General features: G+C 40.1%; 1 protein-coding gene across 2 annotated transcripts; it reads right to left on the reverse strand.

Annotated features, from left to right (window-relative positions):
* Window positions 1–3,284: 3,284 nt before the first annotated feature.
* tncb (tenascin Cb) lies at window positions 3,285–43,881 on the reverse strand. 2 transcript variants are annotated; one of them, XM_061278548.1, is made up of 23 exons: window positions 43,592–43,881; window positions 31,829–32,375; window positions 30,020–31,240; window positions 29,098–29,361; window positions 28,895–29,010; window positions 28,153–28,306; window positions 23,940–24,209; window positions 21,406–21,591; window positions 19,840–19,929; window positions 18,820–19,083; window positions 14,829–15,104; window positions 11,037–11,309; window positions 9,942–10,064; window positions 9,247–9,390; window positions 8,969–9,088; window positions 8,579–8,722; window positions 8,304–8,434; window positions 8,041–8,173; window positions 7,408–7,559; window positions 6,637–6,733; window positions 6,162–6,323; window positions 5,882–6,045; window positions 3,285–5,647 (listed from the first exon to the last, which is right to left on the reverse strand). In XM_061278548.1, the coding sequence occupies exons 2-23, from the start codon at window positions 32,313–32,315 to the stop codon at window positions 5,537–5,539; spliced, it is 5,082 nt and encodes a 1,693-aa protein (XP_061134532.1). In that variant the 5' UTR covers window positions 32,316–32,375; window positions 43,592–43,881; the 3' UTR covers window positions 3,285–5,536. The 2 variants fall into 2 exon arrangements, with proteins under 2 accessions (XP_061134532.1, XP_061134531.1); XM_061278547.1 differs by lacking the exon at window positions 11,037–11,309 and having other exon boundaries at window positions 43,592–43,878.
* Between the last annotated feature and the right edge of the window lie 28,208 nt (window positions 43,882–72,089).

Genomic DNA, 72,089 nt, shown 5'->3' on the forward strand with positions numbered 1-72,089 from the left:
AGATTTACACGATAAATCAGGTGTGTTCGGACCTCCGCAGTGATGGCTCTGCCGAACCCCTGAGACGGACTCACCAAACCCCTCGGGTTCGATCGAACCCAGTTAAGAACCACTGTGTTAGAAGGATTCAGACCTTTGCAAGGAGACCACAAATGACTTCTTATAGTCCATCACATTAACCTTTCTGCCACAATAATGTCAATGTTTTGCTTTTGTTGCTGACATGAGCATCAATGCAACAACTACATAATTGGAAAAAATACTGTCGGCAAGACTCAAACGGCATGGAGAACTTTCAATAGAAAATGTCATGACCATAGTTCAGAATTTTATTTTTTGATAAAGGTAATGTTGACCCCACGTCAAAATTGAAAAACAGTATTTTTGCACGCATAATAAACAATAAGAAAAAAATCTGTTTCGGAATCAGTTACATAGCATATCATTGTTTTAAAGATTTAAACCTATTCTAGTCTAACCAAAGTCAAGTCAAAGTCAGCTTTATTGTCAATCCCTTCATATGTCAAGACACACAAAGAAACCGAAATTCCGTTTCCTCCATCCCACGGTGACGAGACACAGTACACTATAAACATACAAGTAGACGACACAAAATAAAAACAAGGCACAAACAATAAATAATAAATAAATAAAATGAGTGATGAATAAATAATAAACAAATAACCCAATAAACAAGAGGAGCTAAACCGAGCCAGTGTGCGTACAGCAGACAGTAAGCATAGCGCAAAGTACAGGACGCTACGCAGAAAGGGGGGGCGAGTTCAGGATCCTAACAGCCTGGAGTATGAAGCTGTTGTCGAGTCTGGTGGTGCGGGAGCGCAGGCTCCTGTACCTCTTCCCAGAGGGCAGAAGCTCAAACAAAGAGTGAGCGGGGTGACTCACATCACTCACAATCGTGGTCGCCTTGCGGGTGAGATGGGAGGTGTAAATGTCCTTCAAGGACGGGAGCGAAGCACCAATAATCTTACCAGCCGTGTTCACTATGCGCTGCAGGGCCTTCAAGTTGTAGTCAGTGCAGCCGCCACCCCAAACAGCAATACAGCTGAGAGGACGCTCTCATTGGTGCCACGGTAAAATGTAGTCATGACGGCCGGAGGAGCGCTCGCTCGCCTGAGTTTCCGCAGGAAGTACAGGCGGCGCTGGGCTTTCTTTGCCAGTGATGCGGTGTTGGTGGACCAGGAGAGATCCTCACTGATGTGCACCCCCAGGAACTTGGCGCTGCTCACTCTCTCCACCACAGCACCGTTGATGGTCAGCGGCAGGTGTTGGGTGTGACCCTTCCGGAAGTCCACAACAATCTCCTTGGTCTTGTCGACGTTCAGCAGGAGGTTGTTGTCCCTGCACCACGTGGTCAGAAGGTCAACCTCCAGCCTGTATTGAGTCTCGTCTCCCTCGGTGATGAGACCCACCAGAGTCGTGTCGTCAGCAAACTTCACTATGCGGTTGTCGCTGTAGGTTGCAGTGCAGTCATGCGTCAGGAGGGTGAAGAGCAGCGGACTGAGCACGCAACCTTGGGGGGCTCCCGTGCTCAGCGTGATGCTGGCGGAGATTTTGTCGCCAACACGTACCACCTGTGGCCTCTGACAGAGGAAGTCCAGTAGCCAGTTGCAGAGGTAGGTACTGAGGCCCAGCGTGTCAAGTTTGCTGATGAGGCGTTGTAGCACAATGGTGTTGAAGGCAGAACTGAAGTCCACAAACAGCAATCTCACATCTACAGTATTAAATGTTCTGCTTGCTTTGGTGGCTTGCGGCACATTCACAGTACTACAATTAACATTTAACAGCCGGTGTCTGTTGTCTGCGTTGTAACGGTACTTACTATCTACACTAGGTGGCAGGATAAGAGAGGAGAAGAAGTAAGATATTTATCATCTCTCACTTTTCATGAATCACATTAATTTACAATCACATAGTTGTAGTAGTAGTAGTAGTAGTAGTAGTAGTAGTAGTAGTAGTAGTAGTAGCTATTAGTAGTACGAATACTACTAGTAGTACGAATACTACTAGTAGTATGAGTAGTAGAAGTAGTAGTAGTAGTAGTAGTAGTAGTAGTAGTAGTAGTAGAATCAGTTTTATACAATTGTCCTAATTACAAATTTCTGTAAGTCTCACACGTTTCCAAAACTCTTCATCTGCCTATGCGGCCAATATAATTGAAACAGTTCCTGTCTGTCTGTCTGTCTTTCGGTCTGTCTGTCTGTCTATCTGTCAATCAGTCAGTCTGTCTATGTTTGTGTACATATTTCACATTTCAGGGTTGCTCCAGCCTGTGTGTACCTGGCTTTGCTTGTGGATGTAAAAATGACACCGCTGAGTCTACCGGAGAAAGAGCCCAGCGTTCAAAGTGCACAGCTGCATGCCTTTTCTGACTTTAGCCCACGGGAGAATATGTTCTAAAGTTCTGTGCAAAAACTGAATTTGAATTTCCATTGAATGTTAAAACTATTTTATTATAATGTCCCGGTGTTTTTTCTTCATAATACAAACCATTAAACAAAAGAATAATAATGAAAAATAAATTATATCCATCCATCCATCCATCCATCTTCCGTTATCCGGGGTCGGGTCGCGGGGGCAGCAGCTTCAAGAGGGACTCCCAGACTTCCCTCTCCCCAGCCACTTCATCAAGCTTATATATATACATATATATACATATATATATAATATATGTATATATATAATTTATTTCTTTATTTTATATATATATATATATAGTTTTTCATTTTTCCGCTTATATATATACATATATATACATATATTATATATATACATATATTATATATGTATATATAATTTATTTCTTTATTTTATTTTATATATATATATATATATATATATATATATATATATATAGTTTTTCATTTTCATTTTTCCACTGACAAGATTGTACCTGGGACTGTGAGTCCAACCCGGAGTAATTCTGTCACCTCCTGAATACTGCATCAAATCCTTCTCAGCCAAGAAGGTGAGAATCGGGCTAGCTGGTTAACATTTATTACCCGCTGTTTGTGAGTGGTACTGTATGATCTAGTCCTAGACTGTCAAAACAATTACAGAATCGATCATTCGTCATCAATGGGTTCATAACCATTTAGTTGATTATTGATACATTTTACTTTTAACGCTCGTCAGTCGTTGCATGAAATCTTTAATGTATCACTCCAGGTTTCTTTCTTAGTATTTCTTATGCCTCCCTTTTTCTATATGTGACAAATTTCTGTACTGAAAAGTAAATTGTCATAGTAAAAACTGTAGTAAAAATATCCTTTAAAACAAAGTTTTATTGTGATACAGTTTACAGAGAAACACCTTTTGTTCACCCAGTTATAAACAAACAATAAGAACAAAACAAACTTACACAGGCAATTTTTGATGGTCAGTGGTTTAGTATCCTGCCATTGCGGGAAATGGGAGGCTTGAGAATATTTGCCAGTTTTTTAGTTAACTCATTCAAACATTTTCAACCACATAGTACTTGATGGGCTTGATAGTTTTGTACATTTAGAGCATCAAAATCTTTTATCACAACACAACAAATCTTTTTTTGACATATATCTATTGTATTCGCATTACTCAGAGTATGAAAAAAAATATATACTCAATAATAGGTCCTGCCTTGGTTTCATCAAACACGTGAATATAAATGAGTGTTTTAAAGGGGACATATTATGGAAACATTTAATAGGTTGTATACTAATAGAGTAAAGTGTAAAATTAAGCAAGTCAACCTTTTGAGCTACTCATTTCTGAAAATGTGTCTGTGAAGAACTGACCTGACTTTCCCATAACTGTGACCACGTGTGTGACTACCACGACCTCCTTAACGGGTTTCTTCACTCATGACTTGGCAGCTAGGCGGGGCAAAGAGCTCCAGTTTTCAAAAATATTTGAGTCTGGCAAAATCTCTGCTGCATGCACCACATACACAGATCCACTGCAATAATTGTATTTTTTTTCAAGTTTGGTATTAAAGTGCTGCCTCTAGTTTTGAAAATGTTTGACTTCAATGTCTGCTTTCTCTACTCTTCTGCTCATCTTTTTCTTCAGCCTCATTTAAAAACAAGTCGCCTCTCCCAAAAGCACAACACCTGAGCTTTGTCCCTCGTTGTCATGAAAAAGTACTCCCATTGGCTTCAAAGTACAAGGGTTGGATGGTGGCTCGTATGCAGAAGACTGGACTGTCCACCCCATCCACCCCGAGAAGAATCAACAAATTAATTTGAAGTTGGCCGGTTCGGCAGGAGCTGGGTTAGGTGACACCCAAACTGATAACGGCTGTCTGGATTTCTCGTCAACCAATCGGGATGAGGGAACTGCGGTGGATTACCACTCTCGAAGACACTGCCAGGACAATTGAGGGCACCTTCCTGCAGCTCTTCACTTTGAATATGGACATCCACTTTTTCTTTGGATTGATTTACAATATGTGTTCTATGTGCTTATTGCAGCTTGGTCATCCTCGAAGGGGGATCCTCCCATCTGTGGTGTCTTCTCAAGGTTTCTCATTTTCCCCAGTAGTTTTTTTTTTTTAGTTTTTCCTTGCCCTCGTGGGAGTTTAAGATTAGGGCATGTTGAGAATAATTGTCAATTTTTGTACATGTGAAGCCCTTTGAGACTTGTCTGTGATTTAGGGCTGTATAAATAAACTTGACTTGACTTAACTTGAAGTAGAGCTTTGTAAATATTACGTTCATGTGTTTGACAAAGAGTACTCGGAATCTCTTATGAAATTGCCTGGAACTGTTTTGAATTGTGAAAATTGCATAATATGTCTCCTTTAATGCAGATTACAGTGGCTAATGACTCAGGGGGTGGGGCAAAAATGAATGAAAAACATTGCATCCCATAGTTTTTTTCCTTCTCGCATCGAAACCTATCCTATCATCGATTAGCTTGTGTACAAGGGTGTGAGGAAACCAGGGGAGGATAAAGTGGCACAGAGACAACGAGTTCAGTCACACAAAGACCAACAAATGACAATTTACGTGGAGGGTGCGGAAGAGGGGATGATGAAGGTGCGGGGAAGGGGGTTAGTGTCTTCGAGTTGACTTGTGCTATCTCTATTCCAATTTTATAAACATCACTGTGCTTTGCCTGCCTTAGGCATTGTTAACAACTACTAAGAAATTGGCTTACGAGATGGGTAAATTCATGACTGTACATAACAGAATGCCCAAGCTGCACACATGCCTCGCGACAAATGCTGCAAACACGAGAGATTTGGATAATCAGGTCTTGTACAATGTTCTGTTCTCTTTGGTGTGTGACTCAGAATCCATTCAGGTTTCACTTAAGTCCAGTTTGCAACATGCATATGCATTTTGGCACAGGCAGTATGAGGTATAGGGAGCCTGTGAGAGAACAGTAAGGTTTGTTGATGTGCATGGAAGCAACAAGGGCCTCGGCAGTGGCTTTGGCGGGGCGGTAGAGAATTAGGTCTGGATTGAGATGTTTTGTAGGGCGTCCAAAAAGAATTGTAGCAATGTTGTTGTTGCTGATGTAGTAGGTGATGCGCTTATGAGCGTTTCCTCCGTCCCTCCAGATTTCTGAAGTTGGATGGCCTAATTTTCATCTCTGCAAACTCAATGGAGTGCTCGTGGCCCTTCCAGTGGAACCAGTTGACGCCCTGAGGATGAGCAAGTACAATTCCTTTAAAAAGACTGCAGGTATAGATCTGACCACATTTTAGTGGGACACTTTGGATAAAGCAAAGTAATGATAACGATATTGTGATGTGTTAGTCAATTGAGCTGTGTCCAGATATTGCAGCTGGTAAAAAGAGTTGATGACCAAAGTGTTTTATACTGTATCTGCGATTGCCCTTCACATTTCTCCCAAGAGCGTAGGATATCAATCGTACCTTGCTGTGACTGTTATCACCATATCTTCCCATGAGATTGACACGGTGGCAGTTTTTATACCAGAAAGCGCCCTTGTATGAAAGAGCACAGTTGGTAACCGCAATGTCATTGTCATGGTCATAAGTGGAGAAAGGACGACCATGGTGGTAGGTCATTGAATCACCTTCAAAAACAAACAACAGGGTCAACTACGGTTTTATTACACTCTTACGTTTTAGGAAGAGTGTATCCAAAATATTGAAATACTTTGGCTGTCTTTATCATCTGATTCATCTTTACCTGCCGTTCCACTGTATCCCCCAACATGAACTTTATAACGAGTCCGAGGTTCAGAGACAGAAAACTTGTCATAATGAGCGTAGGCTGTTTCTCCTTTGTCCCTAAGGTCCACTCGCAGCTCATACTGACCGCCAGCTGTAATCTTATGAAGGTTGGACAGACCTGAGGGGCAAAACAGTGTTGAAATTGCACATTGAAGCATAGTTAAACACACATTTGAGGTTTGACATGCACGGTGTAGTGTATTTTTTTTTTTATCACCTAAGATAAATCTACTGTATTCTGCCAACTACTCTTGGTCAGCCAATTGAATGGAAGGCTATCACTTTTTTTTTTTAACGCTTGTAGACATGGCTAAAATAAAGAGATAAATGCACTAAATTATAAGTGATGAAAAAAAGTAGCTCAATGGAATTCAATATAAAGAATCTTGGACAAAATTATTTTGTGTACTGTATTATCAACTAGAAAATACCCAGCCAGAATTCGTCATTTATGTCTCCAAAGCCAGCTGTGTAATTCTTCCAATTGCGGAAAAACTCCAGTCTGCCACTTTGGCGTTTGAGGAAAATCTGTAAAGGAAAAATATAACAAAGATTTGATCATGCAGGATTTATGTGATTTGATATCTCATAAACACTTACATTCTTATTATCCACCTTCCTACAATAAGGCCTTGGTCTTTTATTCATCTTTTTAGAAATCGTGAAAAACTAAACCAAATACTGATAATACTGTATTAACAATGTTTTCAGGTTTGGGGTTAATTAAAGATATGTTTAATTAAGCAAGTAGCCAATTTGAGATAGATGGACAGATGGATAGACAGATGGATAGACAGACAGACAGACAGACAGACAGACAGACAGACAGACAGACAGACAGACAGACAGACAGACAGACAGACAGACAGACAGACAGACAGACAGACAGACAGACAGACAGACAGACAGATAGATAGATAGATAGATAGATAGATAGATAGATAGATAGATAGATAGATAGATAGATAGATAGATAGATAGATAGATAGATAGATAGATAGATAGATAGATAGATAGATAGATAGATAGATAGATAGATAGATAGATAGATAGATAGATAGATAGATAGATAGATAGATAGATACTACATAGAAACTTTATTGATCTTTGAAATTTTATTGAGGGGCCTGTAAAGAATTTTAAAATAAGAACATTTAGGGTCTCTCTCCAACATATGTATGTTAAATATGTCAGTGACTCACAATCCATCCACCTCCGTCAGTGGTCATGTCACAGTAGACTTGAAGGGGCTGGCTCTCATCCCCACCCAGATAGATGGTGTACAGGCCAGACTGGGTGTCACCATTTAGCAAGGCCTGGGAACAGTCCCTTGGATATTTGTAGAGCACGCCAGCTAGAAACACAGACGCACGCACGCACACACACACACACTTAAGTTCTGGCTCCCCAATGATGCCAGTTATTAACTAAATGCTACCTGAGGATGTCACTTAACCAATCAAGTACTAATTGTAACAATAAAAAAATAATTATACAATTATACATGTCATAATTTATTGAGGTATCTAATCAGTTTAATTTTATATCAGAGATGAGAACGGAAATAGCCAATAGAAGCAAGTATGCCGTAGAGAGCAAGGGTCTAATTTTTGTCATGACTTATGTCATATTTATGGTGTACTGTACAATATTACCCAAGTGGCAATTGACAAATTACCTCTGGCACGTTGGTTGGAAATCACAGTGCTTATTTGGTAGCCCCATCTATTTATGGGGTGAATATTAAGGACTTATAGGATTGAACATACGGTCCATCAACTTGTATCAGTTTTTTTTTTTTTTTTTCATCATACAGTGGTCATGCTTTTACTTACTGGTTGTGAAGACAGTGCTGATGACTCTGCTTCTCTTGGGCCCTGCTATGGCCTGCAGCCTGACTGAGTATTCTGTTGAGGCACTGAGTTGAACCATGTTGTAGGAAACTGCAGTCGGACTGAGAACCACCTCCTGAGATGAGGTAATAATATGTTATGTTACTGACCTCATTTATAATAATTAAAGAGCAAAATTACACAAGAAATATTGGCAATGTCTATCTTAAAAAGATCAGAATGCGTGAAGTACAATATAAATTTACCCGGAAGACGCCATCAGAAGACTCAAAACTGAGGATGTACCCAGTAATGTCAGCACGTGGCGGCCTCCAAGTCAACATGCCTGACTCTGTCTGGATATTGCTTGCTGCCAGGTCCTGAGGGGCATCCACATCTTAACAGAAAAAGGGGTTAGTTAGCAGATACAGATTGGATTGTTCATGTCTAATGCATCACAATTTGTCATTTGATCAACATTTGAATGAAGTCAATCTGCATTGAAATATTTGAATTCTTTTATGCCCAAACGAAAGCCCACCGGTGGTAAATTCTGTTGTAGTGACTGCGCTCTTGGCCAAATCCCTTATGGCATAGACCTTTACAGTATATCGCGTTGCTGGCACCAGGGTAGTCATTGCAAACTCCACCACATTTCCTGACACACGCTCCATCACTGGAGCCACTGGGGGAACACAAAATGTCACAAATAAAAATCAAGCAGCTTGAGAGTGGTAGTGAATAGTTTCAATAGATGAAATGCTAGATTGAATTTTGAATTGTGTTTGAGATATAAAGTAATACTGGCATCAAACCTTTGGTACTTTAACCACATCTTTTAGTTTCTCTGTTAATATAGCAAATAGATGGATGTCCACAGCTGGTTGTAGGTATTTAGCTTAGGTTTGAAGCAGTGTATGTAAATTCTTACCTGAGTCTGCACTATAGGTAATAACATAGCCATCAACTGTAGCAATGGCAGGCTGCCAGAGAAGTAGAGCTTCCGTGTCTGTGATATTGACTGCAGTCAGACCACGGGGTTTATCTAAAGCTGGAACACAAACAATAAAACATTAAGCTGGTGAGAAGGTTTGGAGGAATCAAGTATATATTTTTTTGCATTAAATTTGATGGTGTATGTCTCCCTATTGAAGTTTCCGGCAACTATGTGACAATAAACTGCATTCGTCAGTGTAACACAAATCTTACCAGTCGTGACACTGTCTGATCCAGGCTGACTCTCCCTTTGAGCCTTGACAGCAACAACAGTAACCTGGTAGGTGACACCAGGTATCAGGTTGGGTAGAACAGTCTGCGAGTTTGATCCGTCCACTGTCAGAGTCTTAGCATTCCCTGAGTGCCCAAACAGTTCAGTGTCAATCAAGAAATATCATTGACACTATAGAAAGTGTGATCATGAAAAATGTACATCACACCATTAAAATAATGCAATTGAAGAGCTCATATTGAACATTTGAAATATGCAGCATGCATGCACCTACGCACACACACATACACACGTACGCACGCTCCATCCATCCATCCATCCATCCATCCATCCATCCATCCATCCATCCATCCATCCATCCATCCATCCATCCATCCATCCATCCATCCATCCATCCATCCATCCATCCATCCATCCATCCAATATCTCAAGGTAACACTACACGTTAGTCACAAATGTTAGCTAATTTTGTGCTAACACTGTATTCAATGCCACACAATGTATCTGTAAAGTATATTTTGCAATATATACAAGTTCCTTCCGAGTCACATTTTATGTAGCTTAGAGTTAAAGTGCCAGCGGTTATAAAGATTTAGATATAAGTCATGGGTTGGTTTTCTTGACAGAGATTGTCAAGTTGCCTTAATTAATGTTGTTCAAACATGATGAGACTGACCTCCATGAGCAGGCACATATGTAACCCTGTAGCTGTCTATGCGGGCTTTTGGAACTGCCCAGTGGACAGTAGCAGATGAGTCAGTGACATCAGAGAAGCGTATACCTTTGGGTGGTCCCAGATCTGGTAGAAATGACACAAGGGACACAAAAGAGACAAAACAGGATAGAGTGAGTCAACATGATTTTTGTGTTCTCAGACTAGTCATAGTATGGAACAGGAACATAAGAGTGCATCAATGAGCATTTAATAATGCCTGAAATCAAGCATTTTAGCGTGAAAATACATTTGTTAAAGCAGAAAATACAGGCACTGTAGCTTTAGCAGAGATTTGCTAGAAGGCACAGAAGAAAGAGTGAGATTGTGAAGTGATGTAGACAAACAAAAGAAGACCAGCACTGACAGACAACTTCCCAGTAACGGCCAGTAGTAATAGTATCTTGCGTGACAGACCTGAGGAGATTGCCCCCATTTCATCAAGAGACAAAACATCCACCACACAACCCAAGAGTAAAGCCTTACCCCCAGGGAGGAAAAGGGACACATTCATAGGCAACAGTTGTACAGCATAAGACAGAGACAGTAACCCCATCTCTATCCCAGACACAAAAAAAAAAAAGAAAAAGAAAGACATCACTGGTAGGACAATCAGACGAAAATAATATTACAATAGGATTGCAGAAAACCTCAGTAAACGTCCTGAGTGGGAGCCAACGGATGTGTCTGAAATTTTTCAGATGAAACTTTAGACCCAGTTTGGAATATGTTATTTTTTATGCAGTTTTTCAGTTCACTTCAACCACTCAGGGTTACTGGTAGATACCAAGCCAGTGACACAAGGCCACACAAATACAACCGTGCCATAAAGATGCATGTTCTAAATCTACTTCTCAAAGGACACATACGTAAGATTTTAGACTTTGCACCAAGTAGTTTGGACATTGTTTGGTTAGTAAACACATTAAAAAAGACAATATCCTGGACCTTTCCATGCTTGTGAGAACATATATAAGAGGAAAAAAAACATTGACAAAACAAATAAAACTGAATATCTCTTCCCAGATTTTCATTGAGAGCCATCCTTTCAAGCTGTACCTGTTCTCACCCCCTCGATTACAGACTTGGAGCGCCTTCCCAAAATTAGTCCAAAGATTTCAATTTTGTACTCTGTGTCCTCGTTGAGGTCCGTCACTTCTGTGCTTCTCTCTTCGCCAACCAACACCAGCTCTTGGGGTTGGTCAGGGCTCTCAGCCTTGCTCACCATTATGACAAAGGTGTCGAAGGTATCGTCATCTGCTGTCCACACCAATCTAAAGCTCTCAGGAGTGATGTCAGACAGTAGGAGAGCCTGCACCTGTGGTTCAGTCTCTGAGTGACAAGGGAAGGTCAGATTTGCTCTTCTGTTAAACTCGAGAATGCTTTTACGTAATAGGAACATCGTTATGAAATGAAATCGATCTGAAATGGAAATTCAGCAACATGAAGCCTGAGTTTTGAAATACTGTCTCTCTACAAAGTTCAGTAGACCACAGATTTGACTAACTTCACACAAAAGTACCTAATCCTGTATACTAGGTCGAAACACAACAAAAGTAATATTTTTAATGCTACTCAAATTCATTATTTGGTACCTGCTAGGCTAAAACACCTTTAAAACTGCTGGGTTAAAAGATTGGACCAACCCAGGAAGTTGGTGCAATTTGATCAAACTTAGTGTTGTTTTGCAAAAAAAAAAAAAAATCTGAGTGTTTTGAGCAAAATAAATTTGTTGAGTTGTTTGTAACCCAGTATTTTTAAGGGCGTACTTCATAAGTTCTTTATCTGGATATGTATTAAAAACCTGTGTGTAAGTGCAAAAAGATCATCATCAAAACCTTAAATCTTCCAATTAAAAAGTTGTTTTCCACCTCAACCTATTGATTTTTTTGACTGACAAGTTTGCAAACAAAATGAATTTGAAGTGTTAGTTTAAGAAGAGAAAAGAAATCTTTCCCATCCCTAATTTTAGAGAAGTCATAACTGGGTTAAAAGCCATGTTTTGTTCAATTTAACTTGACTCCTTCTTGGGACTGGTTTCAAGTTCGTCCAAGTCATTTCGAATCTCCAAAATTTCATGACAGAATAGACAATGTTTGACAATAATATTTGTACGAGTGGAAAAGCTCATCCCACTACCTCTCATTTCACAAATGCGTGTATGGGTTGTTGAAAAGCTGTTTGACCGGCAGCCATTTTTAGCAGCCTATAGGAAGACAACAGTAAACCCACGAGCTAATTAGCCAGAGAAACGTCCGGTAGCATCTATGGATCCAAGGACACATGGATCTGACGGAGCTTTTAAAGCAGCCTGGAAAAGAAAAAGGCATATTAAGGCTAAGAAAAACCTAGAATAAATCCTAGTGCCACTGCTCATTAAAACACGACCAAATGTGAGTGTTTTAAGGGTTCACCTCAAGCCCCTTTTCCTTACGAGGAAAGAAATGCACAAGGCATTTGTTGTGAGAAGAAGCAGTGGAAATGAGAAACAGAACAGACCAATCAACAAGGAGCTGTCACTCCTCATTAGCCAGCATCGGCAGCTTTAACTGGTCAGTGCAACAGGAGGGTCACCTCCATCAGCTTACAATCGCTAGCTTGCTACTGATTTCACCCTCTCCACCGTACCACTTCTAGTTCCACTGTGTCTTTCTGAACACCCCCACATCTTGGGGGAACAGAACCGCCACTCACAAAAGCGAGCTTGTCATTTGGATGAGGTCATGGAGCATCGCCTGCGGCAACAAGTGTTCTGCAAGCAGAAACTATGTACCAGTTACACCTGACAACTTTACTGCTAGTTTGTGGTGACAGAAATCCAAAGAGATTCAAGGCATGCTGTCCACATCTGTTTGTGGTAACATTGTTCATTTGTTACATAAAACTATTTGGCTAATCAAAGTTTCCGTGCTTAATGTTTTTCAGTTGGAGGACTTAATCTCCCTTGTAATGTCTTTCTCCACTTGACTAGTGTTGACTACTGTGCACGACATAATTAAGTTAGTCAGTGCCTGCATTCACTACTTGGAATGCTTAACGCTCTTGAAAAAAAATGGTTTGATCGACCATTAACATGGCGACAATAGACTGTGTTGAGTGTATGCCATATTCTGCGTGGCCTCAGAAGCCCCTGGCAAAGGCAAGGGCAATGGCAGCCTGAGAATTAAGCGCGGCCCAGTTTTTGGGGGACTTGGGATGCATACAGACGAGAAGCCTCATACAAAGCCTCGGGTTTTTCATTTAATTCCTGTCCGTTCTCTCATTTTTTTCCTCACTTGACCGATCAGTCTTTAAAATGTTAAATGATGCTTCATGCTGGAATGAGACACTCATAAAACTGTGAATAAAGCGAGGATTGATTCAGTTTTACGACGTTGCCAGTTGGCCTACAAGAATCTTATTGTTTGTCGGAGGTATTGTTATAGAGTAGTGTGTAATATTTGAAAATGTTCTCTTGATTCAACTTAAGTCAGGTTTATTTACATAGCCCTTATTCACAGAAACGTGAGCCACCACACATGTCACGCGGAGCTCAGAATCTGTCTGCCTCCACTTTGATCAAATACATCACGAATGCATTACATCACCTGCCTCAAAACTTACACCTGCTTTTAGATCATCTAGAAATGATTGTACTTTCTACTACCAATTTGTTGGATGGATCACGGCATGTTAAAAAAAAACAAAAAAAAACTCGTATCCAATCCACTGGAATGCCCAGCATGTTGCAGCACGGTCTGACAAAATCCCAAACAGAGGGAATTGGGCCAAAATGCAGGCACGGAAATCAAAATGTGCCAGTTTTTACGCTCAAATGCACATGCACTGTCTATAAAAATAGGGCCTCAGTTGCTTTTCAGCATGCAGACTGACATCTTTAAGGTCGAGTTTGTGACCCATTTTAACACAAATGACATGCTTGTGTGTGTGTGTGTGTGTGTGTGCGTGTGTGTGAGGTCAGGACCAATTGCAAAGTTGGACATCTTATCTCCAATAAATAAAAGTGCAATGGAACGCCAAACTTACAAACTACTATTCATGTAACTGGATTTTATGGCCAAGACAGACTTCTGTACACCGGAGGCCATTAAGCTATTTGTATTTAATTGTTGTACTACATATCACCATTCAACACAACATGTGCTCTCAAATGTTTACATGTTTATTTTAAAAACTTATCTTGGCTGAAAAAAAACAGGACTTTTGTGGCGAGGTTTGCTGATTAAATCAAATGTTCAATTAAAAAAAAAAAAAACAACAACAACATGTTACACTCATTAGTCATGTTTTTGATTACTAAATTGGACTACATACTTATATCCTCCAAGGAAGTAACAAAGTGTGTAGTATATACGTCTAACCTTTCTGGAATTAGTTCCGTAACTATGTCTGGGTGTTGTTGGTGAATTTGAGTTAGTCACACTGGCGTCTGGCATGAAGTCTGGCAGTGGGTGATGGGTTAGTCTGTGTTTCTTAATGTGCTTTTCCAACTATTTAAATGCTTGTGCTAACAAATGAAGGGAACAAAACCTGCTTTTCCAGATTTCAATGCAGACTTTCAACCAAAGAATTTCAGTCACATGGCAATTATTTCACCTTTTATAAAATAAACATTCTACAAACTTAGGTGCAGGGTAATTTTGAGGCTGTAGTTTATAGTTTTTAAAAGGAAAGGAAAAGGAGAAAATAACCGTTTGTTTTTTAACACCTCCACGGGAGAGAACTGAAGTCGGTGCTGAACAGAGCGGAATTCCACGAAGACAACAAGATAATCACTCTCATAGTGTGAAGCAGCAAGAGAGGACTCAAGCAAAAGAAAGAGTGAGGCCACAGCATTGACGGTGTTTATACCTGTGATGGTGTCTGCAAAGACAGGATCTAACAGCAGGCCCCTGTACACCCCGTACAGATTGGCCCTGTACCAGGTGATGGGAGTGAGGCCAGAGATGACAATGCTGCGAGCATCGGCGGGCACAGTGTGATTTTGCCACTCAGCGCCCGTCTCTGCATCAGTGATCTCGATCAGAAATGCTTCAAAGGCCCCTTCGTCTGCGGACCAGGACAGGAGGAAGCTGTCCCATGACACATCGCTGACACTGACATGTGTCACCATGGGCTTCTCGTCCGCTGGGTGATGAAAAACATATCAATATGGAGTTACAGGATGGTGACATAGACAGTCCGCCATGTTTTTTTTAAATGATCTTGTGGACCCCAAACCAGTTCTCTTCACACACACAACTGGGTGAACTCATTGTTCCCATTAACATCTATGTAGATTTTAGAAGCTGAAGCTATTAAGATTAGTCCATATGACATTTCCAGCTATGCCACAGTCATGCAATAGCCAATAGGGGTCCAACTTCCAACTCACACAGAACAATATGGCTTTCAAGGTTCACCTGGCCGTGCTGACAGTTAGGGCTGCATCACAGGTAGTATAATGCCAATATTTTGATAGAATCCATCTAATATTGGTCTAAACGTTAGCATACAAACAAAGCATTCCAAAACGTTTATTATAATGCATGGGTTGAACATCCGACCAAACATGAGTGGTGTTTTGTGAGACCGTAGGTGGTAGCAGCGAGAATGTTGACACTAATGGTGCTGTATTTCAGTCATTTCATTTTGCTGTCTCAAAGGAAAATGATGCTTTCACTTGACTGAGGAAGACATATTCTGCAATTTTCACTACAAAAGAACAGACCTGAACAAAGCATCTCATTATTGATGGCTGCCTATAGCCATAACATCCATATTACCATATGAGAGAGAAGACTTTAAAATTGAAAGCAACAGTGAGACATGCAATGCAGCTTGTGTGCATTAATGACCACAATTGAGCCATTAGCATTTGAAAGTGCAGTGTAGCCCTGCCAGAACGCTAGAAAGTACACTGTCCACTTCAAACAGAAGTGCGGAAGCCATGCGGAACAATGTGCAGCAGCCTGTAATCTGAGACCATTATGAGCACATTCAGAGAATAGATTAGAATGATATAGAGGGTGCAGAAAAACATCACAACTCGCAATGTCCTCAACACTGCCAAGTTTATGGAGAGCAGATGTCCTGAGAGACAGTGGCTATGTTTTTAGGACGCATTCATTTGGATTAAAAGCCAAATCAGAATAAAAAATGTTTAATGACAAAAGTGGGAGTGGTGGGTGGAATTAAACATTCCATTTTCTTTAGAAACCTTTCTCTCCTTGCATGTAGCCATGTTTGGCTACTATAGGTCAAACAGCTTGATGCCTATGGCGCATATATTGACCCCCCCCCACCCCCAAAGTAAATGTTTAAGTTTAATAACAAAAGAGAACCATAATCTTCAAATTTATAGATACATTTAAAAACTGATAATTTAAAATTTCCAAAGTCACAGAGAGCCACAGCTGAAGGATGAAAGAGGCGCATGCGGCTCTGGAGCCATGGGTTGCAGACCTCATTTTCAAAACATGCAATGTAGGTAGATTATTAGGAGACATACCACAAAGACAAAGTGTAGGCCACCAATAAAGTCAACAAAAAAAAAGGAACATGGCACGTCAAACAAAGGTCAACAATGGACCTGCTGCGACAACGAGTGCATTAAAGTACTTGTGGAAAATCGTCAAGGGGAAATCGCACAAGGCATGCAACGGCACGTTGTGACAAATTTGGTGTGAGCCTTACGACGGTTTATCATTTATCATTCAAGTATTACATTCACATAAAATATTTGCATCTGCCTCTCAGTAGTAGTATTAAATTAAATTCTTGTAATCGTCACTAAGGCAGTAAGTAGATCACTGAACCGTCCATCCAACCTCTCCAATTCCTCCTGTAAAACGAGTCCAATCTACGTTCATGTCTGGAGATGATAAAGGCTCAGCTCAGATCAACGCAGGCTGTGGATTAGAAGGCTGCTGATTTCAGAGACAATGTTTTAACAGGAGTCCCAGCATGTGGCCTTTTATCTGACAGAGCCAGAGTTCATCGTGGTCAAATCGCACAAAACCAGAGGGGAGCAAGGCTCACGTCAACAATTACCACATGAATGAACATTATTCAATGGCCCTCCCCACACCACCACTGCCATCACCCTGCCCATTATAATTAAAGTGCAGTCCAGAAATACACAATGAGCCGTTATTTATAGATCTTTTTCTTTTCCCACGTATTTTGATTTTTGTCCACAGATGTTGAAACTTATTGCATAAGGTGATTTGACATTTGTGTGTAAGTGTGCCACAATTATTTTGTTTTGTTTTTAGGATGAGGAAAAATGAATACTACACAGTAATGGCAAATGTATTTCCACATACTATATATGAGCCCCAGTCGAAGAAATACACGGTATTACTTCAGGCAAACAATTAATTCCAACAAATAACTTATTTTTGCATTATTATGAGAGTCACATAAGAACAAGGGACTAGATATTTTTTTTTACCTCTTCCTACTCCCTTTTGAACATGTAAACTGTGCTTAACGACTTAACCATTGATGTGCTTTCTCTTCTTGATATAATTTTTTAATTACAATAGATTTTGTTCTTCACCAAACAAACAAACAAACAAACAAACAAACAAACAAACAAACAAACAAACAAACAAACAAACAAACAGTTCATTGCCTCTGTTTGACGGGCAGCAATACTTACATGAACCAGTGGTATTTTTGAACCACTATTATTCTTTTAAAGTGTACAACCATTACTATAGGATGCTTGGCTGTACTTGTTTGCGCATGCAGTATTCGATAGTGTGGTCATCAGTGGTCTGCAAGTGACTCGGTTCCTGGTTAGGGGATGGTTAGAGAATGGGGGAAAAAAATCTATTTAAAGTTGCTGGAAAGTCTGGTAGGATAAGAAAAGCCATTGTTTGACTGTTTTTGGGTTGCATTGTTGTTGTTCCCTGCCCTTCTCTATCAGCAGCACCGTCTCCACAGAGACTGAAAAGGCGTGACAGAATATTGAATGAGATAGCCAAGAAAGTGGTAAAGCTCATTCAAAATGCAGATGCTGTTGTCACGGGACCATGTTGACAAAAGCAACCCTGTCACCATTATTGCAAAATGGGAAAATCTATGTTACAGACCTTAAAATGCTGGAATCATGCATTTTTGTCACTTTGGTAAGATTTCAATGAAAAAGAAAAGTAACGCAAAAAAGTAACATGGTTAAAGAGATCAAGAAACCTTCAGATATGTAACCAAATTGAAAAGGTTTGGCAGAAGGTTATGTTCAATTGATAATTGATCAATGTGTTGCTTAGTTACAGTACTGGGTTTATGCATGGATCAAGGAGGGAGACAAAAAATGTTATACTCCACAAAGAAACAAACTAAGAAACAATCAATAAAACAATGAAACAAACTGGTGGGAAAACAACCAAACAAACAAACAAACAAACAGAAAGATAGACAAGTACAGACTCCACTTCTTATTTTTAAGAGTTGAGCCTTTCTTCTGTGTCGACTGTTACTTCACTGATCGGGCCGCATCATAGTTTTTTTCGAAGGACCATTATGATGATATTTAGGCTACACAACAAACTGATGGACAACAAGTATTGAAATAAGAGACGAATAAAAACTGTTCCAATATTTTAAAAAGATGAATGGTAATTGCAATACTAGCAATACTTCTATTTTTTAAAAGTGAAGACAAGTTGTAATTTTAATACTGACACGAGAAGTCGATGCACAATTTGTCTCCGCGGGCCACATAAAATGATGTGGCGAGCCGTATCTTGCCCCTGGGCCATGAGTTTTATACCAATGCCATATTACTTTCTCCAGTAAGGAGCTATGTTACATTATCCGTCAAAAAGGCTGCCAATGATTAATATTCACCAACCTGTAGGAGCAGAAATGGTAGATGGTGCACTGGTCTTGCGGCCCCTCTCTGCAGTGATGCTGATGGTATAGAGCATGCCTGGTGTCAGGCCTCTCAAGGTGTGGGACTCAGAGCCTCCTGGGACCACTTCCTCTGCTCTTTGACCATCAGCGGAAACATAAACAAGTCGGTAGGAGTCCATCTTGGCCAGGGGGCGCCTCCATTCCAACATCATTGTTGTTTCTGTCACCTCTGCAACAGTTAGGTCCTTTGGTGCATCCAGAGCTGAAACATACAGGACACTAGTTTGTAAATTGCGATTTGACGCCAGGGCCTTTTTGAGCTGATGCAAGGCGAGGGAGACAGTGGATTGTCACCCTCGTCATCAGTCAAAGGGGAGGTGTTTGGCCCTACAAAGCAAAATAAAATGAGGGTTAATGTAAGGAAACAATGTTATCCCGTTGTAGAAGTGATTTACAATAATCAATTAGTTCATCATGAGAAAGAGCAACCGGGTTTTCAATAATAATGTTTTCTTTCATTTGTTTTTAGTGACGTCCTACAAAAGAATGATTCTGTTAGCTTCTTCTCCCTCCCTTAGTGTTTTCACTAAATTATACCCAATGATGACAGTAACCGCATACACATAGAATGGAAGTTAATCTGCTAGCCTGACACAGGACAGAGTGTGAGAGACAATAAATGTCACCACTAAAGGGCCTAAATTTATTGCAAAGATTTGAACGGAATGTTGTTACTATTTGTGATCTGTGATAACTATTGAGACTTTTCTGTAATTAGCATACAGTATCTACATTTGATTTGATGAAATCCTGACAAACTAAATGGACAAATTAGCTAAAATGAACAAAACAAACTGAACTTCAGAAGATATCAAGACTCCCACAAGACTGGGGATATATAACATTTTTGTTGCCAAAATGGACAAACATACTACTGTAGTGTAACTGCTGAATGATGGACATTACTGACAATTACAGACATTGTTAAAGTTAACATGAATAAGTGAAATCTTCATACCGGTCACAGCATTGGTGGTCGTAGGCAGACTCTCTCGTTCCCCTTTCACCGCTGTCACTCCCATTCCATACTCTGTGCCGGGTCTCAGACCTAGGTAACCATGCAAAATAAACAAAATCAACCAACTGATATGGTTGTTTGCCCAAATTCCTCTATCTTCCCTGAGCTGAATGGCTGGGAGTCTGTCTCGTCAAGTGGCCGCCAGCTGTTTCTGCTAATGGCTTCGGTGGCCATGGCAAACACAAAACCACTTTCATGTGGCGTGATAGCACAATAGGTTGCAGCCAAATTGCATTTCATGGTAAGCTTGAGCTCCTTGTGGAACACGGCTGGTGTGTTTGCATTGATGGAGCTATAGGGCCCTTGTCGTGCAGCAGAAACACTACTCCCAATGATACCGCTGGCTTTGGAAAGCCTTTGGTTTCCACAATTAAGCCCTCTCTAGGCCTGATCGCCTTTAATTCCTTTATTAACTCCCACAGAGGTCATCACACACAGAGTTCTGCAGCATGAAATTACACCTAATACCCAGGAAACTCATTATCAATAAAATCACGAGCGTGAAGGCAATTACAGATAATAACTGTGTGAAAGCACTACTGAGGTGTGTGGTGAAGAGGGGGACGTCTGCTGAATGGACACTATGCTTTATTTCCATGAGATGGGCCTCCCAAGGACAAAGAATTGTGCCAGACAAAGACACCATTTGACAAAGTTTTTCCCCTCTCTTGTTGTGTCTAATCAACAAACTACGACAAAATAAAAAAAATAAAAAACAAAGCTCAAAGCGCTGCTTTATAATGTCAACAGCATTGATAGATGAAAAACATGCCCATGTCTCTTGCTTGAGCAAAAGAGAAATAAGCGGCATAGTGATTCAATTTAAACAGTGAATGCCAAACCCCCTGGGTGGTTTTCTCATAAGGCAGCCTTATTGTAGACGGGCAAACAAAACAAAGGAAAGCTACTGCAGAAATCAGCTGGCAGAACATAACACTGTCCAATTATTAAGACAGTCTGCACGTCCAAATAACAAGAGTAAACACTTCATACTGTCAAAACTTGCTTTTCACTTACAGTGACGTAAGATGCAGACAGAGCAGTGACTCAACTCAAAAATCATTGTTTGTGCAAGGAATAGAAAAACCTTAAATTCGGCCATGAAGCTAAAGTACCTTTCGTTTGGACACACATTAACTGGTCCAAGGTCATAAAATATATTGAGTACTTTTGATAGATAAAACGGAGATGGTAAATGAACGAATAAAAACAGGAAGCGTGCCTTCTGTACCCATTTGCGGCAATAATCATAAACGTCATTCAACATTTCTATCTCTGTTGTGAACTTCATACTCTTTGTGATTAACTGATTTTAGAGACAAACCATGGATACCAATGTTATCATGCATCTTGAAACGGAATTTCAATATTTCTATCTCCATAGCAAACGGCTATTTGAGATGCTGGGCAGACTGCCTAACTTACAAATGTGCAATATATCTTTCTACTGGATGGTACAATTATTAGTTACTGGGTGGACTGTGGAGGTACAAGGAGAGTGCATACCAATTATCTTAGCCTGTGTTGTGTCTTGGAGTCCGGCAGGAAAGAGTAGCTCTCTGTGCTCGCCTCCAGACAGAGGCCCGTACTTAATGCGGTAGTTGTCCACCTGAGCGTGGCTGTTTTTCCACTCAAGAGTGATGCTTTCATCAGTCAGCTCCAGCTTCTGAAGGTCCCTGGGGGCATCCAAGTCTAACACACACAGAGAAGTTGATTTCGTACTGATGCTAAGTTCTGACAAGTTGTTTCCATTAGACTGAGAGCAAACCACCACAGGAAATGCGTATTCATCATTATTCTAAACTTGGTGGGATATGTAGCCCTTTGAAAACCAAACAGTAGGACTTCTTTCCTCATAAACCTGTAGAATGTGTGGTCCTTCACATACCCCTCTCTCTTTCTACTTCATCTAGGTGATACAATAATATACCGTATAGATTCTATACCTGTTTGTGGAGAATAGGTAGTAGTGTGTAGCTTTTTATTCAGGTAATGCAGATTTACCGTTTTTTTCCATGTATAATGCGCCCCCATGCGCACCCTAAAAATGGCATGTTGATGCTGGAAAAAAGCCTGTACCCATGTATAATTTTGTACATGTGACAATGATAAATAAAGATCTATTCTATTCTATTCTATTCTATTCTATTCTATTCTATTCTATTCTATTCTATTCTATTCTATTCTATTCTATTCTATTCTATTCTATTCTATTCTATTCTATTCTATTCTATTCTATTCTATTCTATTCTATTCTATCCTATTCTATTCTATAATACGCACCCAAATTTTGACTCCTACTTAAGTCCGTAAACGTAAAATTATTTCAGAAAAAAATCATCTTTAGGAACAACCGGATGTTATTCTGCCGGTCAGTATCACTGTGCATGGGCTAGCAAACTCAATAGCGAAGAAATGTTTCGGATTTGTGTAGGGTACATTGTGACAGCAAACGAGCAGGTGATCGAGCAAGCGTCTGATACGAGAGCATTGTGTCCGTATGGAGCGTGTTTGAAGTGAACAGCAGAGAAGAAAGCGCATCTGTAATGGCGGCCTCCGTATGATATCCGGATAAAAAAAAAATAATAATAATAAATAAAAAAAATAAATAAAATCGTACCCATGTATAATGTGCACCCCAGATTTTAGGACAATAAATTAGTTAAATTTTGCGCATTATACATGGAAAAAACGGTAGATTGTTACCATTTCAAACAGTGTTTCTCAACAGCTGTCACCTAAGAACCCGGATTTTCCTTTTGTTGTGTAGTTGTGTTTTTAGATGTTTGAAACAAGAAAGAACATATTTTGTTCAAGATAGCCTCTGCTAACACAGGTATTAACCTGGCAAGAGCCAGACAGATGAATTGTGAATTGCTGAAAGGATTCTTTACAGTGTCAATCTGGGATCGCTCCACTGTTATCTGCTGGGGAAAGGAGGGACAATTGAGTACAATACTTTGAGTTGAGTGAGCGATGTGGCAATTTATGCAGCCAACCAATTTTTTATCTTGACCTCTTACGGCAATGGAAATCCTCATGAAGAAGTAAAAGAAGCACAAACCTCTTTTCCAGTTAAAAATGCAAAAAGTGCCTCTCGCTGCTCTTCACGCAAAAGGAATTTGTGAGTACTAAGTCTACGAGAACAGAATTAAATGCAGTGTCCATGCATTCGTGCGCCGATGGCCGTGCGCCGATGGCCTCAGCGCTTCTTATTTTCCACGCAGCCTCATACCCTTCCCCCAAACAAATGATTGCTTTGTGGTCGGTCTGTACTACCAGAAAATTACGAGTTGGATTTACAAGATGTTTTTGTGACCTCACAAATACCACGAGAATTCAGCTAGCAGGTAAGGTAACACATGTAGAGCCTTTGCTAACACATGTATTGTTTATTACACCTTTAAAATGAGTATGACCTACCAACAAAAGAACATTGCTTACTGTGACATCCGCTAGCCAGCTAGGCTGAGCTGCTCTGTCTTTGTTTATAAACGAGTGGCTAAAAGCAAGAAAGCTAGACTTCCTGTTGCTCACTTAATTATGTTCAACTTGTGAGCTGGGAACACCTCTGTACTGTAGCAGAAAAAAATCTAAATAATAATGTTTTACTACTACAACCCACGCAAAATGGATACACGACCCACTTTTGTGTTCCGACCCGTCGGTTAAGAATTACTGGTTTAGAATACAGTGGAGGAAAGAAGATACATTTTCACAGAGGCGTAGCCAGGAATTTTTCCAATAGGGGCGCGCGCCCACAGGAAAAAAAATCTAACATAACCCATGCCGTTTGCTGATCGCTAAAACAACATCCGGGTCCGGGAGACAAACGGTGAATGGATAACATCGCGCACATAGAATAGCGCAAGCACATTCGCGCAAGACCGAAAGAAAAAAACGGCATGAAAATGAAGAATCGAAAAAGCTCGATTTTTTTCAACCGGGGCGCAGGGAGTCCTAACCGGGGCGGCGCCCCGGCTTGGCTACGCCTCTGCATTTTCACATCTGAAAAAGTTCTTACCGTGTGTATTTCTTACCCGTGAGGAATGAGTCATAAACAGGGACACTGGACCGTTCTCCACTCCGGGCTGTCAAAGATACCTCATACTGGGTGTCTGGGATGAGGCCCCCAAAGTGGTATTGGGTGTCTGTGGAGGAAAGCTCAACCACACTGTGATCAGCAGGGCTGGCGCCAGGCCCAAAAGAGATGCTGATCCCATCCACGTGGGCCACAGGTTGGACCCACGTCACCAGCGCTGTTGTGTCCGTCACATCCCGTATGTTCACCTGGCTCGGTGCGTCAATTCCTGGAGGAGTAAACCACACATAACTAAATGTTGTTGCCTTGTTTCAAAACACGGTGAGATTATGACACTTAAGAACCGAGTAATTAACTTTTCCATTTCCTAGGGGTATGCAGTTTTAATACAAAGCCACGTCAAGTGTAAAAACACAAAAACAACAAAAAAAACATTGCACAGACCAGTGAAACAGACTCCATGGAAACGAGACTAATTAAACTCTGTTAACAACACTTGTTGTTGTAATGTGCAAGATCACAAACTTGCAGTGGTGGACTGTAAGTAACAAAGTCATTTTTCTTGAGGAAGTACGACCAGTCTTATATACCCATACTGTCACCCCAAAGTCATCTGTTATATCTCCAGTAGAACTGCGACCCAAATGAGGTTAAGATGGCATATGGGAAATGAATGGCTGATGTTTGTAACAATTTTACAATTTACTGGAGTGCATTTTCTTTTGGAAATGTTGTACTTTGACTCCACTACCTTAGAAAAGCAAACATACCTTTGATCAGAGGCGTAGCCAAGCCGGGGCGAGCCGGGGCGGCGCCCCAGTTCGGACTCCCTGCGCCCCGGTTGAAAAAAATCGAGCTTTTTCGATTCTTCATTTTCATGCCGTTTTTTTCTTTCGGTCTTGCGCGAATGTGCTTGCGCTATTCTATGTGCGCGATGTTATCCATTCACCGTTTGCCTCCCCGACCCGGATGTTGTTTTAGCGATCAGCGAACGGCGTGGGTGATGTTCGATTTTTTTTCCTGTGGGCGTGCGCCCCTACTAGAAAAATCCCTGGCTACGCCTCTGCCTTTGATTCTATAACATCACTAAAAATGACTAGTGACTGACGCATTGGAGGCTTAAAAAAACTCAGTTTCCATTTCTTGTGTTCAAGCAGTGTTGCTGTATCTGCCCCTTACACATCAGCTCCTCAGTTTGCTTGCAGGCAAAATCCAAGTCCGAGTGGAAAGGTGATGTGCAGCATCTGTGCGCTGCAAGTCAGGGACTTGGCAGGCATTGAAGACTAAGCTGCCTCTCCTCTTTTGTATCATCCGTGGCTATACCTGAACTGTATGAGCTCACAGCGCTAAAGAATGATTCATATCGTTTTAAATCTGTTTACCACACCCATTTTTGTTCATGGCCTACAAGGACTTACGGAATCAGGAAGACGTCATGGATTTCCTTTTTTTTTTTTCCCCAGTCGTTAAAACGCGCAGAATACCTGAGTCAAGGGCTTGCTAATGCATCTGGAAAGAACAGCTTAGTAAATTTTAAGTGCTTTTTATTGTCTCTCGTGTATACAACTTGATACGTCGCACATCTGCTTGATGAATTCAGTTATAGTTCTTAAAATGATAGTCAACCCCCAAATTGTCTTCACAGTATGTTGTATGTGGCCCCTGTAGTCTAAACGCAAGACTCTGATTAATGCTTTTTTCGTGGAATATGAATTGAACAGGCAAAATCCCCCTCTTTTTATCCATTTATCCATTTTGCCACTTGCTGTCGACTGAAAATGACATCACAGTTGCCAGCCCTCAGGTCACAACCAGTCACGCCTCCGTTTCAGAAAACTGGTGATCTGTGATTAGTTGTGATTGATTTTGCCTGTTCAATACATATTCCACAAACAAAACGTTAATCAGACCACTGTGTTTCCACTAGCTGGGCTACACAGAACATTTTATTACAAAGAAAACTTTGGGGTTGGCTTCCCTTTTAAGGCATACTTACTGATTGCATAGTGACGTCACACTGTGCGCGAGCCCCGGCCACAGTACGTCGCTTTCTCCCAATATTTGCGACAATTAAAGTAATAAAACTCAATATTATAGCTGACGGATCGCATTATGTTGAACGAGTCCGCCCTGCTCTCATGGCGCTTTGTGCATTCAGGTATGATGTATTTTATTGTACTTTTTTTTACCTTCTTGAAGGAACCAGGTCTTCTCCACCTAAACCAGCTGTCATTTTTTTACACAGGAGCTAAACAAGTACAGGGACCTCCAGGTAATATGTCGAGGTAATAATTCATTTCTGATATAACTCAGGGTAGATAAGGAGATTTTGCATGTTTCAGTAAAAAGCATCTGCGCTAGACACATTTCTCAGACACAAATTAAATACTTCACTACTTATTGCGGGGTAACTTGCGCGGGTTAAAACTATTACTACCATTTAATTCTTTATTGCCATTTTGTGTGAGCAGTGACGAGAAAGTTTATTGATATTATTTCTCTCTCGCACGCATGCACGCACACATGCACGCACGCACGTACGCACACGCACTCTCGCACGCACGCACAGACACACACGCACACTGATTTAAAAAACAATCAAAACACCTTTGTACAAGATACTTGTGTGTCTTCAATTTGGTTCACAGCACACACCAATTGTCTCTTCCACTGGATAAGGATTCCTCCATACAGACCAGAGTATTGTGCATATTATTGCAATTTCAGAAATGCAAGCGCAGACACTCTTTTGTATTTATGAGGTCATTTAAACTTTGTGCAGATCAAAGCTCCATGAAGGACACTTTTTCATAAAAGCTAGAAATGATGTGTCAAACCCAGGCAACTTGAGGAAAGACAACCTGTGATAATCTAGATTTGAAATGAGTACAAACTGTAAGTGTCTCATTGAGTGTTGCAAGACATTCAAGTTTTGAATATGTACCGTATTTTCCGCCCTATAAGGCGCAGCTAAAAACCTAAAATTTTCTCAAAAACCAACAGTGCGCCTTATAGTCCGGTGCGCCTTATATATGGACCAAATTCCTAAATTTAACAGGCCCAAAGCATTGTGTCATGAAATCAATCATAAATGGCCCGCTGAAGACTATGAATCATGAATCAAAAAGACTATGGATCATTATTTTATGATTATAAAGTAATTTGTTCCGTCTGAAGTTGAAATAAAAAAGATAAAATGGAGAATGATTTGATTTGAATTTGAAAATCTGACATGATGCATTAATGGTGCGCCTTATAGTCCGGTGCGCCTTATATAAGGATAAAGTTTTAAAATGGGCCATTCATTGAAGGTGCGCCTTATAGTCCGGTGCGCCTTATAGGGCGGAAAATACGGTAATCTGCGTGCAGAAAATGGCATTGGACCTTTTTGAATCCGTCTTTCAGTACTACTCCAGAGATACATTAGAAAATAAAATCAAGCACACCTACAAGTTAGATTTTTTTTTTTATCTGATCAGTGCATATTGCTGTCAGAATCTTTAAAAAAGGCCTTATCATTAACCACTCTAATAAAGACACAGTTGTTTATACTTAGGCTCTAACCAATGGAATTATTGAACTAATCAGACATGCTTGACATGTCTTGCGCATGTCATGCATGTCAGTGTGAATCAATCAGATATACTGTATCAAGGATCCGACTGATTTTGCCTCCAAAGGAGACAGGTTACACCTTTTTTCCTCATGGTTTAACACGTTTGAAAGTTCCCAGCTGTCTTGTCTGTGACATGCTTTCCGCATTTTCCATTACACCAACGATCAATAATTATACACTCTTATTTGAGTCTTGCTGAACTCAGCCTGTTTTATGGAGGCGGTCCTGTTTCAAGCCAATAAAGGCACTGCTTCCATTTGATTTGAAGTAATTTTGTTTGGAACACCAAACAAGACAATAATAAAGGTTTAAGATCAACAAAGTACTCCTCTTTATCAGGTTTTCCTCCTCTGTTAATAGATTTTTGCTGGATGAATATCCTGTGACCTAAAATATATATTTACTTTGAGAAAAACGAAAATATTGTGAATAAAATATTAAAACAAGAAAAATGATGTGCAATAGTAAACGCAAAACATTTAAGTAGACTGTTAGATATCCAGCCCATTGTGTATACTACTACTACTAATAATAATAATAATAATAAAAAAAATAATAATAATAGCCTGCAACATGAATACATATGTATACTTACTTGTAACAACATTCTTTGAGGCAGGTGGTCCGCGCTTCTTATTCTTCACTACCTCCAGTTTGACTTCGTACTCCTGGCCAGGGCCCAAGCCAGACTGCTCAAAGGTCGTGTCTGGTCGGCCCAGGGAGCTCAGAATCTCCCCATCCTCCTCTTTCTGGGAGAACCAAATAAAACCACTGAGCAGTGCTTTTCAGTGTCTCAGTGTGTTGTCAAAGCATGGCCTGAAACATTGCTTAAATTACAATGTATTGGCTAACTAGGAAAACAATATAATAAATGTCGAAAAAAAACATTGCGGCCCTACCTTTCCTCACAAAAAGAAGCCTTACAACCCTCGTAACATCATGACATTGTTTCATTGAATATATCCACACACTGTTTGTATTGATTGCTATTATGATTATGCCTATATGATGCCTGTTTTCCACTGAGCAGAACTCATACAGGCACATACAGTTCAGAGAACCATTTTTCCACATCAGTCACTGATTGGAAATCAATCACAATCTAACTGCATGAAAGTCAGCATTGTGTAGCACTACACTTATGAGTGAGCGATGAGACATAGACCATCTTTTAATAGACTTTGAATTGGTTTTAGTGGCAGTGTTTTCAAATGTTTCTGAGCAATGGAGGCAAAACTTATTGAAAATGAAGATCATTTCAAAATGTTGCTTCTTTATACAATGGGTTGAACTACTGTAGTTTTATATTGTAAATAGTCATTGCCAGCATTACTCACAGTGTTTCTGAAGATGAGATTCCATCCATCAAAGGGGATGTCCAGGGGGTCCCACTGTACCTCCACAGACGTCTCACGCACTGCTTTGAACTTCAGGCCCTCTGGCTCGGGAAGGTCTGGGATGTTTAGAAACAGTTAATTTACGATCTTTTTAATTGGCTTGAGACTGTTTTATAGTCACATATAAACTGGAACTCTCATACGTGTTGCCACCCTTGCGCTAACAGGAATGCTCCTCTGGTTGTTGAGAATAGCATAGACGCTGATCAGGTACTCAATGCCTGGTTCGAGCTCTCTAATCGTAGCCTTCTTCTGGTCACCGGGCACCCGCATATCCAGCTCCAGACCTCCGGGCGATGTGGGAACGTAGATGATGTAGTACTCTGTCACGCGCATCTCATTCTCCCAAGACAGATCCACCGTCTCAGGTGTGACCTCTTCCACAGTTAGGTCCTTTGGAGGTGAAACTGAGGAAAACAGAAAGTACATGCCACGCTTAAAATGAGAAGTCTAAAAAAAACAAACGACATATTTTACACGAAACTTTGTGGAAGGTTTTGAATTGGACCAAGGAAAAACGTTCTTTATCACAGAAACTCCCTGTAGCACGACAGCCGACAAGTGTATGGGCTGTTTGCAAGTCAATCACAGGGTTATAATGAATAGGGAAGGGAGTAGCAGCTAGTATATAAGTTTCAACACTCCCAATGGGCCTTGGGTGTGTTTTTATTTTCACCCTTTCTGTTGTATGGTCATTGTCAACCCCTTAGCAATAAAATGAGCATTATTGCTACGCAATTGGATGGGCACCAAATTGCATTTGATTGTTTTTTAATTTAACATGAACAATTATTTGTTTTTGGGTAACCCAAGGAATATTTTATTATTTCAATCATTACAGATTTTCATTCGTTCACAAGAATCATCATTGTAGTTTTTCCCCCAATAGCAAGAATGGCCAGTCAAGCAGTGAAGATAGTGCCCAATCTACGTTTATGCATGATTGCATTTATTATGTTTAAGGTTATAATACTATTCAGATCTCAAATGAGAGTGCATTGCAAGCAGTTTAGTAAGTACAGCACAATCAGAAAGGCAAAGCAATGATCCAGCTATTATCCCTACCTGCAGAGCAGTCTTCACCAATGAAACCCTCATCGCAGAGGCACACTCCATTTTCACAGCGACCCTGGTTCTGGCAGTCCCCAGGGCAAGTTAGGAAGGAGCAGTCCAGCCCAGCGAAGCCTTCGTAGCATACGCAGATGCCGTCATTGCAATATCCTCGGTCCAGACAGTTTTTAGGACATGTCTTCTCACTGCAGTCCTCACCAGTGAAACCTTTGTGACAAACACACTGACCGTTCACACAGTGGCCACGGCCGAGACAGTCATCAGGGCAGGTCAGTTCACCACATCCTTTCCCAGTGAAACCAGCAAAGCACACACACTTGCCATCCACACATTCCCCACGTCCCATGCAGTCTTTAGGACAGGTCTTGATGCTGCAGTCCTCGCCGGTGAACCCTTTATTGCATATGCACTGGCCGGTAACACAGCGCCCATGATCTTGGCAGTTGTTAGGGCAGGACAGCTCACTACAGTCTTCGCCTTGGTATCCTTCATCACACAAACATTCCCCGTTTATGCACTGCCCTTTGTTGCTGCAGTTTTCAGGGCACGACAGAACAGAGCAATCATCCCCTTCAAATCCCGGGTCACAGATGCATTTGCCATTGAAGCAATGGCCTCGCTCATTGCAGTTCTGGGGACATGTAAGCTTGGAACAATCTTCTCCGCTGTAGCCGCTTTGACACACACACAGTCCGCTCACACACATGCCGCGGTTGTTACAGTGGCCAGGACAAGTGAGTTCGCCGCAGTCTTCTCCGGCAAAGCCGTCATCGCAGAAGCAAGTGCCATTGATGCAGCGTCCACGGTCGTAGCAGTCGTTTGGACAGATGAGCTCGGAGCAGTCAAAGCCCGTCCACGGCTCGTCACAGACGCACTCGTCATCAACACAACGCCCACGACCCAGACAATTGTTGAGGCAGTTTGACTGGGAGCAGTCCTCCCCAATGAAGCCCTCCTCGCACAGGCAAGCCCCTTCAACACAATGCCCATATTCACCGCAATCCAGCAGGCATAGCTCAGTACTGCAGTCGTCACCGCTGAAGCCTTCAAAGCATTCACATTTCCCGTCCACACAGCGGCCCTGGTCCTGGCAGTCATTAGGGCATTCAGGTTCTGTGCAGTTGGGGCCTTTCCATCCTGGCTCACATACACAGCTGCAGGTGTCAGCACTCCAGTTTCCATGGCCATTACAGTAAGGCTTTGTGGAGACTTCACCTGATAGATGAGAAAAGAAGAAGACATTTTTCAAGAACATTTTGAACACACTTCAGTAAGCTAACACGAGCATGTAGTATTAATCCATTGTTAAGCATTGAATTTTCTGAAACCAGAAGCAGAATCAGTGATTATAGTCACATTACTACATTTTATTGTTTTATTTTCATGATCTTCATTAGCAAACACCCTTTTGCATTGTCGCTCAATCAAACTAAGACAAGAGAAGCCAATTTCACTGTTTTCTAATTGTGGTGTCAAACAAGGTCAAAGCACACAATTTATGTATCACACTAAAACCTTGACAATCCTTTTTGTGTCAGTAGACAGCACTGAAAAAGAATGGGAAGTAATTTGCATTTAAAAGTTTGCCACTCAACTTTTGATTTTTACATCTACACTGAGCGTTGTTTGAGATGACTATACAAGATATCAGGTTTTGAAATGATGTTGGAATTGCTGGAAAAGTAGTGATGGATTTTCTTTTCTGTCTTTTCATGCACACCTTTGAGCAAGGCTTTTAAAGAGATTTATTTATATCACATGTTCTCCACCAAATTCCGCATACAGCATGACATTTCAACTTACCAGTCACTTGAGATCCACAGCATCCTGCACCACTGCCACACTGCTCTCTCAGACTGGAAAGTTCCGACTCCAACATCTCCAGTCGGTTCAGGATTTCTTTTATATCAGGTAGCTGATTGTTGCAGCCACACGCCTGCTTGGGGATATTGATGCGGTGGGTAAAGACGATCTGATTGTCACCATCCACCGTGTGCTCCATGTGCTCTGTGTTCTGCATGTCCAGTGGGCTATTCTTGTAATTGGGCACGGTGCCGCCGGGTGACTCGAGGTCCACGGAACAGAGGGATGTTGAAGGAACATTGATGTTGTAGACGTGGTTGAAGACGACTGGGTGTTCAGGGTTTGGCAGGGTGTGGTTCTCTTGGTTCTTCTTAGGCATTAAAGCCTCTCTGCGATGCCGTATGACCTTCTTAACCAGGCCAGCGGTGGAAAGCTGGAGGACCATGGCCACAATCACGCAGCCAAAGATGAGGCCTTTCATCCCCATGATGACCTTTTGCTAGCACCAAGAGTGAAGTCTATACTGTTCCAATTCTTCCTTTGCAACCTTTCATAAAAGACAATGAAAACACAAGTGAGGGAAAGGATGATTTGATTTACTCTTTTCTTCGATGTTGTCAAGTCAATATTAACACACACACACACACGCACTCACACACAACACACACACACATTTTTTTTTTCCCACAAAGTCAATACTACTGTTCAGACCTGACGTGGAAAAATACCTACGTATTTTATTATTATTGTTATTATTATTATTATTAGTAGTAGTAGTATTTTACCAATCTCCAACGTGTGGCTCTGGATATTGGCTTGCTCTTTCTTTTTCCCTAAAAAGCAATGTTTTGGGAGATGCCAGTGATGTGTAATAATCTACAGTATATTGTCACTGTTTATCAATGTAAAGTATTATTGCAACTTGAAATGCCAACTTGAGTGATGTACCATACAACTGTATCAAAATCATTATTTTCTCTGTTTGTTCACACACATGCAGTGACAAAGAAGAGACCAGCCAGAACCTTGAATTTCATAATTCTATGGTTTTCAGTGAGATTGCAATGTTTTACCAGGCATAGCCATATTTGAACTCTCTTACTGTGTTTCTATGAGCAGACACAATGTGGCGCAATATGATTCAAGAATAGTGCATTTCAAAGTGGAACAATTTCATTTGATTCGATTCAGCGGGATTATGATTCGATTTGATAAGGTATGGCTCAGTTTGTGTATGTGGCAATGAGTGAATTATGCATTAACTTGTCAGTACTGTAAATGTATTTCATTCAAAGAAATTCATGAAGGACAGAAGTGTATTTGTATCTTTTGTCATGTTATTAACAGGTAAAACCACTCAGAAGCCCAAACTATTAAAGGTACTACCAATTATATTCCAAGAAATAACAAATCATCAAACTCACTAGTAAATTTGTGATTGGTTTTTGACCGGTTGAAGCTATATTGAGACCAAGATATTAGTTATTTTTACAATCATGTTAGAGTGGATTGGCCAGTTCAGGGTGTCCCTGATCGACTCCCCGATGCTGGGATAGGCTCCCGCACGTCCACAACCCCCGTGCGAACAAGCGGTCCAGAAAATGGATGGATGGATGTTAAAGTACTAAAGCCATTTTCCAATAGAATTGTTTTTGTTACACCCCTAACAAGTGCCATAGCACATTTTTCTGTTTACTATCATTTGATTTCATAATTGAGGAATAACAATTTGTGTTACCTTTTTCTTCTTAAATACTTCCACATACTGGTTTATAAACCATGGCGGAATAGTTAATGGGGTTAATTTAGGGCAGCTATTGCTTGGTTTAATAAATTATTTGAGTATAATTACCTCAAAACCATCAATTTCCTTTATCTTGTTTTTTTTATCACAAATGGTGAACTCTACAACACACAAAAGCTTCTACCGATGTTTTTTTTTCCCATTTAAGCCAGTCTTTTCATTTGGGATACATAGTGTGCTTTTGACATTCACTACAGCACAATAAGTGCGACTAGATAGACGGTATGTGAACATGGAGGTCAGAAAATTTCTTTTTTGGACGATGTTAACTTAAGACAAGGCTCAACAACACTTGCATGGTCGTGAGCAGTCTGCTCTTTCCTCTGCAGATGACAGCTGACAGAATAGAATGGCTGAACTATCTGTGGGCAGCCTGTAAAGCACACCAGTCTGCAGCTTCATTGCTACCTGGAAAATAGCAGGTCAGCATTTCCAAATAGCCTTCCTGGCAACCACTGGGGCTTCTTTGAGTTGTGTAACATGATTCTCATTACCTTTTACCAAACCTCTCGGAGACATGATTTGTTTAAAAGGTATGATGGAAACATTTTGCTTAGCTTGTGCTTTTGTTCTCATCCTTGTAACTACTGTGTTTTTATTTGGAAGAGTACCAGATTACTAATCAAGTTCAGACTATCTGTGTAGGCGTCAAGCTGTGCAAGGCACAAACACATGAAACATGTACTGTGCAAACGTTTTGGGGAATTAATTTGATTTCCACATAAATTGGTCATAAAACGGCTTAATATGATCTTTAGCTGAGCCACAGTCTGCTTGAACTGACACCACAAAAGCCCTAGGCTTCTCCTAATAAAGCGTCAACTCAGTAGTAGCTCGTCTCTATGGACTTGGGCTTTGGAGTTGGAAGGCTCAATTCCCGTCCATTTTCAATGTCTCTTGTACATTTTCAATGTCACTTGTATTTGTTATGCTGCGGTCAGGCTGAAGGTGAGTTGAGTGTTTCGATTACATTTAAATTCAATGTAGTTCGCACAGATAGGTCCACAATCATATGCATGTCGGGTGGTGGGGAACCAAGATAGCATTTAGTATTAGCCAAAGTTTAGCACAATCACGGGCCATCTGATTCACTGGTAATGTCGAAACTTTGATTGATTGTCAGAGGAGAAGGAGGAGCCTCTTCTCATTTCTGCAGCAAATAACAACTACCCTGTAGCGAACTAACATATACTACGAGACATGTGGGACAAAACTATATATCACATTCAGTGTTAATGAGGCTTTCGCAGAAGACTTTGGGTGGAAGGCAAACAATATCTGTCCGAGGGCTAGTCATCAATGAATTGCTCATGCACACAAACAATTATCCACACACACACATTCATGATCAAGCACAATTTAGGGTCTTATTTACTAGAGTTTACTTTGTTTGAGATAAAAGAACCAGTGAAGTAGATGTGGAAGCAGATCTATTAATCAAACACAACTGGGCATCTGTCAAATGTGGAAAATGTGTAGTTAATTTTGTATGTTGTAAGAGGTGAAGATGCAATACATTAATTTAGCTTGCGCAATGCGATTCATATACATATACGTATATGTGTGTATGTATATATATATATATGTGTGTGTGCGTGTTTGTATTACATGCTGCCGTATGTGTTAACAAAAACAGAGGAATTGTTGGCCAGCCAGTATGTGTTAAGACACAGCAGGTACTGATCCACGAGACATGTTCAGTCTTCTATTCTCCACGTGTGACGAGACAAACTGACAGATGAGCTCAAGTGCGGAAGGATCCCATGGCTTCACCCACCAATCTCATGATTAAACAGGTAGGGAACTGCAAATGTGATAATGTAGCCTTCTGCTGGGAGTATGACAAACCAAACCCAGGGGGGCACAGAAATCCTCTCAGTGTCTCAATCGCTGACACACTATGTCGCTTGTGCTCATTGGGGCTTGCACACCAGTAGGGAAACACAGACGGCTGTAAGCATCTTAAACTAGGGATAAGATCAATGAAATGGCTGAAAACTTGCTTTGAGTCGCAGCTCAGGTTTTAGTTCTGGCCGGATGGTTGGCTTTCTCACTTTGAAGGCTGGCTGCTCGCCACATGGATCTCTAAACAAGGCAACCTCGACAGACCAGTGCAGCTTTGTGGGAAAATCTGGCTCCAGGATACTGCTTTATTCTGAAATAGATTAAACAAGCCTCTACAGCGTCTGAGAAACATGTTTACTCTTATTCCTTTACTGGCTGCTATGTACTGCAGTACATGCAGAATTCAGAAATGTGCATCCATGAGTTTTGCAGAGATTGTGTGGTAGGTATTGAGTTCCAGAAGGGTGGTGGTGGTGCCTGGTTTGTGTGTGTGTGTGGGGGGGGGGGGGGGGGGGGCAGTGAGGCTTAGAGGCTGTCTCCCCTATGGTGGACAGACAGGTGGAGGGGACGGGTGGCAAGGGAATGATGACCCGAGTACAAGAGGGTATGTTAATATGGGATTTGGGGAAACTGGTGAAAAATCATGGATTGTCTGAAAAAGTAAGTCGTGTAAACTTTAAATTAAATGTGGTCATCTGAAAATGTATTAAGTGCCATTTCCAATGTTGTCCGATTTGTTCATTGAAAACAAATCGTATTTTACTCGGTTAATCAGCAAATAAGCGCAGCAGTATCTTATTCATTAACATGCGTGAATGTGAACAGTATTCCTAGACCAATCATAGATACAGTGTCTGAAATTACATTCATGTCGAAGACAGTTTTCCACAGGAGAATGTAGACAGCCTGTCAGAAGGAGTGATGACTCAGTAATAATTTTCCATTTTTTTTATCGTTGGAACCCCTGATTGTTCTCTGTTCTTTCATGAACCCAGTTTGACAGTGAGCGTCAAAAGAAAATAGGACTCTCACTCAAATAAATGGTGTTGATGCTTCCATCGTTGCTAAAATTAATACCGTTTTTTCCATGTATAATGCGCCCGCCTGTATAATACGCACCCTAAAAATGGCATGTTGATGCTGGAAAAAAAGCCTGTACCCATGTGTAATACGCACCCAAATTTTGACTCCTACTTAAGTCCGTAAACGTAAAATTATTTCAGAAAAAAGATCATCTTTGGGAACAACCGGATGTTATTCTACCGGTCAGTATCACTGCGCATGCGCTAGCAAACTCAATAGCGAAGAAATGTTTTGGATTTGTGTAGGGTACATTGTGACAGCAAACGAGCAGGTGATCGAGCAAGCGTCTAATACCAGAGCATTGTGTTCGTATGGAGCATGTTTGAAGTGAACAGCAGAGAAGAAAGCGCATCTGTAATGGCGGCATTCGTATGATATCCGGATTAAATAAAAATAAAATAAAATTGTACCCATGTATAATGCGCACCCCAGATTTTAGGACAATAATTTAGTTAAATTTTGCGCATTATACATGGAAAAAAACGGTAGTCGATTTCACACCTCATTACTACCATCCAGACAATTTTAAATTTATGGATCTATTTTATCTTTTCAAGACATACATTATCGTGTATCAAGTAGCGTTGTTACCGACTTTTCCAAATTCCTGTAAGTAACAACCTACACACACCCACAAACTAAACCCAGCATTAGCGGATTAAGTTGCTAGTTAAATAAAAGCTAAGAAATACAGAAAACATACCATTACTTTGCACCTGGTGTTTAAAGAGCGGAAATTTGCAAAACAAGAAAGAGATAACCGATTTAAATTTTGTGGAAGCAGAACTATTTCCTCTATAGCGGTATCTCAACAGATGTGAATACTCTTTCACAATGTGGATTGTGGATTGATACGTCGGTCAGGAAGTCTCTTCACCTATATTCCTCAAACTGACATCATAATTATGTCAAACACATTTGCAATAACCTTGTAACCACAATTATAACCAAGAAGCAACTCGGGGACCATTGCTTTGGTGTAATATTTTTTTATTTTGCACCGAAGGAGGATGGACCTATACAGGCTATTTATTTGTATGTTTATTTTGGGAATCTCAGTTATATTTAACATAATTTGGATGGGTAGATGATTCACAAGATTGACTGGAAAATAAATCAAGTCTAAATAATAAATCCTATTTATTTTTAAATTTTTTACAACTGTTTTCCATTTCCAATTTTGCAGACCACTTCCAATACCGCCACAGACCACTAGAGGACCAAGGACCACTGATTGGCAATCCCTGTAATACACACATGACCAGCCAATGTCAAAAAAGATACGACCCATTGTCTCAAGTCCTAAATGGTCCATAGCAATCTCACAGATCACAGGCAGCTTCAACCTTTGGATAGATATTTGTATCCTTGCTGTCAAGCAGGTCAGTATTATTAATACAAGCAGAAGTTAGAAATTCTCTCAAACTCAGCCAGTCCCAAATGCTCACACACATATTTGTAGTTCAGTGAGATTTTCACATATAGCAGGTTGAAGATAAATTATGAAAAATATCTTGTTCTGCAGGCTTTCTGCAGAAGACAAACTGAGCTTCTACAACAGGGTTTTTCAATTTGGGCCATTGGGTCTGCAACGTATTCAGCATTGTGTCTAATATTTTGACTCTTAACAATGAAATACAACTATAATAATAAAAATACATTGTCAAATCAAAACTGGAACATTATTATTTTCAAAGGCTGAATTTTTAAATAAACAAATATATTTACAAACTATCGGTAGCTGAGTAAGACTGCACAGTAACTGCCTGATGTCTTGGCAACACAAACTGAATAATGGAGCAAAACAACCCACTTGGTGTGTACAAGCTGTAAATATTCAGTGAATACAACAACGACCCAACTCCCAGGATAAATTGCAGAAAGATTTGATCCGTTTTCTTTTCATTTCTGAAGAATGTATCAAGTTTGTATAGTAGGTCATCCATGACATAAACTCTGTTGCTTTGAATGGGACAGAATCCCAATCTGTGTCAGGGTTTCAAGACTGAATGAGGGACTATTGCCTGGAGCTCCTTTAACCTCGAAATGGCATCATTCAGTGATGGGAAAGATCCCCAGCTATGGACATGTGAATAATCAAGCACATTATTGCCTTCAATCATAAATTAAAGAAATACCATACTTGCTGATAAATACATTGACCACAGTCAACGTGCCTGGAAGGAAAGAAAGCTCGAGCAGGTGAGTATTGATTTGGATCCTCCATTTCCACCAAGGTCATAGCTGGAGAGATACCGAGTTGCTGAGGACAGCACTACGACTGTGAGTTATGATAATTCAAAGACAGAAATGAATTTCCAGGAAGAGAACTATAGCTTGAGTCGACTGCTCCATCGGGATTGATGGGTGAGTTTTATGCTGGTTCTCAGAAAAGGTTTTTAACATTTTATCACCGCACGCTCTGGAAGGCACACGCCATTTTCTCTTTCTGGCTGTTATGACAGATGTGGCTGTCGCTGTTGTGCTGAACTACAAGAACCATTGACACCTGCATAAAAAAGATAACTGGTGTGCTCATGGACAAAGTGATGCATTGCTGGATATTATGACTGTACTGATTTCTTGAAAAGGAAATGAACTGAGACGATAAGGAATAGATACAGCGAACTAATAATGATAAAAAAAGTGAAATCATTCAAAGTGGTCATGGTTTCCATTAAGCATGAGCTCTGTGTTTCCACCTTCAACATCTTATTGGAGGTAGTACATAAAATATTTTATGCTTGCTCTTATGATAACATATTTTCAATGGTTGACTCGCCAAACAGATAATGATTTGTGGAGGGAATGGTTTCGACAGGTCTAGAGGCGACGCTCATCGGTTCTCAGCCCTGATCCCATTGGGTCTGATGACAGATAACAAAGGAGTAGTAGGGGTTAGTGTGTTCATAGCTGATAAGACCTGAACACACTGGTTTAAGAGATATCATGCAGCAGAAACACTACCGGTATATGGAAAGTCGCTGGCAAGGCTGAGCTCCAATCAGCTTTTCAGAGCTGCTGGGCTGTTAGAAAGCTTCAGTTGACGTGCCTGATAGCTTCCCCAAAAACTATTTCTCCGAGCAAAACCAATTTTCGACTTTGACGGGAAGATACGGAGACAATGGATGTGGAAGCGGTGCTCACCAGGTCAACCGTGCAGCAATCAGAGCTCAATCCCATTTGTATTGTATTGTTATTTGGATGACTTCTTGCTGTGAGGCCCATCAATATTCTTTATGGCTCTTCCCCTGCAGTGCCTCCGTCTTCCGCTTCTGTTCTTGCTGGGTCCAGATGGAGAGGTTGGATGCAAGTCATTGTTCATCAGCTTTTTAACATTACACGATCTTGCTTTATTAGTCTAGTCTGTGTGGTGCGGAGGCTTGGCAGCCTTGTGTGTAGCATTAACATATCCACCTGCTGTTTTGTCCAAAGACTTGTAAATGCTTACAACTTTGTTCTCTCCAGCTTTTGCGTGGCAGTATAATTACAATAAAAATCTGGCATGTCCCTGGCCGCCTATTGTAAAAAGCTAATGACGTAAACTGATGTTGGAGGGCTCTTCAAAATGTACCCCAAGGCATTCCTTCACATAACAATCAGAACCATTAATCTCAGAGAAATCATTTTGACAAATAAAACCGTGGGGAGTTTAAGATCAGACAAACCTATATAGGGGGCGAGTGGCCTAGTATACTAAAGATTAGCGTAAAAATGTCTTGCAGCATGACTGACAAGCTGAGCGATCCCATCACTGAATACTCACTGACCCATTTTGTCTTTCTCAATGCTTATCAAAAAGAACTATTTGCAACTCCGCAAAAGAAAATACCTCATTTTATGCATACGATAAATAAAATCTTGATGTAGGTGCTAGAGGGAGTTCATATCTTAAATTGTATTTTCGTTTGAGCATTTTCCATTTGTTCATGAATTCCCTTTAATAGATAGCGCGAGTAATTCTCCTTCCTCTAGAAAGGCGATGAGTGAGTTGGCAGAGATAGTGGGACATCTGTTAGTCCTTGTCGGCGATGAAAGCCTGAAGCGTGTTGCCTGTCCCAATTGGGAGTGTCATCCATTCAGACACTTGTATGAGTCTAATGACCCTAGTGCCTCAGGTCGGCTGCTTATTGGCTTCCATTGGCTTTTTTTTTTTCAACAATTTTTTTTTCCAATTCAAGTTTTTTGCATTTCTCAAAAGGAGCCCCATCCTTTTCCAAGTCCCCTATGGTGTAGACGTTCTTGTGTGAGGTCACCAGTGGAGGCACAGTGTCATAGTGAAGACTCTAACATATGTGTTCATCTGTTGGCTGCATCCAATGGTGGGCTGACCTACACAAAGCAGTCCTGAATATCAGCACTTCAAGATTTCCACTCTTTTTACTTTACCCATTAGCAACAGAGGGACATTAAAAGCCATCTGGCTAACCCTAACCCTTAAACACAGCGATCCATATTTGGATTACAGGGGGCTAATCTGCGTTAGTCTGGAAATGCGGTTACACTACCCTCTTCTTTTTAAAATCAAAAGAGAAGTAAAATATTGATACTCTTAAATGCAGGCGGGATTATATTTACCTTCAGAGCCAATTGTCATAAGCAATAAATACAGAATAATATATGATTTTCTATTGTCCTCCGTGTCCTTACATTCAGAAAGGATAAAAAAGTAACACTCCAGTTTTCTCTAGTGCATAATAATATTTTAATCATTCAGGCATGAGTACAATATAAATGCTAAATTTGGAATTGATCAAACACATTCTCTTAGACTGAACTACCGTAATTTTCGGACTATAAATCACACCGGAGTATAAATTGCACCAGCCATAAAATGCCCAAAAAGTGAAAAAAAAACATATATATTTAGTCGCTCCTGAGTATAAGTCGCCCCCCCCACCCAAACTATGAAAAAAAACGCGACTCATAGTCCGAAAATTACGGTACTGTAAAATTTCTATGATCTCTCATTTTACATTCCCCCGGCAAACACAAATAACAGATGTTCCACTATGAAGATATCATTTTCTTGAAACTTACTGTTGTTTGGTTCTTGTGTTATTCTTTGGGGCCATCTGGTCCACACGTGGTCATATTTACATCAGGAGTATGGTCCAGGTGAAATTATCCAAACAATGTCACCATAAATTACACCAGGTTCGGTTATCATTGAAAGAATGTCTCTGAATGTATGTGGAAGTCAATGATTGTTTTCCAATCTCATCACTCCTGAATCTTTCCAATCATAAATGTTCATGAATATCTGCAATTACTGTTTGTGCTCCATCACCAGTCAAGGAGCTAAGTGGGGTTAAAACTGCCTTTTCATAACGCTTCGTAGGGCACGGGGCATAGGGAGCTAACAGCTGTCCAAACAAAGGCCCATTTCCCACTCAACATTATGCTGAGTGTCACTGTCTTAGAGTGCCGGCTCACATATGTAGCCAAACAATCCTAAAAGACCACCTATGAATGGATAGCACACATTGTGTACTCAAGTTCTCACGAGAGATGGTGTTACTTAAAATAATGTAAAGTTGCAAAAGATGAATGGCATACCAGTTAAATTGTACAAAGGCCTCACTGAACGTTAATTTGCAGCCAACCAACATTGACAAGATCCTTTCTTGTACTTGGAGCTCCTCATCATACATAATTAGCATGCAGCACACAATGCTCTGGTATCCTGTGGGTCTCTTCCTTCACTTCCCACCTTCTTTTATTACAATTCTTCACCCAACAGCTCTTACTTTGCTCTCAGATTCTCTGCAAACAGTAGAAGCTAAGATACAAGGGCTTTATATCGTAGAAAAACAAATTTTATTATTTTTATTTATTTTATTTTATTTTTTTTCAAAGTCAAAGTCTGCTTTATTGTCAACATCTTCACATGCCGAGACACACAAAGAGATCGAAATTACGTTTTCCCTATCCCACGGTGACAAGACATATTACACGATAGACATCCAAGTAAACGACGCAATATAAAAAACAAGAAGGCACAAACAATAAATAATATACTAAATAAAATCTGATGATATCTTCTCACACATAGTTGGTTCCCAAATTCAAATATCCTTTCTTTCCAGTGATGCCTGCTTCCCATTTCACAATCTCTCCCATGAGACCGAAGTAACTAACAAATGATGCTGATGCGGAAATTGGAGATACGGAATCACACTGTCAGTGATTGTGTGTGTGAGCGTGTGTGTGCGTGCCTGTATGTGTGTGTCTGTGAAGCTGACAGTGTTCAGCCTGCAGTGCCTATGCTGGAGATCTAAGAGAGGAACCAACCGGCAGCATCTAATGTAAAGCAGCTGTCTGTTTCCTGGGTTACACAAGCCCACTGTCTACTGCCATATACCATAAAGTATACATCTGGACCTACTCTGGCTGGCAGTCAACACACACACGCACACACACACACACGCACGCACGCGCACTCGCACGCACGCACACACACGCACACACACACACCTGTACTACATGTACTACATGTACTACTTTAACACAATAGCTCATTTGTACATTTTTGAAAACAGCACCCTTTACATTTTTTTTAACAATGAGACAAGATGATAAAGTTTGTCAGTAAAAAAGTTGGCGCCAAGGTATATGTAAGCTAGTATCTCAATTGGCTATAATCAAAATCGACGACTTAAGTGTGATTTGCAACATTTCTCGGTCCATGCAACAGTCATGTTTACCTGATAGTCCAAACAAGTGGCCAATTTTCTGATAATTGGCAAAATATACAAGCTAATACTATTTTAATATTGGAACCATACGTCATTGTTAACGACATCATTACACTTGGTAAAAAAATAATCGCTAAAGGAAGCAAGTTTAAAAATGACTTCATAAATTCTAGTAATGATGGATAAAAATGTTTTAACATACGCAGAAGTGCGGAAACATTCAGGAGAGCCATTGTGTCAATTTTGCTTATATACATATATTATATTAATCAAACAATCCGATAAGTCAATCAATTTTCCTTCTTGTCCATACAGGTAAAGAAGGGAACTTACCTTATGCACAACGCCCACTTCACTGATTTCTCAAGGTTTACCCAAGCAGTCGTGAACAGCTCCTCAGCCAAGCCTGTTATCAGCAGTCTGCACCTCTCAGAGCACTGACAGTTTTGCCATCATCTTGCTTCTCTCTCCTCTCTTTGAGTGTTTACTGGAGTCCACCAAGAGAGCCTGCTGATGTTGTGCAGCCAGTGAAAAGAGAGAGAGAGCGAGAGAGAGAGAGTGGGTGAGAGAGCTAGAGAGTGTGTGCCTGAATGAGAAAGCGAGAGAGCAAATGAAAGAGAGAATTCCCTTTCGCTTAAACAGAGGACCTTCTGCGGTCAGACTCCACTCCCACTTACTGCTCTCTTAAACACCCCCCACCTATTCACCCTCTTCACAGCATTGTGACTGAAAGCGAAAGAGCTGAAACGGGATGCCTCAAGGCTGAGGAGAGAGAGAGAGAGAGAGAGAGAGAGAGAGAGAGAGAGAGAGAGAGAGAGAGAGAGAGAGAGAGAGAGAGAGACGGGGGTGGGGGGGTCTGTGGTCCATTAGCTGCAAATTGTAGCAGCTAGCCAATAGAAAGTGAGATAAGAGTGAATGCACACCCAACATTAACATAGCGTTTAAGGGCGTGAGAGCACTGACTGCAATGGGACAGCATCTTCTCAATTTAAGAGGGGGTAGAGCTTTACCTAAGCCCAACAAAAGATAAAAGATATCCTCAAAATAAAAGATGCATGAGCAGATATTTTACTTCACTTAGAAAAATTCCTTAAAAAACATTATCAATATAAATATATAATATATCAATACAAAAATCATATAATGAACTGAGTCACCAAATTGTCCAACTCTGGTTGAGGTAAGAAACACAGATTTTAAGTAGCTTGATACATGAATGACTAATGTCAAAACGGAACATAATTCAGTAAAATATCAATTCTGATAGCAAGTCTATTTGACACAAAGTAGAAATTAAGTAAAGAGGTTTTGAACACATCCATTGTCTACACTGGTTATACTTCTTATACTGTTCAGTGTAACAAGAGGCTGAAGCCTATCCCAGCTGACTTTCACCCTGGACTGGTCGGTAGTTAGTCACAGAGCACATACAGAGACAGGCAACCAAACCATCCACTCTTACATTCACACCGTCACTCTCACGATCAAACACTTGCAATTTCTCTGAAATGTTAAGTACATAATAATAATAATAATAATAATAATAATAATAATAACTTAAATGCACCGACATATCAGTTTTGAACAGGTTTTGACCCATTTTTAAACAATTAATTTGAAATGCTTAAAACTGATTTCAAATTCTCAAATGTGAATACTAGTACATGTTGATCCTGGTGTTCCATAAAAAAGAAAAAATGCCTTTATGTTTTAAGTTAAACATTGACATTTATGTACATTAGCAAAACCTATCAGCACCCCCTCCCATTTTTGACAGACTCGTTTTGAATCAAACACTACCCTATTCATTCCCATAACTTAATCAACACCATGTTCTAATTTAAAATCTGAAAGTTCTCTGTGGACCACCAAAACCTCAAGCTGTGAGACACGGGTCAATAATACCCGAATATATGGTTTTCATCTCGACAATGGGCTCCATTTTTTGTCACTACAAGTCTAGTGCAAAGTCCACTCTAACACATGAGTTGAGTTTTGTTTCTTTTGGCAATTTCGTTTTTAGACGAGCACATTTAGAAATGGGAGTCTGCGCCGTTGTGGGACTGAACACAGTCATCTAGACTCCATGGCAACCAAAGAGCCCCCCCACCCATTCCCTTTCAATTCAGCACCGGAGAGGCGGCTGTGCAGGAGATCAACAATATTGTATGACCAAAGGTGAAAAAAAAGGAAAGAATTTAGCGGAGGAAGCTCAAGATGACACTTCTTACTCTATGACATACACTTACTTGTTTGTGCTCATAATAATTCTGTCTGTCTGTCTGTCTGTCTGTCTGTCTGTCTGTCTGTCTGTCTGTCTGTCTGTCTGTCTGTCTGTCTGTCTGTCTGTCTGTCTGTCTGTCTGTCTGTCTGTCTGTCTGTCTGTCTATCTATCTATCTATCTATCTATCTATCTATCTATCTATCTATCTATCTATCTATCTATCTATCTATCTATCTATCTATCTATCTATCTATCTATCTATCTATCTATCTATCTTGTGACTGATAAAAATATACATCAAATGTAGGTTAACAATACATTACCAACATTTTCTGACTGCAAAAAAGTATCCAGCAAACTTGCCATGCCAATTATGAGATATATTTTTGAACCAGGGTGTAATTGGTAGAACTTAACGACGGTAAAACTATACCGGTCTAAACAGGATTAACATGCCATAACATCTCATCCTGACGTAAAGGAACTATGTGGTCTCGGAAAGCGCTTTAATAGGGATGATCATAAAGTTCAAATGTTTTTTTTGTCATCCTGCTTCCTTGCGTGTGGAACTTGCTAGTTCTACATGTCAATTTGAAGATATCAAAACAAATGTTCTTCCAACTGGCTTTTATAATTTCCAGTAGCAAATGCAGCACATGTTGATAAAAGCTGATGCTATGTGAGTGATGAGCCGTACTGATCCACACACTGTCCACGTGTGTGTGTGTTCGTGCCTGTGTGCGTGCGTGTGATGAAGGTTCCATGCTGGATGTGCAGAGCTTTTCTCAGCAGGGGAAATGATCCTCATCTTGTTGCTGAGAGCTGCTGTAGCCAGTCAGGCAGAAAAGATCCTCTCTAATCCTATATACAGTACAATGACACATATGAAGCGCAGTTTTTGGGTGATAAAAAATAAAATTTAATGACTGAAGGGGCACTGAATTCATTTTCGCGAACCCCAAGGGAGAAGAAGGATCTTTATCCTCAGGGGGAAGTATCGTTTTTAATGACTTCTGGCTATAATGATATCATTTAGATGTGATGATGGCTTGAAAGCTTGTCTATGGAGAGCACCTGTTTTAAAAGAGTGTCAGTGTAGAGTCCCCTGCATCACACCATCTGTTCCTCTTCTCACCTTCTCTCTCTCTTTCCTTCCTTCACAGCCTCGCAAAGCCTGAGAGGGAATTGCTATGGAATTTCTCCCCTCCCTGTTTATGGAAGTGTACCTGTACACTGATTTTCAATTAAATTGAGTAGATTTGATTTACTATGACTGTACCAAATGCACACTATGCCGATCATCAAATTTAATGCCGGTCGAAAGGCAGTAGGCAGGGAAAACGCTGAACTGGTCGCCAGCCAACCGAAGGGCATGTTCAGGTTTGCACAATCCACAAATCAAACGAAACAAATCAACCTTTTTTTTTTTCCCCAATCGGCTGACCCTGTATCTCATTTGGAGAGTGTTTGAAGCCTGTTTTGTTCAAACATTAATAAAATCGAAAATAAGGATCAGCTGCATTTTATCAAGATCAAAAATTTGATTCTATTGATCTCCTCCTTGGTCCACGCGAGCCTTCCACAATGTTTCTTTTTTTGTGTGTGCAATTTTTGTCTAATACTAACATGCCAAAACATATGTATTCGGTTCCCCACTTTTTTTAGAAAACAAAACATGTTGTTGACATAAAATGAATCGCAGAAGTACGTAGAACTAAATAGTGATGGTGAACTCCGTTTTTCACTCAAACTTTATTTGTAACTTGATGAAAATTGGCCAAGTTTGCCTGCAGCGGCTAAAAGAAGGCTTTCATGGCTCTTTATAATTGGTGGTATCTAACCTGGAGCGTAGATATTGTGAGAAGTGAGACACGATCTCAATGACAGTGCGACCCAATTATGCTACGGAGCCCCTGTAGCCACAGAGGATGTCAAAGTGGGCAGTAATAAGGCGGTGGTGAACACACACCACCAGCGACAGGCGTGCGTGTGTGTGTGTGGATTTGCAGGTGACCTGCAAAGACCTGTTTACCTCATTAAAAATGAATCACAACGTAATAAGGGCCCTGCGCCACCCTTCCAATGTCTGTCCTTCATCCATTATGGAGCAGTGAGGAGAGACGGTATGGGTTAAGTCCTCAGGGAAGGTCACTTGGACAACGACCCAGACGAAATTCTCCTTCTGAACCCCCTGCCTTTCTGATGCTTTAATGAGACATTAGTAAAGGGATGTATGATGACGGTGATGAGCACCGAGGATGGGAGTGCAAGTGAAAGCGGACGTCAGAAATGTCAGTCAATATGTTAAGCTACTAAATACAGATGGAAAGAATACATTTGGCTTTGACAGGCTCACAAAGAGTAGTCCTGAGTCCAGCACCACACGAGGACAATTAAACAAGCACTTTGTAACTACTTTAAGTTTTCTATTTCAGTTTAAAATGACTTGCCTAAAACTGAATCACCGCTTCACATTGCAGCCAAAATTACAATCCCGGTGAGTCAATGCACCTTTTTGCACAGTAAATTCTTGTTGCCATGACTACAGTTGTTCATCATCTTTGAAATGGAAGAACTTCCACCGTAAGTACCTATATTTATTAATCAGTTTTGTATTTTAAGTTACATTTCGAAGTGTATAATGTAAAGGCTTAATAGAGGCAAAAAAAAAAAAAAAAACATGCTTGAGCCTATCCCAGCTTATATCGGGTGAAAGCACACGACACCTTGAACTGGTCTTCAGCCAGACACAGGCACATATAGAGAGAAGCTACCAGCCACACACAAGCACACTGAGAGAGAGAGAGAGAGAGAGAGAGGGAGAGAGAGAGTTTATTAGATTACCACCACCTACTTGTCTCTAAGATGCTTCAGAACACAAGTCCACCAACAGGCAAATAACCAAAGCGCACAGCTAAAAACATGCATAAATATGCAACGTCAACAAATTAACTACTCTGAATTGCCACTCAGTAGGCCATAATACGGCAATATATATGCAATCAACACAGCAATACAATAGGCACCTACATATAGAGCTGAATCACATGACACAGCGAGTTCCAGGACATGAGTTGTACATTCTATATATTATATACATTATATATATATTCTAAGACCTTTATGAATGTGCCAGCATATGCCAACAGTTAGGAGATTGAGATATGGTTTCAAATATCTGTTGGAAAAACTCTGTGCGTCATTCTTCCCCCTGACAGATAGATAGATAGATAGATAGATAGATAGATAGATAGATAGATAGATAGATAGATAGATAGATAGATAGATAGATAGATAGATAGATAGATAGATAGATAGATAGATAGATAGATAGATAGATAGATAGATAGATAGATAGATAGATAGATAGATAGATAGATAGATAGATAGATAGATAGATAGATAGATAGATAGATAGATAGATAGATAGATAGATAGATAGATAGATAGATAGATAGATAGATAGATAGATAGATAGATAGATAGATAGATAGATTTGAGAGAAATTAGATAATGTCATTGCCTTCACAATTAAACAAGATAGATAGATAGATAGATAGATAGATAGATAGATAGATAGATAGATAGATAGATAGATAGATAGATAGATAGATAGATAGATAGATAGATAGATAGATAGATAGATAGATAGATAGATAGATAGATAGATAGATAGATAGATAGATAGATAGATAGATAGATAGATAGATAGATAGATAGATAGATAGATAGATAGATAGATAGATAGATAGATAGATAGATAGATAGATAGATAGATAGATAGATAGATAGATAGATAGATAGATAGATAGATAGATAGATAGATAGATAGATAGATAGATAGATAGATAGATAGATAGATAGATAGATAGATAGATAGATAGATAGATAGATAGATAGATAGATAGATAGATAGATAGATAGATAGATAGATAGATAGATAGATAGATCGATCGATCACGGGAACTTAGATAGATCGGGCAGTTAGATACAGAAACATACAGATATATAAACAGATAGAAAATACTAACATCGATAACAGAAGATAGCTCAATATTAATAATATATAATAATAAATAATAATAATATACAAATAGATAAACAATCAACCACTGTATTAAATGACCGATGAATGTATGATCTTTTTATGTTGCATTGTCATTGTAACTTACAGCGGTGAACAACTACACTGCATTGTACTGGGAGCTGTTTGTTGTTTTATTTTGTACAATTTATATTACCTTTTATTTTTCATGTCTCACAAATGGTGTAGTGGTACATTTGTCTGACTTCAGTGAATGCAGCAAGGATTCAGGTCCCACGCTGCTGGTTTAAATGGGTTTCTCTATGCGATCACCTTTTTATTTTCATTTATTGTAACTTGCCAGCCAGATGTTAATTCACAAAAGACTTGAGGGCACATTTTTGCTGGAGAGCAGGGAACCATACAAGTTTATAATGCCCTTATTATTTGTTCTTGGCACACAAGCAACACCTTCAATGCCTATGAATTGTTGAAAAGACTAAAAACCTGAAATGTGTAAATGATAATAAAGTTTACGCAGCACATAAAATGACAATAACAACTTTTCGGCTCTTTCTTCAGATTGTACTTGTAAAATAAACTTTTACACAATAAACATTTGACCACGGCTGAGCTGAGCTCAGTTGTATTGTGTTTATCACGTCTGTTTGACAGGTCTGACGTTTGGGTTTGAATTACAACTCCTCCTTTCCTGTGTGTGGTTTGCATATTCTCTTCATACTTTTGTGTGTTTTCTTCAGATACTCCAACTTTCTCCCACAATCCCACTACTTGCATGTTATGTTAATCGAAGACTAAATCATGTCACTATGTAAACGTGCGTAACTGGTTGTTTCTCTGCCATGTAAATGACCGGTGACCAATCCATTGTGTACCACATCTCCACATCTCTCAAAGTTGGCTAAGATATAGACTTCAGCTCAATAATGGATGGATAAATATGACAATACTTCTTAATGTTCACTATTGCAGCTGAAACTCAAGCACAAGTGGTAAAATATTGAGTTATAAAACATATCAAACATTTATTAAATGGCGTCTTGAATTTGCTGTGCAGAAAAAAAGCATGCATATGCTATTCCTCACATTCGGTGGAATGTGGGAGCTTCGACATCCTGAGTGAAATGACCCTATCTGACCTCCGTCAAAAGTAAACTGAAGAAAGCAATGCCAAGCTGACCCACTGGGACACCCAAAAAACTTCAGATGATGGTGTGGAATATTTTTTTCTGTCACTGTTCATTTTGATGTGAGTACTTCAATGTTACAACTTACAAAAAGATTTAAAATGGTTTACATACTATTCTATACATTTAATTCTCTGTCTTGATCGATGTTAGGAAAGATGTAAAAATTTAAGAAGTAGAATAGATAAAGATGCAAGTGGATGAAATATAATATGCTAATGCAAATCTTAAGTAAGGTTAAACTTTCTAGGATTCACAGATCTTTTAAAGCTTATCACAACATTTTGTGTGACTAATTTCCCTACGATTTGCTCCCCTCGCCCAGCGTGCTCGTCTTGCACTAGAATCGCAATTTGGCATTGGCCACATCTGTGTTTCTGAGTGTATTTCTTATCATGTAGTGCAGGGGTGTCAAACTCATTTATGTGGCATTCCGTATCGTAGTCATAGTTTCCTTCAGAGGGCCATTATAACTGTCAACCCAAATAAATGTATGAATGTCATATTATATACAGTATGGACTACACAACAAACTGATAAATAACTAGTTTTGAAATCAGAACTTGAAATCGGAAAAAAAAACCTGTTTAAAAAGATGAATGGTAATAAAAATTGCTAGTAACAACTGTATTTTGTAAAAGTGAAGACAATTGGCAATTTCTGAATTGACACAAAGCTGCGAGCTTAAAATGATTACACTGCAGGCTAAAGTTTCACACCCCTGATCTAGCGGCTTGGTATATTATCTCACAATCCTTCCATTAGTTGTGTGCAATGGGAAAGCAACTGACAAAGAAGGGTGTTATCTATTTGTTGCTGAGTGTGTTCAGTCTCGTATCAACACAATTTTCTGGGGGTTGACATCACTTTCATCAGATAACGAGTATAAAAGCTTATCACATTTTAAACCTTTAATTTCATCTTGTCATTCTCCATGGTTCATTTCTCCGTGGAATAACATACAAGCAGCACATAACATTTTTTTTAATATGTCCCCAACGCCTCCGGTGGCTTGGTGCTTATCGCTTCTATTTTAAGCTTTGCCGAGCAGCCCCTATAGAACATTATGGCAGATCCCACCCGTTGTCTCCGAGCTGAACTCCAGCTCACATTTAGCATCAAACAGGTGGAGACAGATACAACGCTCTATATGTCAGGCTTTCTTGCTTTGTAGATTAAAATGTCAGTGAGTACAGAACGTTCCAACAAGCATATTCTAAAGTCTGAGCTATATTAATATAGCTGATAGGTACAAATAGGATGAAATCTTACAAACCACAAGAGAAGCATAAGCTGAAGGAGTCAGTTTGACAACAGTTTGACAACATGGAGCAAGAGTTGATATTTTATCATCAGAAGCAATTTGCTCAAACGCAAAAAGAAAATTAAAGTCATGTATTATATTTCTTCCTCAACTCACACAGGGCTCAAACACAAGTACCCGCTGTCTGCAGAGTCCCTGAAGGCTGAATGCATGCGCAAATGACAAAAATGCAAGCAAGTGAAATATGTATTCTCAAGTACACACACAAGCCATCTTCATATTAATTCATTAATAGTAATTCCAAACTAATTCAACCATCCATTTTCTACCGCTTATCTAGAGTCGGGTCGCAGTGGCAGCAGCTTCAGCAGGGAAGTCCAGACTTCCCTCTCCAGTCACCTCATCCAGCTCATCCCTGGGGATCCCAGCTGAGAGTCATACTCTCTCAGTGTGTCCAGGGTCACCCCCGAGGCCTCCTTTTGACCGGAAAACCTCACTTGGGAGACGTACACGCTGCATCCGAATAAGATGCATGAGCCCCCTCATCTGGCTCCTCTCAATGTGGAGGAGCAGTAGCTCAACTCCAGGTCCCTCCCAGATGACCTTGCTTCTAAATAAAAAGCACAGACACGGCCGCTTATTTCGGGGATCTCATTACTTTGGCCATTACCTTGAGCTTGCGACCATAGGTGAGTGTAGGAATGTACATTGGCCCGTAAAACCAGAGCTTCGCCTTTCCGCTCAACTCCTTCTTCACCATGAGTTCACATCTTATTCACCTCCGGGGTCTTGACACCGAGGATCTTTTTCACCACCTCGGTGACTTCAACAGCAGAAATAGGAGAGCCCACGTTATAGTCTTCCGGCTCTGCTTCCTCACTCTTCCCATGGGCTCACCACCTGCCATCCATCCATCCATCCGTCCGTCCGCCTGCCCAACCCAACCGTCCGTCCGTCCGTCCGTCCGCCCGCCCGCCCAAGCCAAGCCAAGCCAAGCCAAGCCAAGCCAAGCCAAGCCAAGCCAAGCCAAGCCAAGCCAAGCCAAGCCAAGCCAAGCCAAGCCAAGCCAAGCCAAGCCAAGCCAAGCCAAGCCAAGCCAACCCATCCATCCATCCATCCATCCATCCATCCATCCATCCATCCATCCATCCATCCATCCATCTTCTGTCCAACTTGTCCCCACGTGGGTTGTGGGCCTGCCTGAGCCTTTCCCAGCGGAGTTTGGGCAGTAGAACTGCCTGAACTGGTTGCCAGCTAATCGGAGGGCACACAAAGACAAACAACCATTCGCACTCGTAATCACATCTATGGGCAATTTGGAGTGCTCAATCAGCCTACTATGCATGCTTTTGGGATGCGGGAGGAAATTGGAGTACTCGGAGAAAACCTACGCAGGCATGGGGAGATCATGCAAACTCCACACAGGGAGGGCCGGAGGTGGAATCAAGCCCACACCCTCTGAACTGTGAGGCGAACGTTCTAACGAGTGCACCAACGTGCCACCCATATTATTATTATTATTATTATTATTACTATTATTATTATTTGGTGCACAGATACAGTGTATCAATGAAGTAAACGACAACATTCAACAATCTCTTGCAAATAAGTGGATGAATTAGGTATCTTCACAGCACACAACAGGAAAGTTTCATTTAGCATATATATTTTTGACCTTGTTTCTAGCAAGTTTATTTTTTCGCTCTTGTCATCATTTTGGACCACACTTGTGGAGAACCAGCCATATAAATAGTATATATACAGTCTTACCTTGTAATTTCGCAAATTATTATTACTGCTTCAAAGAATAAATAATTAAAAAAAATATAATATATATATGTATAATATAATATATATATATAATTTCATATAATTTTTTTTTTCTATTAAAGGCAGTGGTCACCAAACCTTTCAGTGCCACTGGCCATTTTTATGTGCTCATACTGTTTTTCAAAGACCAACATAGAAACAGAAACATCTCCAATAGCAGCGTTAAGAGTCGCAGATGGTTGTCATATTCCAACAAGTATCACAGCAGTAAAGACACAGTACCATAAAGTGTTATAACATATCCTATTCTATGATGAATGAAGTTCTCGTTGGCACAAAGTTGTCTGTGTATTATTGGACACAATGAGCTGGCAATGAAGCTTCATTGTGTAGCTGCCCCTGTTTCTTTCTGCTGGTATGAATATTTTAAGGCAATTAGGCTTAGTCTCAAATCACTAGCTTTCAGCTAATGTTGGACTTTGTCTGCTAGCTTCCATGCGTGAGAACTACTTTATTGGAGCCTACCAGCGCAACGTTGCTGCGTCTGCTGGTGGCATAATGGCAAACATATCACAGTTGTCTGCCAACTAATTTTGCAGGTTTTCAACGTGTTTGACCAAAGTGATACGTGTTTTTCTTTTTTTAATATGCGGAACAATTATACTATAAATAGCTAGATAGATAGATAGATAGATAGCTAGCTAGATAGATAGATAGATAGATAGATAGATAGATAGATAGATAGATAGATAGATAGATAGATAGATAGATAGATAGATAGATAGATAGATAGATAGATAGATAGATAGATAGATAGATAGATAGATAGATAGATAGATAGATAGATAGATAGATAGATAGATAGATAGATAGATAGATAGATAGATAGATAGATAGATAGATAGATAGATAGATAGATAGATAGATAGATAGATAGATAGATAGATAGATAGATAGATAGATAGATAGATAGATAGATAGATAGATAGATTTGAGAGAAATTAAATAATGTCATTGCCTTCACAATTAAACAAGATAGATAGATAGATAGATAGATCGATCACGGGCACTTAGATAGATCGGGCAGTTAGATACAGAAACATACAGATATATAAACAGATAGAAAATACTAACATCGATAACAGAAGATAGATAGGCTCCAGAAAAAGCTTGTGAGCAATGTGTCATTGCACAGTTTCATTCAAGCCAAGCATCTCTTTATGGTCGCTTTACCACAGTCTGTCTGGGCAAAAGGGTTCAGTCCTGTGTCTTTTCCTCTTTTGTCCGCTCTCATAGGGGACGTGAATGGAAGGTTGGGGCACAAACAAAAGCCCGATCATGGGTCTATTGAGGGGGACAAATGAGCTTAGTTTGGGTAATGTCAGCCAAAAGGAAAGGGAGGTCTGAGGCTCACCTAGAACCGGAACGGGAGGGGAGATGAGTTCTTCAGCGTGAACAGCTGAGATCCTCCTTCCACACAGCACATGCTCTGTCACTATCTGACAACAACAGGCTCATACAGTTGACGGTGGAGGAAGGGACAGAGCTGATGGGTGGTGAGAGGGAGAGGAACACCAGCTCTGACTGGGGATGTATGTAAACAATGAAAGAAGTAGCAGGAGCTGTGACCCATGAATAATATTTACACCAAATCTGACTGCACGGCGGCGAGTATCTTTCATGCAGGTCGGGGTTCAATCATTTCAACACTTAGCCCAACACAAGTTTGTGATTTCTTTTGTCAAAACATTGATCTGATGCATAAAGATTCATGAGCCTACATTAATGTAGCTGGGGTCAAATGTCATGTTTTGTGGGATCATGCTGGTTATCTGTACTTTGTCAGATTACAGTATTAATGTTATTGATATGACATTAGATGCAAAACGCCAATGGTGGTTTAGGTCATTGGTTAGATGGATTAATATTCTGTAAAATGCTAAATCAAATTAAAGCATTCAAAAGATTTTCCTTTAGATTAATATAAGACCCTCCTTGAGCTGTCAACTTATCATGGTGGTGAGGGATCTGTGAGGGACCATATCATAGATGCCAAGGGCCGAGGGCCAGATACGGCCTGCCGCATCATTTTATGTGGCCCGCAAAGACAAATTTTCGATTTTAACTAAGGTTACAAATTGAATTCACTTTTTAAAAATAGAGAAATTGCTAGCATTATTTTTATTAGTGTTCATCTTTTTAAACTATTTGAACAGTTTTTACTATTCACTGATTTCAAAACTAGTCATTCATCAGTTTTTTTCTGTAGCCTATACTGTAAGTACGTATATAGAAGATGTCATAATGGCCCTCCGAGGGAAACTATGACTACAATGCGGCCTGCATGAGTTTGACACCCCTGGACCAAATGAATCACCCACTATGACGAGGAATAAATATAGACCAGATTTTCCTTCATCCAAAGGAAGGTCATTGGGACCCAATTTGGAGCTCAACAAGAAGGTGGAATTTGATGAACGGCAAGCACCTGGTGGGAACTGGTTGGGCATGGCGCGGAGGCAATGTGGGTCCCGCTTCCCATGGGATTGGGCGAAGGGCCAAAAAGTTCAATCCTTGGTTGTAGTTGCTAAGGAACTGAGCTGGAGGGGTGGATTAAGGTGTGATCTTCAACTCTCGCTGGATCAGTTCACAGCTTGGTGTGAAGCGAATGGAATTAAAATCAACACCTGCAAATATCAGACCATGGTCCTCCGTCAGAAAAGCATGCTGTGACCTTGACTTGGGGATGATATCCTTTCCCACGTGGATGACAATAGAGCTGATGATCAACAGACAATGTTCATGATGCAGACTACTACTACTCACTCTTTCATGGTGCAGCATGAGCTATGTTGAAAGGCAAAACTATAATTCAATTGAATTTGACTTGATTAATTATTATTATTCTCAGGGTGTTTTAAACATGGAGCAGTACAAAGACCACCATTTTCACTTATTGAAAGAGTAACTGAGCCCCAACTGTAACTTACATGAACCCACACTTGGGGGTGGAGGCAAGGGAAAACTCTTTCTTGGGAAAAAAACTCAAGAAGACCCAACTCGATGTGGGGCAGCCGTTTGCTTCCACCGGTTGGATTAAAGTGTAGAAAAGGAGAATGACAGAGAAATGACAGAGAGAGAGAGAGAGAGAGAGAGAGAGAGAGAGAGAGAGAGAGAGAGAGAGAGAGAGAGAGAGAGAGAGAGAGAGAGAGAGAGAGAGAGAGAGAGAGAGAGAGAGAGAGAGATCCAATCAGTTCATCAGTGTCTGACACTCGGTGCATTAAGCCACAAAATGAATGAGGCTATAAATCATTCCTTTCTAGAAGAGGAAAGATTTGACCTTGCTCTGAAAGTGAGTGTGAGCCTTCCGGACTAATTCGGGGAGACAGATAACTGAAAGTTAGCGTGGATAGATTTACCCATACTTGTCTCTTGAGCAAGATCATGGATACACGTGGCTGAGGTTCTTCCACAGATTGTCCAGGTTCTACTGTGAGAAATGGTAATGCGGGAAGGGCTCACCACAGCAGTGCCACATCAGAGAAGCCATCTAAGTAGGATGCCTCTTAGACAACTTTTGGTGAGGTATTCTGAACATGTCCCACCAGAAGGAAAGGCCAGGGAAGACACTCTTCAAAAACTTGGTCTTCTCACTGACCTGGGAAATGCAGAACCTCCACACGGGGAGCCGGGTTAAGTGGCTAGGGAGAGGGAATTCAGGGTGGATGGATGAAAGCATCAATAAAAGATTAGCTATGATTATTACTGATCTAATATACCGTATTTTCCGCCCTATAAGGCGCACCTAAAAACCTAAAATTTTCTCAAAAACCAACAGTGCGCCTTATAGTCCGGTGCGCCTTATATATGGACCAAATTCCTAAATTTAAACTGGCCCAAAGCATTGTGCCATGAAATCAATCATAAGTGGCCCGCTGAAGACTATGAATCATCATTATTTTATGATTATAAAGTAATTTGTTCCGTCTGAAGTTGAAATAAAAAAGATAAAATGGAGAATGATTTGATTTGGATTAAAAATCTGACATGATGCATTAATGGTGCGCCTTATAGTCCGGTGCGCCTTATATAAGGATAAAGTTTTAAAATGGGCCATTCATTGAAGGTGCGCCTTATAGTCCGGTGCGCCTTATAGGCCGGAAAATACGGTACTTGTGGTTTAAAAGTGCATATCATTTTTGTCATGAGCAGTTACTGCACATTTTCACACAGTGCAATTCCTTGTAGATTAGTTGATCAAATGTCTAATTATAGGACGAGGAGTTATTTGCATTTGTCTTTCAGAAAGAACCAAAGAAGGACATTGCCAAGCCCAAGTTGCCTTCATAAAGTTCATGCAGTTGACAAATTGACATAATGATATGTTTGGCAAAGTCAGAGCGGCAAAACATAAAAGGGTGTACTGTAGACAGGTGTTAAACTTCAAAATGTGGTCATAGCTAGCTGCGTTCCACCACTGATACTATGTTGGAAGCTGGCAAATTATTGCCTTTCTTGGATGACACACTGTTGTTTTGTACTTCTTAAGTCTTCTGTGGTTCTTTTTATGTTTTGTGATTGACTGGTGACCAGACCAAGATGTATCCAAAACCTACTTCCAGCATTTCTGTATAAATATATGGCTGCTTTCTCAAGCACACCTAAACATCTGTTTGCTTGCAAATTTCACTGTTAGCCGGCGTGTCCGGGCTGTGACAAACGTCCACATAATGTCAGAGACCGGCTGAACACATACAAAACCAATCTGGCTTGCTGCCACCTTCGACCTGCAGTGTGAAACTCTACTAGGAGGATGTGAAGCACTGCTGCTAGGGCCACTCAAAACACTTCATTTATCAACTGGGAGGACAGAGTGGGGTTTCACCTTAATGTTGCGCCCCATCCAGTGGCAGCCTATTGATTTGAACTCCCTACATCTATCCACCATATATTATAGTGTTACCAGAATGTGTTTTTTTCACCTTTCGCCCTCGCCATTCAGATTTGATTGATTTACATTTGGATTGAATATTTGTCTGTTACAAACTTTGCAGAAATAGTGAAAGCTTTACTACTCCGCCGTTATTTTTGAGACAATGCAAAACCAGAGTTGTTATCACTGCAAAAACATGTATTTGCATGAGAATAAGAAGCGGGGGGGGGGGGGGGGGGGGGGGGTTGTACTTGGGAATTACTTTACACCCTAGTGAAGACTGCTAAATTTGCCTTGTGGAGACTCACCAGAATAGTAAACAGAGGAATAACAACAAACATTGTGCATCATCAGCAATTAACTTGCCATTAATGAAACAATTGACATGAGCTCACAGTAAAATAAGCAAGCTACAAAGATACATAGTAGCTCAAGAGAATAAATTAGAAATCAAAAAATCAAGACCACCTCCCTCGCAGTTTCTCAATGTGATACAGATTGTTAGAATTCAACCGCAACACGTAGGGACTAACTGTTTTGACAACCGTGCCATAGTGCCACAGATTTTCCTGAATATATTATTTTGTTTTCAAAGATATTTTTCCTGGGATTAAATAAAGTTTTTTTAATGTCATCTAAAGTTAAATACAATTTGAGTTTCGTTTTTATGTATTTGTTTGTACCGCACCCAAACTCCCCAGTGGATTTTCTGGTCTATTGGTTGATTACTTGTACCACTGTGAAATGGAAGGGCATATTGTGCTTTTTGCTCGGAGCTATAATCCAGATAAGAAATATTGATTGTTTTAAGAGGAAACTCTAAATTGTGGTCTGTATCTGATTGACAGGCCTTTGCAGGTAAGTTTTTGGTTCGAAAAAGCGATGGTAGATACTTTGTACTTTGTTTTCAAAATGCCTTTAGTTATTTGTTTTTAAATGGCTTTAAAGGGTGAGGGTTGAGTGAGCTCAACATTACCATCTATACAGAATGGCTTAATAAGTCTACATTATATGTAGTAAAAATGACGTCAGTACTAAAATTCACGCCACTCAAAGAATTTGTAGTAATTTTTAAATCTTTTTTGGGATGATATTCTTGACACCCTGGCCTGCCCGCTCGGCTTCCTGTTTTTTTTCTCAGCTTGTGTTCTGTAGTGTACGTCACAAAAGTATGCAAGCATTGTAATTTTTTTCTATTTACTTTTCTTTCCATGATTCCAGGCATGTTCTTCACATTAGCGTATGAGTTGATGTGCAATATTTGTAGCAAATTAGGCAAAAACTAAACCTCCAGGAATGTTCAGATTGCACAGACTATGACATACGGGGGAGGTTTTTAAATTTATTTATGATTGTGTTGTATGGCTTTGTATAGTGTTTTGTTTGTTCCATGAGTTGTATTTACTTACAGTCATAATTGGAGTCAGGGCAAAGAGCTCTTCCTCTGCTGCGAGTACCACAATTGAACTATTTTTAACATTTTTTTTTAGTCAGACAGGTAAAGTTTTTACCTACTTTACATGTTTTGGCTACTTCCTTTATAAGGCTACAGCCTTCCTCAAAAGCGTCACAAGATGGTGCACAATTGAAGTTGTGACCCGCAGGGGGGCCGAGGACTGGGACGTCTGAAAAATCTTGCTGTGCTGTTCACTGGTGTTTGTGTTTTGTTGCAGCAGTCCTTGCTTGCTTGTGAGAAGGGAACTGCAGATTCCACAAGATCGTCTCATTCAGCAGTGACCCAGTAACCTGTACCCCCAAAGAGGGGGTCACCACCCTTTGCCTCTCAATAGACTGTGGTAGCAATCTCTTTTTTCTTTTCGTTTTGCAAATTTTGCTGTTTTATTGTCTCAATTTTTCGTGGTTTTAGCTCCTTTCCTTGGAATGAATGTCTCATCGGGCCTGAATCGGGAGACTAACATCAGCTTCATCCTAACAAAGGCCTCAGCAACTTCTTGATGTTGCTGAGCAAGTCACGAGAGCTGTTGAGGCATTTCTATACAGCAGTCACTAATCAGGCCTATCTTTTTAAATCACAGTATAATTTCGTGTTGCTGCAATGGATAAAATCCGACTGCCAGGAAAAAAAATCATAGGTACGCAACCACCCACTCTTGAGGACATGCTGCAAGAGCTGAAACTAAATTCTCGTGGACCCTCCACATTGTGGAGCTCCTTCCATAGACGCTATCAGAATATGCACATCATAATCAGCAGATTCCTCACGCTTGTCATTAGCCCTCTAAACAGTTAAGTCATAATTCCATAGTGGTATTTTACCAAGTTTACACATCTCTGTTGTACAGTATGTATTAGTATGTTCATTATTGTATCTGTGTCTCTGCATTATTTGCATAACTGATGTTGATCACAATTTCATACCACTAGACCAGTGGTTCTTAACCTGGGTTCGATTGATTCGGTCTCAGGGGTTTGGCAGAGCCTCCACTGCGGAGGTCCGAACACACCTGATTTATCGTGTAAATTTGTGATGACGCATGTCTGAACTGGTCTCGCAAAGGCAACAGCAGAGGTCACACTGATTTGCAGGTATGTAATTTGTTGCGCGTTCATGCATTGTGTTGGTTTTGGACTTTGAACAAGGTGATGGTCACGCATGGCTCATTTTGTGCACCAGGAAAAAACATCAATGTCTTGAATTTGAAAAGAAAAAGTTTTATTTTTCACTAATAAGGGGTTCGGTGAATGCGCATATGAAGCTGATGGGGTTTGGTACCTCCAAGAAGGTTAAGAACCACTGCACTAAACATTTTAAAGAGCTTAAATGTTCAATCAATTAAGCATGCTGCAAGTTTTGCACAAGTGTCATTGTATCACAACTGCCACACTACTGCTCACATTACATTGCTTGACACCTGCCATTGTTTATGTACTATGCCACACTAATTGTATATTCACAGTGCTTGAAGTCTCTTTGTAATTGTTTTATGTCCTAAATGTTCATTTTGGTTTGTTGCTGTAATACTAAAGTAGATCAATCTACCAGAAAACAAATCTATTGTGTTGTATTTTTGAACATACTTGTCCCAAAAAAGATTATTCTGATCTTGATATCGATGGTTGTGCTTTTCAATATACAAACAAAACGTCTTACTTAATTGATAAAGCTTTACTCCTAGTCTGTTAAAGATCTATTCATGTTTGCCAAGTTTGATGGTACAAAAGCTGATGGGGAAGGGAATGGGAACAGCACTAAACACTTATTAATGATAAAAGGACAACTCCGGTGGGCTTCAAGTCTGCTCTATTTATTCAAACAACCTGCCAGGCATGTTAAAGAGAATATACTATATTTGGATTTCCCCACTGTACTTAATTATAAAGTATCACCCCAAAAAATCTTGCAAATTACATTCAAACATGACAATCAAAAATAATACTGGGTTAATTACGTGAATTACAAATTAAAAATTTGGGACCTATATCATCCACAGAATCAGCAACTAATTGGGGATGGGGAGATTTTAGAGGTTCAAACATAGATGAGAAACTTACAGTCAACACAGCGTGATGACTACTTGGTCAATATCATGACATCCAATACATGCAGTGTATTAAAAATTCTGCCTTTACAAAGATAACATTGTACTGAGAGATGTGTTTAGAGGATGTGACTCTTCTGTGACTAGTTGAAATAATGAAAAAGACAACTCTTATTAGGAGACCTGATGACCATTAACCAATATTAACACCTTTCTCAAAAAGGAGCATTATTACATTTATAAAACACAATTATTGTATTGAATATAATTGTATTTTGCAATTGGTCATAATGCTGTGGTTTATATGCATGATGTATTCATTTCAGCGATGCAGGTCAGAACAATTAAGATTTGCTGGAAGTGATTAAGAGGTGCTTTGCATGAAACCAAAATGACATAAAACCAGTTGGGAACACTATTTTTGAGTTAGGTCTGACAACTATGTTTAATGAATTTTGGAGTGCAGAATTTTTTAAGTTTTTTAAGATTCTCCAATTAGTCACGCAAGCGCGATTAGTAAGTGGCTGACCAGGCCTTGCGCTAACTGACCAGTGGTTTGGCGATCCTTTTTACAATGCGCTCTGTAATTAATTTTGGACAATTTATCATGGCACAGCTGAATATCTCTGAATACCGCAGCACAGTGATTGGAAAATATGGCACATGAAGATGTTCTTGGTGACCATCGTCACCAAAAAGTGGCCTAATATTGCAATAATGAGGTCAACCACTACATAAAGACCATTAAAAGCTTTGAAAAAATGTCCTGTCCAACCAGCTTGAGATAAGGAGCTCCAAGAGATCTTTCTTTCTGCATGCTAAAGGAGCGCAACATCAGCTCACATAAGATCCTTATCGCCTTGCCGTGAATGGCGGCATAGCTGAATGGATTGTGCAAACTCGGAAGCGTGTGGTGAAGTATCTCAAGGACAAGGAACACGGTAAAGACGTCATCATTTCCTGTTGACCTACAGAAACACCCCGCACAGCACCACAAGGCCATCTGCTGCAAAGCTCATGTTGAAAGACCTCTCACCTGCTGAAGCCATCAGGAGAATGAATTGAAGCGACTCAATACATCAATTGAGACTGACAACCTACTCAGCATCTCAATCTTTAGAATATGAATATGCCTTTTATACATTTGGTCCAAATACAGATAACCCCCTCTGGATCAGTAGAGGGATTGAGACAGTCTACCCTCAGTCCTTCATCACACCAGATTGTCTTACCTGGTTGGGGGTGTTAAGTTAAAAAAAAAAAATACGTATGCAATATATTACCATCTGGGGGTCTTTGTGTCCCTGCTGTGTCTTATGTCATCATCAAATAGTTTTCACTCACAAAAAAACAAATGTGAACGTTAACCAGGAACTGGGTGCGTTAAGTGAATTTGAATAGTCAGATACTGAGGTTTAAAAGTACATATATTACTGTGTATTATGAACCCTCGCCGTGACGCATGGCAAAAAAATGAAAACCGTTTTTCCCAGAGATCACTGGCTGTCGGATAATATTTTGTACGACACTGCATTAACCGGACTTGAACTTTATTCTACCCTTGGCTAGAATGCAGACCGGTATCCTGGTTTATGCTACATTTGTAGCAACTGAGCCAACCCAATGTAAATGACGCCAGTTTGCATTACCTGAGTGTACTTTACTAATACCTGACTCACGTAATATGTGTTACACTGACGCTGATCCCGCACGTCAAAATAACTTTATAAAAACAATACGGAACAATGGATGTTTTTTTATTTAATACGATCATGCCATAGTGTGATCGCACATCTCTCCATTAGCACAGGAAGCAATCCAAATATTTTATCCCCTTTTTACAAATCAGCATCCATGTTGCACATCTGAATGCCACCATCACAGCAACCAGAAATTGTGAATGCTGAAGGGAGAAAGTGCAGCTCAAGGTTGCTTGCTGCTTTGCCTGTTCAGGATAATGATTACGCACTGCAGAAGTGCACTCTTTGAAACAGTAGCACAGGAATGTAATGGCTTCCATATGCGGATTACACACATGTACAATTTTGCTCATTCAAAAAGAAGAACACATTGCTCTGCCATCAATCTTTTTAAGCTGTGGTCTTCTAAATATATTCACGCTGCCTTAAACACACTGTTTACGATTAAAACGCATGTATATGGTGTGTACATGCTTTCTACAAATTCCTCGGCTGCGTGTGTTCTGGCATGGACATCTAATGTATGCATGTTCATGTTGCTTACACAAGTATGGTCCACAGAGAGGACAAGCTATAGCTTCTGTACCAGAAGCATATAATTATTGAGGCAGCTCTTAGAAGAGAGCAGATAGCCTGCTGGGTAATTGCCACTAAGCGTGTGAAAGGAAGTATGGCTCCTTTATTTTCAGCACTTATTCAAATGAATCAACTCAAGAAACCGAGTTCAAAAAACATACTTTATGTATCGCATATCCTGCTGTGTGTTTTTCTGCCAGAAAAAAAGGATACTCTTAGACATGTTTGATAAATGATCTCTACATCTCCTGCTATATTCCAAGATAGTAGCGGTTGGTTGATTGATTGATTGATTGATTGATTGATTGATTGATTGATTGATGGATTGACTGATTATATTAAGCAATAGAAGTCACATTACAAACAAGCATTAACTTAAAATAAAACCACATACACACACACAGAACTGTGTAGACACACGCACGCACACACACACACACACACACACACACACACACACACACACACACAAAATGAAAACAAAAACATCTGAGCAGACAAACCCAAACAAGTAAATTAACCAGCAGGGATTGAAGTGGTCTAAGATGGTCAAGTTATTCCGTAATGATACTATTCTGCTACTACAAAAAAATATTTCCCAAGGTCCGATTTAGAACGTTTAACCTGGTGTTTGAATTACGACAAGGATGGCTAAACAAGTCATTTTAAACAAAACCTTTTAGCGTTATTGCAGATTTTGTTGAATTGTGACAGCTTGCGTGCGACTGACGGATGTGTACGTGGGATGTGTGCATGGAGAGTGCGGATGTGCGTGAAGAAATGGTCTGACGGAAGAGGCCTAGTTGATTGCGTGCGGTTGTGAACATAGGGCAGATAAAAACTGCCAAGAGACTATTTCCTAGTGGTGTGTATTGTTGGGCCATTGGGCTTACCCGTTAATGAAATGCGATGATGTGACCCTGCCGGCAACTCAAAAATCTCCCTTGCGTCCCCCGACTACAGTTTGGCGCCAAGCAGAACTGGATAACATCAAGGAATGTGAGGCTCTTTAAGGCTCAATGGCAGCCACTGTATGGTGTAGATATTAAGATGCAATCCACCATTTGAATCAAATTGGATTTCTTATCTGACTTTTTTATTTTCCCACACAGAGGGACAATGGACGAAATGGTGACATCCTTTTCAGTAATGAGAATGGACAGGTGGCGGAGGGCCAATAAATAAGTTTGAATAAGAATGGGCAAATGAGGACTCATGGTTGCCCATTTCATGGATGAAGGACAGAGGACGAACTGACAAAATTTCTTGCTTTTCTCTGTTGGAAGCAAATGCTTTTGAGACTGCTTTTCTGACATATTATGGAAATGGGGTTAGGAAATAGTTGACTGTACATAATAACACAACCTCAAAAATACGTACCAGTACACAGATATGCACACTAATTTGCACTTGTACTTCGATCGCTCGCTGATGAACTGTCAGCTTCATGAGGGAAAACATAATCCATGCCATCTTTGTAGGGGCTTTAAAGTTTGCCTTACTATTTAAAGGTTCATGGCTCAAGTGCAGCCACTAGTTCTGTACTTAGTTGACATCTGTACTTGCCACAGGTAAAGCAGTACGTATATGCGTGGAGGTAGCATGAGACAAGACAACTCCAGCGAAAAATTAAGTAATTAGTAAGACAAACCATTGCATTCTATAATTCTTGGTCCATGGGATAATTTAACACAAGAGAACTGTTTTAAATTTAGGCTATCCTGACAAATATTTAGGATATCAAAACTCTGGCTGTCAGACACAAAGCCATACATGTTTATATTATTGAGTATAAATCTATGTGGGAATTAGAATATGTGGAGATTTAGTTCAAACCATGTTATGCTCATTAAAAATGCTGATTTGAAGCACATGATACCGCTAGACATTTTAGAGTCCCTGGCAGCCAAAAAGAAAACGGTGAGGACTTGGCAGCTCTGCCATATCTGTTTTGCTTCTTCATGTAAGTGGAGTGGGTGCCACAAACAAACCAAATGTGACTTGAACTGAGTATGAGACGGAACTGTGGCTGTCCTTAAGGTCGAAACAGGCTGAGTAAAAGTCTGGTGGATCCACGGATTAGATGCTGGAAATATACGGCTTGCTTCGGGCGCTGGCACCCCACGCTACGACACTGAGTGGACACATCCAGACATTTTGACTTACCGGTATTTCCAGGCATAGGATGTTCAGGCAAAATATCTGTGCCTCTGTAAATCAATGTTAGACGAACACGGACTGCAGAAAAGTAAGGCAAGAGCCTACTTGTGTCAGTGTGTCAATCAATATTCTACCGCTCATGCCGAGACTGCAAACAGGGCTAGTGGACCAAAAAACTGCAACTAAATTGGGTATAGCAGGAAGCCGGCAGGGGGTTGCTAAATCCAAATATTTTCAGGAGTTGATGTTGGCAAACTCAGCCTGCTGTGGCTTTGCTGCCTTGCAGTGTGATCCCATCCCACTGGGCCAAAGCAAAATTCAAAAGCGTAAACTTGGGCAAACTTCGAGTAGACCACACAGAATAAAAAATACACCTTCTCCTTCAAGGACCCTAAATAATTCTGCAGCATCCCTTAATGACGTGTGTCTAATTAAGGTTGAGTTGTGCATCGGATAGTTTGAATATCACTTTAAAAACTGGCAATATAAGCATATACCTTGCCTTTTCATCAGTCTAAGGTTTGTATACTGTGCTACTTTGGTGATTGACAAGCCCTTCTGTTTCACCACTCCCATTGCAAGTGTGAGTGGGTCAATCTGTGACATACTATATGAATAAAGCCTTTACATTAGGTTATGGCCTGAGTCCTTGGATTGAATAGATAGAGACCTGTGGTTTCCTCACAGTGATTTCAACTTCTTTCCCCTTCAACATATATACACAATCAGGCAAGTGCCTGTCGAGACGTCATACAAAGAGCTTAGTGTGTGAATGTGTAGGTGAAGAAAAGAGTGACAGGAACGATGTTTATACAGTAGGTCTGTCAAACCAAACACAGACACCAAGACTCCTGCCTTAACAGATGGTAAAAAGACCTTACAGTACGGCTTTTCTGGAGATTTTTGTCACGTCGCAACAGTGGATTTCAAAGTTCTAGTTGGATTAAGGGAATGCAGACTTAGTGATTAGTTGCATTTGAGTCATGACATAACAAAACCACAGTGTGACCGGAGACAAGTGAAAAATCACTCTCAATTGCGTTTCAGTGTTTACACAACTGAAGAAAATGCTTCACATTTGATAAAACATTTGATAAAAAATAAAAAAAATTACGAGAGAGAGAGGGAATGTATGAATACCACCTCCTGTTTGTCTTAAAGACACTCCAGTATCCCCAAGTGCTTTAATGCGCGGGTATATCGTTTAAATTAAGTCAAATCAGGACTGAGACAATGTTGTAGGTGGCTCGTCGCTCCAAAAGAAAAAAACATACTGGTGGTTGAAATCAACCCCGTGGGGCCTTCCCCATGTAGCCATATACACATTTCCTCACCAGCTGGTTCACTTGAACTTATATTTCAATGCCTGGTTTTGATCTACTTTGACTAAACATAGAAGTCATGTGTGCTCCTGCTAATTCGAAACACGTTTGGCTCTCTTGCAATTTGTACCTTTTTGTCTCATAAACTCACGTGAACCCTAGAATCCATCATTCGACTCCAATTGAAAGGAGTGGATGGAAGTGGCAGTATTACATTGTTAAGGGCACTGAGCCATGGGCTGATTGAGGGTTTCTACACAGACGCTGTGATGACATGTCACACCAAAGCTTGGATTGATCACAGCTGCTTTGCTGTGCTGTCCGTCCGCCTGCACCATCTGTTTAAAGCCCCTATCTCGAGCAATTCCCCATTATTGGGAAAGCATTTTTTAAAGTTGAAATATTGTCCAATATTGTTACCATTCTCATCACATGCCAACATAATTCTTTTTCTACTCATCTTGAAAACAAGAAAGGTGATGGGATTTTCACCCAACAATGACCTTCTTTGACACACAGATAGCCTACTTTTTTTTTTTTATTTAGCTTTATCAGAGGAACTACCACTCTGGACAGTTTATATACACATACATTTAAGTGATATTTTCTATTGCTAGATGATAACTGCTCAATGCTGTTATTGTGTTTATGTTTTTGTAGTAAAGCCAAGGTAAACATTTGATTTCAGTGCAGTGGTCTTTGGAGTACTTATTTAATTACAAGCTATTGCCTCTCTGGGAACTTGACCATATAATGCAATATAAGAGTGCCATGGAGCTGCACCATATGCTGGGTGATAAAAAAGATTATTGAGCCATTGGATATTTGAGACCTGGGAAAATCTCAATTAGTTTACATCTTTATCACTGGTTATTTTTATGTGGTTCTTTTGACCTTTGTTGGCTGGATTCCCAAATGAATGCTTAAAAAACTGCTGAGATTTTCGGAACGGATTCAAAATGTGAAAAACGTCTTTAACGCTTTCCGGAGGGCTAAGTTTACCCAATGATTTTCTCAGCCCAAACGTTTCTTTGCAAGAAAAGCATGAGATCAGAGAAGGTAAATGTACCGTCAATGGCTATTAAAATGTTATGACACAAACTCCAATGAACTCAACACATTTTATCAGGAGAAATCCATCCATCCATCCATCCATCCATCCATCCATCCATCCATCCATCCATCCATCCATCCATCCATCCATCCATCCATCCATCCATCCATCCCCCTTTACGTAGATAGACTGCCACTTCCCTCAGCCAGCATTTTTACTGGGTTGTTATAAGGATGGCGTCATAAAACTTATTATTGGGTGATTCGCTCTTTGTAATTCTTTCCTGGGGATTGTAAAATTGTATTTTTGATTGAATTAAAACATGAATCAACGCAATGATCTAAATCGTTTATTCTGTTCCCCATGTTTTCTATCCTGTGACTACAAAGGTCTACTGTGCCCTGCCTCTCACCAATCAGCTAAGACAGGCGAGATAGACTAGATATAAATATAGTATATTATACAATGTGACCGACAGGTAACCTTTCTCGGGTGCACGTTACACCTTGATGACTTTAGTATTCATGAGTAGCAGTTATGCTGTAGAATTCATGACCAGTCACTCAAATAACTGCCTTTGTAAGTGATACCTCCTCAGAGTGTGGAGATGTATTACAAGAAAATGACCAGTAACAGACTCTACTGTAAAAGTACCTGCAGTCCATAAACACCCAGGCTTTAGATGAGGTCTGTCTTGAGGGGTGCTGTAAATCATATTTATAAGAATCTGAGGTTAGAATGCAGAAATTGGGGGTTTACCCCCTGCCTGTGGCAGTGATACATACACTGTATTATATTACGTGAAGACCTGCATGAAAACAATGTGCATGCTTTCCACCAACAGTAGCTAAGTTTATCTATGAATGTATTTTTAGATCAAATTCAACCTAGACTAATGGAATCAATTATTTAAATTTGGATGCCGATGAAGCATGCAGTTGGGGTTGAGACACAGGTGTCAAACTCAAGGCCCGGAGGCAGATACGGCCCGCCACATTATTTTATGTGGCCAGCGAAGACAAATCGTGCATCAAATTCGTGTGTCATTACTAGAATTGCAAATTGTCTTCACTTTTAATAATATATATTTTTTAAAAATATTTGACCAGTTTTTACTCGTCTGATTTGAAAACGAGTTATGTGTCAGTTTGTTTTGTAACTTTTACTGTATATAATATGAGGTGCTCATACATTTATTTGGGTTGACAAACATAATGCCCCTCCGAAAGAAGCTATGACTACAATGCGGCCCGCCAAAAAAATGAGTTTGTCACCCCTGGGTTGAGACATTAATGCATGAGTTGTTTCAGTATCAACACTAAATTTTTCTTATGAGTTTATTATCTGGTTAAAAGATATCACAGTGTTGACTTTTGAGACTGTCTGAATGCAAACAGTATGTGTATAATCCCTGCTCTCTTTATACTGTCTGTGGCCTTAACCATTACGCCAATTACAAGTGGTTATTAGGATAATGAGATCAATTTATGAAGCCCCTCAGCTGTATTTTAGAAATAGTGAACAAACAACAATATCTGTTTGGATAGTGGAAGAGAAGCCACAGTGAGCGTAATGACAGCAAACAGCAGGTGGGCTGGCAGGTTGCTCTGACACACCAGGCTACTGGCATTGCAGCCTACCATATGACCTTCAACACATCATCATTTGGCCATTAACCAAGCTGAGCGGGAGAAGGGCAGCGTTTTAACTGCTACTTAGTGAGCGTGCACTGTGGAGCCAAGTCGGCTCACTGACACCAAGTTTGGTATTAAGTGCATCACATTGTACTTTGTTACATAATACTGTAATTCTTTCATATAAGCCAACAAAAAAGGGATATTTAACAAATGAAAAATCAGAAAATGACTAGATTTGATTAAAAAAAATAATAAAATCAGTATGCATTCTGGAACGCAATAAAACTTGGTTTGACAGTATTGCTTCTCAATTTTTTTCCCAGTTACAGATTTGGATCAATCTTAAAATCTTATTGTGAATTTTTTTTTATCAATGATTGATGTTATTTTGTCATCAAAATGTATTTTTTTAAAGAACTGATGTACAAATATAAAAACATAATTCATTAAAAAAAACTATTTAAATAAACAACAACTGTGTGTCGATTTAATTTTATCTGATGGACTGTCATGAATAGGTGAATGAGCAAGCAGTGAGAAGCCCTTTGAGAACAAAGAAGTGCTATACAAGTACATTTACCATTTCATTAAGGAGTTGCACAAAATAAAATCATTTGAATACCAATAATTTATTTAGGTAGACTATATTATCCATCCATCCATCCATCCATCCATCCATCCATCCATCCATCCATCCATCCATCCATCCATCCATCCATCCATCCATCCATCCATCCATCCATCCATCCATCCATCCATCCATCCATCCATCCATCCATCCATCCATCCATCCATCCATCCATCCATTAGCTGCCTCTCCTCACAAGGGTCATGGGCGTGCTGGAGCCTATCCCAGCTGACTTCGGCAGTAGGCCGAGTACACCCTGAGCTGGTTATCGACTCAAAATGTATAAATCCAGATCATTCTGTGTGCAACCGCTTGAGAAAATAAAATTTGTGCGTAAAAAAGAGTGTAATAAAAAACGGAATACAACACACCAGTTTTAACATTACCATATTTTCCACACCATGAGGCGCAGACTGAATTGCGGGGTCTATTTTGTATGTAATCCACAAATAGGGCGTACTGTATTATAGGGCGCAGTACTATTACGTTTTGTGTGGCGGAGATTTTGGAATTTGGTCCACACAAAAGATGGACCTTATGAAAAGGCGTACCCTCGTTTTTTGAGAAAATTAAAGGCTTTTATGTGTGCTTTATGATGCTGAAAATATGGTTATTTACACTCTGCTGTGTATTTTCCTTTTCCCGTATGTTATCAACACTAATTGAAAGCTAGTAAATCTATAAAACCACGTTTAACTCTTAACTGACTGATATAAAGGTTGTTGTGATTTTCTGTGGCACAAACCAGAAAAGTCTTGCCCTGAAAAAGACCATTAAAAGGATATAGCTCTAACTTGAACAGTAAACGTCTCTTCAAGAGTGTGTCACCCT

This window comes from Syngnathus typhle, linkage group LG5, assembly GCF_033458585.1.
Source record: "Syngnathus typhle isolate RoL2023-S1 ecotype Sweden linkage group LG5, RoL_Styp_1.0, whole genome shotgun sequence".
NCBI lineage: Eukaryota > Metazoa > Chordata > Actinopteri > Syngnathiformes > Syngnathidae > Syngnathus > Syngnathus typhle.

What these genes read in the sequence shown, in the direction of transcription:
- tncb (XM_061278548.1), bottom strand. Translation starts at nt 32,315, where the DNA reads ATGGGGATGAAAGGCCTCATCTTTGGCTGCGTGATTGTGGCCATGGTC. An exon ending in TAGCGCAAGGGTGGCAACAC is followed by an intron (nt 29,011 to 29,097) that starts GTATGAGAGTTC and finishes TAAACATCCCAG; the next exon opens with ACCTTCCCGAGCCAGAGGGC. An exon ending in TACCTATAGTGCAGACTCAG is followed by an intron (nt 8,723 to 8,968) that starts GTAAGAATTTAC and finishes GTGTTCCCCCAG; the next exon opens with TGGCTCCAGTGATGGAGCGT.